Source organism: Rutidosis leptorrhynchoides, chromosome 10, assembly GCF_046630445.1.
Source record: "Rutidosis leptorrhynchoides isolate AG116_Rl617_1_P2 chromosome 10, CSIRO_AGI_Rlap_v1, whole genome shotgun sequence".
In the NCBI taxonomy this organism is placed as follows: domain Eukaryota; kingdom Viridiplantae; phylum Streptophyta; class Magnoliopsida; order Asterales; family Asteraceae; genus Rutidosis; species Rutidosis leptorrhynchoides.
Window position 1 is genome coordinate 239209174 of NC_092342.1, and position 72089 is coordinate 239281262.

General features: G+C 32.9%; 3 protein-coding genes across 3 annotated transcripts; 2 read left to right on the forward strand and 1 right to left on the reverse strand.

Annotated features, from left to right (window-relative positions):
• Nucleotides 1–14763: 14763 nt before the first annotated feature.
• LOC139870895 (uncharacterized protein At2g29880-like) lies at nt 14764–15806 on the forward strand. The gene is made up of 2 exons (XM_071858660.1): nt 14764–15099; nt 15201–15806. Exons 1-2 carry the CDS (start codon nt 14764–14766, stop codon nt 15804–15806), a joined length of 942 nt encoding a protein of 313 aa, XP_071714761.1.
• Nucleotides 15807–18266: 2460 nt separating this feature from the next.
• Nucleotides 18267–37328, forward strand: LOC139871608 (protein argonaute 1-like). Its single transcript, XM_071859327.1, has 22 exons — nt 18267–18406; nt 29934–30679; nt 30774–30982; nt 31071–31220; nt 31328–31461; nt 31549–31658; nt 31906–32012; nt 32118–32256; nt 32342–32458; nt 32656–32763; nt 32834–32905; nt 33555–33677; nt 33768–33933; nt 34285–34544; nt 34650–34792; nt 35175–35237; nt 35329–35392; nt 35480–35615; nt 35920–35993; nt 36360–36454; nt 36549–36580; nt 36898–37328. The coding sequence occupies exons 2-22, from the start codon at nt 29942–29944 to the stop codon at nt 37101–37103; spliced, it is 3246 nt and encodes a 1081-aa protein (XP_071715428.1). The 5' UTR covers nt 18267–18406; nt 29934–29941; the 3' UTR covers nt 37104–37328.
• A 1781-nt stretch (nt 37329–39109) lies between these two features.
• On the reverse strand, nt 39110–43426 carry LOC139870896 (extra-large guanine nucleotide-binding protein 3-like). The gene is made up of 8 exons (XM_071858661.1): nt 42575–43426; nt 42343–42480; nt 42099–42203; nt 41790–41981; nt 41009–41165; nt 40461–40705; nt 39860–40023; nt 39110–39717 (listed from the first exon to the last, which is right to left on the reverse strand). Exons 1-8 carry the CDS (start codon nt 43424–43426, stop codon nt 39120–39122), a joined length of 2451 nt encoding a protein of 816 aa, XP_071714762.1. The 3' UTR covers nt 39110–39119.
• Nucleotides 43427–72089: the final 28663 nt, after the last annotated feature.

Consider the following 72089-nt stretch of genomic DNA (forward strand, 5'->3'; position numbering starts at 1 on the left):
TGGAATAGGGTTTGATATGAATTGAGTGTTGGATGCTATGTTTGTCTCCTTGAATACGTGTATATAGGAAAAAGATTTCCGTAATTTACGGAGGAAATTTAGGAAATATATCAGACAAAATCTAATATAATAAGTATGATAGCGACAGGATTAGCCTATATGTAATTGGTACAATAATTGCAGTAAGATGTCGGTGGATCAAAAATGATAAGCAGTGAGAAGTAGTGATCGGTCACGACTAGTGGTGAGAGGCGGCGTTCAGTAGTAGTAACCAACGATAAATAGCAAGGGGTAGTGGTATAAGATGATGAGTATGTACAGGCAGTGTCTTCGTAGTGCCAAGTAGAAATCAGGGGTGACGGACAGTGTCGGGTAGTGACGAATTGTGACGTGATTACACGCTCCTTATAGGTTATAATAACAATTAAATCGTACGGTGTAAATTTCTACTCATATTTGAAATTAAACAGTTTATGTTCTAAACGGTATTTATCCAAGTAACCTACTTGACTCGCTCCCAATTCCTTATTTTGCGATGTCGGAACTTCTATATGAGTTACCGTAATGTAATCCCAGTCATTACATTACGCTATCTCACATTTCCATTCGACATAACTCCATAAGTTCAAGATGGCGTAATCAACTTAATTTAGTTAAATCTCGCGTAGCGTGTACGTATGTGATTCGTAGTATAACGTTTAGTTCAAGTCCATATCATATGGGTATAGGGTGTATATGTACGGTACATGATGTAATGTGTAGCCCTACATGTCGTATTGTGAAGCAAATAGTGCATGTATGGTGTATAAAAGTCATCCAAGACACACGACTATAGACTAGACTTCACTAATGCGCCCTACGGTTAGACACACTAATGTATCCTAGTTCTCTATAGCCAAAGCTCTGATACCATCTTTAACACCCCGTCAAAAATCCCTTTAACGGAATGTTAACTCTGGTCCCAGTGCTTGGCTTGACTTCTACGTAACAGCAATATTCTACAGCGGAAGCAATTAATACCTGAGAATAAAACACGCAAAACGGATCAACAACAATGTTGAGTGAATCTACAGGTTTTAGGTAAACAATATAGTATGTTTAAGAAATACATTTCGAAAACGGTTATTAGTGGAAGACCACCAAGGTTCAATGTTAAAAGTTAGACAACTCCGTGTCCCATTTCAAAAGTTTGTTGACACTACCATGTCAAGTTTCAATCATTTGTAGACAATACCATGTCAAGTTTCAAATATTCGTAGATAATACCATGTCAAGTTTTATCTCATTTGTTCGTAAACCACAGTTTTAAATAACGTTGTATAGTATCTGAAAATCAGTTATCAGAAATATAGTTTAGTTTCCTTGACCACGAGATTTTACAAGTACAACTCCAAGTTGCGAAACGTTTGCATAATCTATGAGCACCTGAATACTAGCAATGACCCAAGTATAGAATCCACTATACCTGCCTTTACCTCATAAAAATGTTATACACTTGTACGAATGTATTATGTTCAAAGCAAATGCACCACAGTTTTTATAGCTGGTGAGATTGTCAACCTAACGGATCCGTCCATCTAAATTGTGCCTACACCGATGGTATTTAAAGTATTCAAGCTAGAGGATTTGTGTACAAACTCAATATGCAGATATAGTACTCGTGTTAATACAAAAAGCATTTGATGATATAAGTATAACAGTGTGTATTCTCATCCCTGAAAACATGTAAAAAGCGGGACTGTAGACTCACCTTTGAATAAAGCTCGGATTGAAAAGTGGACAATTTACTTGTACGGTTTATAGCCGAGTAATGCAACCTAAGTATATGTATTTAGGCTGGTCAATAAATATGTCTTAAACAAGTGTGGTTTCATAGTATAAGTTGTATTATTGCTCGAATCGACGCGTTTCAAAGTAGAAGTCAACATACAGTCAACTACTTCATGCAAGTCAAACAAAGTCAACCGAAGTCAAACCGAAAGTCAAACTTAGTCAAAGTAGTCAACTAAAGTCAAAATCCGTAGGTTCATGTCAAATGTTGGTCAACATATCAAACCTAAGTCAAACAACACGTTTTAGATCATAATTGGTCAATTTCACAATTTCAGTTCATCGTTGTGCACAAAGTTCATGTACATGTAGCAAACTTAGCATATTATCTCATAGTACAAAATTCAAGTAAACATGGAAAACTCCAGATCATAAGTATACTCAAAATCGATTCCAAAAGGTCTGGCCAGGTTCTCATACGATAAATAAAATCAGGAATCAGAAGGGGTACATTTGGGGTTCACCAAGTCAGTTTCTGACCGCGCACTGATTTGGTTTTAGCTATAACCGGAGTTAGGAACATGCAATCGATACAAGACCAGTGGCCATAGTTCAAAACCAATTTAAACTAACACATATCAAAAATCGAGCAATTTTGGTTTAGCCAATTTGTACAGTTTATTCATGCAAATTGAACATTCACTTTTTCAGCTCAAATCAGAATTTACATAAAGTATGGCCCTATTGTGCCCAATTCATAAGGTTTCAGAGATTGACATAAACTAATAATAAGTCCCATATCATGTTAAAATTCATATTCCAGAAGCTTACATGCTCATTCAATAAACACAATCCACAGAGTATAAAACAGAGAGCAATTTACAGATTCGATTCTAGTTTCGCTAGTCACATTCGCACGCGATTAGCCGAAGATCTAGATACAATTAGCCTATGATATCTACATGAAAGATGAAGTAATTTTTGTGTAGATTTCAAATATGCAAAGCTTTAATCACAGAAGCTAACACATTTTATCATACAAGGTCGTTTTCGTGCAAGTGCTGTATAAAACTACTTTTACACTAATTCAAGCATATCTCGGGTTTTACATAAGCAAATGACATGATATCCTAGTGTAAACTGAGTGTTTTTAAATTACATATCCAATGGTATAAATTTCACAATCCAATTCATGGTTTATCAAACCCAGATTTCTGATCAATCACAAAAACACAACGTTAATTTCAATTGACCATAACTTGATCATCCGGAAATGAAATCAAGCGAATCCAAAGCCTAAAATCAATAGTTTTTCGCAAGGAATCTAATTATAATATAATATCATACAATTGAAAAATTAAAATTACTGTACACATCAAATACAAATTCGGTTTTCGCATAAAACAATCAAGACGAGCAATTTATCGCATCTAGTATTCATCAAACATCAAGACTTGAGCAATAGACAACCTAATCCATGAAACCTTAATAAAAATCTGATTTTAGAGATTAGAGTTTATGTGTTTATACCTTTGATCACAAAATCGTTTATACAAACGCGTAGAGAACGATGCAAGCAACAATATTGATCAAAGAAGCAAAAACAAGAGATCAAAACTTGATGGAGAATTGTAGGGATGAAGGTATGGGATTATTTGGTGTGTATGGGGCTGCAATCATGGAGCAAGAATGATAGGAAAAAGAATGGGACTTGTTCTCTTGTTACTTAGAAATTAAGAGAATATAGTTAGTGTCCTAAACAACCAAAAGTCAACAAACATGGGCCTAAACTAATAGTCAACATGCATTGGCTACTCATGGGACCAAGGATGATGAGGTATGAGGTCATGGCCATGTGGCCTCGGGCTCGAGTCTCGGGCTCGTTTTGTGTAAAAGCTCGTTCGCGCGTGGTTTGTTTCGAGTGCCATTAACCGTACCGAATCTCTGGAACGTTAACTAGTCGTAGAAACAAAATCACCGTGTTTAATTCATTAAGTAAGTAATAAATTAAATTTCTTTCATAATTTCAATAATTATTAAGAATAATTATTCTATCGTTTTTCTGAGTTCCGTTAACTGAAAAGTTTTCTAGGCGATTAACTTTAATCGTATCGTTTCTAGTTTAATTCGTCAACCGAATTAAGTTCGCTAATTAATATAACATATTATATTAATTCAAGTAATCCACTAAGGATCAAGTACGCATTTAATTACTTTAAATACGAAAAAGTTTCACATAGCCACTGTTAACTATTCTGGAAAAAAATTGGCGTATGAAAATTGTATGATTTAACTAACGATCGTCAAGTATTTAACGGAAGTTTTAACGGAAAAACTCGGGTTGTTACAGTTGACAAGGAATATGAAATCCCATGGTTTGCTCATTTTGCAAACTATCTTGCTTCAGGCATTCTTCAAAAAGGACTTTCTTATCAACAAAAGAAGAAATTCTTTGCGGATTTGAAGTCCTATTTTTGGGAACACCCCTGACCTATTTCGTGTTGGTGCGGATCAAGTGATTCTCCGTTGTGTGTACTGAAAAGAAGCTCAACAAATTCTTGAGCATTGCCATCAAGGGCCCACCGGCGGTCATTTCGGACCAAACCACACCGCAAGAAAAATCCTTGACTCGGGCTTTTATTGGCCCACGATCTTTAAAGATGCCCATAATTTCGTTCGGACTTGTAATGCATGCCAACGAACGGGTAACATCATGAAAAAGGATGAGATGCCTCAAACCGGCATCCAAGTTTGTGAAATCTTTGATATTTGGGGAATCGATTTCATGAGACCATTTCCAAGTTCCCATAAGTGCAAGTACATCCTAGTAGCCATTGACTATGTATCTAAGTGGGCTGAAGCGAAAGCTTTACCTTCGAATGATGCTAGGGTGGTGGTGAACTTCTTGAAAAATCTCTTCTCGCGCTTTGAAATCCCAAAGGCGCTCATATCCGATCAAGGAACACATTTTGCCAACAACCTTCTTGAAAAGGTGTTGAAGAAGTATGGCGTAACTCATCGTTTCTCTACTCCGTACCACCCGCAAACGAGTGGTCAAGTGGAGAACATGAATCGTGTCTTAAAACGTATACTTGAGAAGACGGTTAATAACAACCCTAAGATTTGACAACGCAAGTTAGATGATGCGTTGTGGGCCTTTAGGACTGCTTTTAAAACACCAATCGGTACCACACCATTTAGACTTGTATATGGTAAAGCGTGCCATCTTTCGGTTGAAGTGGAACATAGAGCATACTGGGCATTGAAGCATTGTAATTTAGACATGGAAAAGGCTGGTGAAAACCGATTCATGCAAATGCATGAATTGGAAGAGTTGAGGTTAGAAGCGTACGAGAATTCGAGCTCGTATAGGGAGAAAACGAAAAGGTGGCATGATGCCCGATTGAAAGAAGTGAAAGAGTTTAAAACCGGTGATAAGGTTTTGGTTTTTAACTCACGGTTTAAATTTTCTCCCGGAAAGTTGAAGTCCCGATGGACGGGACCTTATTTGGTGAAACAAGCATTTCCATCGGGATATGTTGAGTTGTTTGGAAACGGAAATACTTTTAAAGTGAATGGTCATCGATTAAAACTCTATTTTGATGGAGTTGATACCACGGTTCAAGATGACAACACTTTCTCCCCCAACGCTAATTAGCTTGGGAAGGAGTCGCGTGAACGACTCGCTAATAAATTTCACAAATTGTAAATAGTTCCATTCGTGTGTCTCATTCCTTAGGAATGATTGTTTTGAGTGATTTTTCGAACTTTAGTACGAACCAAGTTGTTTACGGACCTTCCGCAATGTTTAAAACGCGAAAAACATCAAAAACTGGTGAAACAGGGCCAGATGCGCCGCATCTGTAAGGGATGCGCCGCATCTGAAGATAAGAAAAATCCTGACAGTTTTAAATGAGCCGAGATTGGGTCATGTGCCGCTTTTTGGCCAATAGATGCGCCACATCTATGTCTGATTGTTGGAGTCTGCCAATTTTTTTTGCACAAATACGGGAGTTTATCAATTTTACTCATTTGTTCACCTACAACTCCGACTTTAATCTCATTTTCTCTCAAGGATTCCATCTTCAAACACTAAATCAACTGATTAAACCCATCTTTGAGCATCTAATCCGTCTATCAACATGAGAAAAGTAAGATTAATCTTCATTTCTTCATGATTCTTGTGTTCTTCATTCTCAAATTCGGATTTAGCTTGTTCTAAGTGTGGGGATGTTTGAATCTTCATGTTTTGGTCATTATATGCTTGTATTGTTGTTACTAATCCTTATTCATGCTCGAATTTCATGATTAATTGTTTAAAAATTTACTTTACAAATTAGGGTTCTTCATGAATTTGGGGGTTTCGAAATTTTTAACCATTAATTGATTAAATTGAGATCTTTTGAAGTTTAATTACTAGCTTACACTAGCAATTTTCCTTGAACCCTCGTTGAAACACATGATTTTGAATAAATTGAGAATTAGGGTTCTTGAATTGGGGATTTTGACTTTTGTTGACTAGTGAGTGTTCTAAGTGGAATTAAAGCAATTCATTGATTATGCTAAACTCATATATGCCTTAACTTAGTGTTTGTTCGAATTGAAAAGTATTATTTGCGGAAGTTAAGGATTGTATGCTTAGGCTTTTTGATGAAATTGTATACTTGAGTCGATTTAGTGTCTAAATGTATGATAACCATTGATTGCATATTGTTTGACATGCTTATTGATGAATGCTAATGGTTCCATATACTTGTTTTGGTGAAACTAATTATGCTATATATGATTGAACTTATGAAGTGATAAAGATTATGAGTCATACTAGTACATGTTTGTTAAAAATGAGATAAGTACATCCATGATAGAATTATGTTTGACATGAGAGTTTGTGTAATGCGTACGATATAACATATTCTACATGGTTTTGGCTTGTGCAATATGAAAGATGTTTTGAATTTCTTTAACGCTAATCAACTTGGTTTGTTGTTTTGTTTGTTTGGTTTTGTTGTGTTTTTGTAGACTAGAGCATCATCATCAAATTCAAAATCAAAGAAGCAAAAAGGCTCGGCAATTAGAAATTCGGACGCGAGTGACGAAGAAAATATTGTGGAAGAAGAAATGGATATTGACAACCAGCAATTAAATGTCCGTGGATTTACCACTCCGGATCCATGGATCAATGCAGTTTTGAGGCATCCGGAATATCATGAACGGATGAAGGAACTTCTACACAAAGACGTATATCTGGGGAAATATATCGATTGGACACCATTAGAAGAAGTCGGTGAATATCAAAATTTTCGTAACCTTTTCCAAGTATCGTATCAAGGCCATCGAATATATGCATGGGAAAACCTGTTCAGAATGCAAGAAAGAGTGTACCCACTTTTAGTCAAAGAATTCGTTGGTTCACTTAGGGTTGATTACACGTCACCAACATCAGGTACCTTTATGAGATTTCGGCTTGGAGGGCAAGACCGGACATTGACACTGCTACAATTTGTAAAGGCACTGGATATTTATGAAGGTTTGCCACACCAATTGATGCAAAATTACTTTAATCAATGTATAGTCTATGTTTCTTCTTTTAATCATTCAGAAGCATGGGTGGACATGAGCAATAGTGCATATAGTGCAAGCAAGCAGACTTGTAGCAAGCTACGTACTTACGAGCATCGATGCGTCCAAAGATTCATTTCAAGTACCATAAACTGTCGAAAAGTCAGTAGCGAAAAAGTTACCAACTTGGATATCTGGTACATTCACGCGATAATGGATCACATCCATGTTCATATTCCACGAATGATTCTCACTTTCCTTCTCGAAGAAAGGAAAAAGATTACACCAATTATGGGTGGCCATTTTGTAACCAGGATTGCCCAACATTTTCGTATCAATACAAGTAGGTTAGTAGGTAGAAACATATGATTGCCTTTGATAGAGTAAGTTATACAAGGGCAAACATTTTGATGAGGGGGTCAAACGGCCTTCTAACTAGGTATGTGGATCCTGAGTACAGGCAACCGCAACAACCGCAACCGCAGCCAGATCCACAGCCGAATGTTGGAAGTAGTTCGAGTCCGAGAAATGATTGGGAGGCTTACATGGCGTTACAATTTTCAGATTTGCGACACCATAATGATCGAAACACTCAAAAGGTAATTGATCACTACGATACAGGTTCAGCACATACTTGATTGGTGATTGTTTTGTGGTTGCAAGAAGTGGATGATGTTCTTATGTTGGCATTCAGTTCAGCACCATCATCCCGTGAACTTCGGTTTTAGACCTTAAAGGTAATAAACTCTCTTACACTCTTTAACCCTCTCGAATTTAAATTTTTCTTATTTCATGTAACGAGGGCGATACATGAACTCAAGTGTGGGGAGCAAGTTATAAATTCTTTCGGGTTTTTGATTTTGGTTAAAAAGGCTTAAAATGGTAAAAAAAAATTTAACTTTTATCTTCATAAATTCAAATTTTGTTTAAAATTTGTAGATTTTAAAACTAGGTGTATACACCGAAATTATTATCACAAAACAAATTAAGAAACAACCAAATGATTGAGTTTATTTTGTTAAAAATCATAAAACTAGTAGTCATATAAAAGATATAATCATCATGCTATACCACATTCTGAATGAAAAGAATCATCAAGTAATTTGTTGTTCTAACAATCTAATCCAATGCTCATCTATGTAATGATTGTGAAGGAAGTCAAGTCTTCCAATATGACACACTTGCTAACTTATGTTAGAAGATGTAGTCCAGAACAGCTGTAGGTTGACGAAAAATCTTGAAAAGTCATCTCTATCATCGGCTGGAAATTCACCTCACCTCAGCATCAAACAGGGTTTTTGGTGGTCAGACTTATCCTAACCATGAGATTGATCTGTCTCGTACAATGGGGGGGGGGCACATTACAAATTAGCTTTTAAGACTAATGAATCTAATCCCCATATGGATGATCTCCGTAAAGATCAACCGCATCTATGTTGACTGCGGCCAACATACATATGCCATAACAAATTGAGGTGTGCAAACTCATGGTTCACCGATGATATTTGGACATGATATAGTTTCTTCTAAAAAACGTATGCTATTTTATGAACTATATTGTGTAAAACCATTTTTAGGACATCCGATTTCAAGTTCCATGATACTTCAATCATGGGGGCGAGTAGCTTGCTAAGCGCTGACTGAGGCTTCGATTTTTAGTTACCCTCAACCGGACTTTGAGGTTAAAACCGAAAAACTTGTTAGTGTAAAAACTAACATGTCTAATTTTCAAAATATAAAAGGTTTTTCGCAAAGGTCCTAATTTCCCTAAGGATCCAAATTTTTAAGAAATATGGACTTTAAAACCCACCTTTCGACTTTGGTGTGATTTCATTTCGTGTGTGTACTCTAAGTGTGCGTATTACATTGTGAAATAAATAAAAGCGTGTGTACTCTAAAGGTGTGTGTATACTCAAAACGCGTGAGTGTGATATTATGTGTGAAATAAAAAGTGTGAGTGTGTACATTTTGTGATTCGTGTGTGTTTTCATCAATGTGTATTCACTATAGTAAATTTCAAATTCTTGTAAGTCTTGCTTGAGGACAAGCAAGGTTTAAGTGTGGGGATTTGATAACGCCAAAATCATACATGTTTATTGTCGTTATTTCGATCTAATTCTGTATCTATTTGTATATATTTGTTGTACTTAAGCATTGTAATTCATGTACATTTGTAAAATTCCATTGTGATTGAACAAATGAAGACCAACAGCGAAAACAAAGTTAAAACGAAGATTGAACGCTTAAAACAGCTCGAAACCACTGAAACATGTCTAAATACGGCGCATCTCTCTTAGATGCGGCGCATCTCTGCACCAAATAACTCCCGACAGTTTCAGATGCGAAGCATTAGGATTTATGGACCAAAACAGCACCAGATGCGGCGCATCTGAGAGGGATGCGGCGCATCTGAGAGGGATGCGGCGCATCTGTCTCAGATGCGGCGCATCTGATCCCCTGCCGACAGTTCTGAGTGCAGAATCGAGCTGGAATCTACTGAACGTAAAGAGATGCGGCGCATCCCAAAGAGATGCGGCACATCTGGTCACTTTCTGGCCAAATACCTACCTTTTGAGCCTATTTAATGGAGCCTTTGGTTACATACTTGATACACCTTCATTATTACGTTCTCCCTCAGTTCTAGTACGATTTTCAAGGCTCAAGGAAGGCTACAAGGCAACTTCCACTCTTTTAACATCAAGATTAAGCTAGGATCATTCATCGCAATTGGTATTATTGTTCTATATCTTTTTAACATGAATTCAACTTGTATTAACTGTTTTACTAGTTCCATTATGATTATATTTGGCTAAAAGCCTTGTGTGTTTGCTTCAATGTAAGATTTATGGCTTGGGATTGTTCTATATTTTGATGTTATGATAGTTACATATATGTTTGATTGATTAAATTACCTAGTCCAACTACAAGAACCATAGTTATGATTGTTTAGTTCTTCACTTCAATTACATAAATTGTAAACCAATTAATGTGAGTTAACTAGGTAAACAGTTTATGCTTCAATACATCTAGTAATCTAGACGGTTGGGTACATAAGCTTAAGAGATTTCGTTATGTGTTTAATCCGGCAATTGAATAAGTTTCAAAGCAACATAGTAATGAAATTACCTCAAGTGATTGTTGTAGTTTAGGTTTTACGTGAGTTTAACTGGGTTGGGTCTAGTTAGTTAATCAATCTAAATCACCATGTTCTTTCAAGAAATCCATTGTTGTAACCATCTTTATACCCTAGTTCAATTATACGAGTTGTGACTTGATTTATGTGAGTTTATCAATGGCTATAACTTGTACTTCAACACCTAGTGATTTAGACATCTACATGTGAGTGTAGGATGGTAATTGAATGATATTTTGGTTTTACAATCGTGTAGTTTACTTAAAGTGATCTTAGTAAACTAGGTTTTATGTGAATTTAACCAAGAAAGAATCATGTTGATTAAACATAGTTCTTAAGTTTATAGAAATTGTGAAATTGATATAAACTGCTCTATTGTAACTATCACATAACGGTTTTAATTATAAAAGAACAATCCCTGTCATTTATCAAGCATAGAAGTAAACACCGCATTCTCATTCTTGTTAATTACTATATTTATTTACTGTTTCGTTAAACGAAAATACAACTTCAAACACAAATCCCCCTTTTAGAATAATTAATCGTGGTAAAATCTTTAAAACAAACTTCTCCCTGTGGATCGAACTGGTCAATTTACTTGCTAGTTACTGCATGATCGGGTTTTAGTTGCCTGTATTATGTGTTAATTATTAAGCATATTGTCTACATTTTAAAGGTTACGTCTTGACACATCAATAATGATGATACTTAAGACTTAACTTACGTACTTTTAAACCTTTTGGGACAATTTACTGACTTAGCAACCATTGACTTAGGTTAAGGACCTTTTGGATCGACCAACTTACTTGTTTGGACCGACTTACTACTTGCTTACATTTTCGTATCGACTTTACCGTGCATCCACTGTGAGTTATAGCTCCCTTTTTTACTTTAACTATTTTTGGGACTGAGAATACATGCGCTTTTTATGATTTACATACTAGACACGAGTACTTTAACTTTATATATGTGTGGGTGACACAACGGCACAAAATTTTCCTCTTAGCTCGTTAACGTTTAGTCATTGGTTTATGAACCGGTGAATGCGAATCTTAGATATGGATCCATAGGGTTTGACATTCCCACTCGGGCTAATCGCGCTAGCATTTAACGGGTGTTTAATACTTCGTCTTGTTTTAACGCACTCGCCAAGTGTACTTTTAGGGGGTGATATATTATTTTTACTTTAAGTTAGTTACCAAGTGCTCACAGTTAAGCATATACTTTTCATACTGTTTTGAATACTAAATCTCGTGATCTACATTACATTATTGTTTACAATAAAACTATAGCTCACCAACATTCGTGTTGACGTTTTAAAGCATGTTATTTCTTAGGTGCTTAGATGAATTTGCTTCCGCTGTATTAGACTTGCTGTGTTAGACTTCCGCTGCATTGTTAGAGATGTCTCAATCATGAAACTTTTTATTTTGCATTCACTACTTATGTTTTATTCGAACTATGGTTTGTAATGACCTAAGTATCACGTACTTTTGTTAATGCTTTCTATTCGTAGAAGCGCGTTACTTTTGTAAAACATTTGACGTTGGTAAAAACGTTATCTTTTAGGAATGCAAAACTTGTTTTAAAACATCATATAGTGTTATACCGTGTAATGGACCTGTTGTTGATGATCCGTACTATAGATTTTTGGACGGGGCATCACATATTCCTTCATACTTTAGATTTTTTCATCAAAGACGGGATGCAACCGATTTACTCGGTTTACTATTTATCAAAAAGTCACATCCGCTATACAACAATTAGCATACGGTGTTGCTCCCGATAATTTTTTTATGAGTATTTGCATATTGGTGAAACCACATCATGGGAATGAAGTTTGTCATGGTTGTTAGCAGTTAGTCTTGGGTTAATGATGAGAAGAAAGTGCTGATGTGACGTTGATGTGACAGTTAGTCTTGGGAAAAAGGTACGTCATGGTTGAGAGTGGTCTTAGTTATTTGTTTGTTTTGAGGTTTATGCTGTTATTTTTTCTCGTTTTAGTTGTGTTTAGTTTTGTTAAGTTTTGAAGAGGTCTTGTTTTAATTTTCCTTTGTTTGTCTGCAATTGTGATCTTCGTCGTTTCGTTGAATGATTATTTTTGTTATAATTGTTCTTGTTTTTCGGCAAATTAATAAGATTAAACCCTTAGTCGCATCAATGCGGAAGATGAAAACATCTACTTATTTAATTTAGTTTTGGTCGTGCACTTTTAATTAGTAGTGATAAAGTGTTTCCTGACTATTTGATCAAAAGACGACAATACAAATACAAATACAAATACAAATACATATAATTAAACGAAAATTGCTTTCGTTTGACTTTCTGAGAAACGGAATGAAAACAAAGTCTTTTGCATTCATTATGTTTGCGAACAACAACTTGTGTGATTCGTTGTATTAAACAATGAAAGGTTGATTATTTATTAAATCAATACTTGAAAGTAGGGATGACAAAATGACCCGAACCCGATGGGAAACCCGAAACCCGTTATAATTGGGCCGGGTTTAACCCGAGTCTGTCGGGTCATGGGGCGGGTATGGGGATGGTTAAAAAAAAAATTCCGGATTCGGGTTCGCATATGGTTTTGAATACAAACATGTATACCCGACCCGTATACCGACCCGCATACCCGTATACCCTGCCCGGAGAATTTTAATAATAGTTTTTATGTAAAATTTTAGTATTAGTATTATATTGTTAATGTATGAAAGATGTCTCTTATTTTTTTTTGAAAACGAGTATAACTTTATTCAATATAATCATATACAACAAGTATCGAGATGTGATATTTTTATATACTTTGTGTATTTGAGTATTTTAGAAACTTTTCAATCAACTCTTTGTATGTGATATTTTATAATACTTTAAACATGAAGTAGTTAAGTTATTTTTCGATATTTTGATTTGGTAATTTATTGAAAAGTAAATAAAGAATGACCAATAGGGTATACCCGTTTACCCGTGGGGAAACCCGAAACCCGATAATATGTAAGTAAATGGGTACCCGACGGGTTTCGGGCCGGGTTTGGGGCGGGGTTGCTTAATCGGGTTCGGGTCCGGGATTACCTAAACCCGACCCAAACCCGACCTGATGCCATCACTACTTGAAAGAGTAACGTTCATTTGACGTTAATTTAAGTGTAGTGTGGATTGTTCAAAGAAATGATCGTACTTTCGATCGTATGTTTATCTCCATCAAAACCTTGTTGACTTCAAAGATACTCGTAATATAACTCTTGTCTATATTGATAGTTATTTATTTTGTGTAGTACATACTACATATAGATAATAGATCCATTTTGGTGGTTGAATTTTTATATCTAACCTCCACTTTAGTTGGATTAGATATATTATTATACTTGTGAATATGATAATAATTGATAAAAAATCGTGTTCTAAAACCTATAATCACCAACATATCAATCAATTTACTCTAAATTAAATCAAAGTTACAAGTCACTTTTTGTTCTGAGTTATTCGAGAGATCGATTATTTTTAACTTTGATGTACGGGAGATCTATTGAATATAGTCTCTGCGCGACCTCTAGCAATTAAATCAAGGGCCCTAACTTGGGAGGATTTACCCAAATTAAATTACCATTTAGGGGCTGTTTGGTTCGTTGGTTTTCATTGGATTTCATGGGATTTGGAAATGAAATACATTGAAATCCCATGTTTGGTTGACAAAAAAATAGAGGGATTTAAATTACCGGGAGATATTAAAATCCTTTTGCTTTGGGATTCTAAATGCTTTGTAAAGTCAAGGGATTTCAAGGGATTTTTAATAATATGAAACACGGAGTTTTCAACTGGCTCATTTAGACAAAAATACCCTTCACTTTTATAAAGGCACAATAGCTCATCTTTCTCATTTGCACAAAACCTAACCCAGCCGCTGTTATATCTCTATGTAATTGCTGATTTTTTCTTCGATTGCAGGTAAGTATTCGACATATATTTTGTTATACATCATTTGTTTACTTCAATTTGTTGTCAATTTTATAAATAATATACTATATAACCTACTTCAATTGTAGATTAAAAGTCATAGTTAATTTCATGTACAATTAATGATGTCTTTTTCATTGATTATGGGTATGTATTACTCCCTGTTTACATATTTCTGATTTCATCTTGATTATTTAATTTTGATTATACTACTTTTAGCTACTGTTTGGATTAGGTATGCCAAACATGTGCATTTTGTTCTATGAAATTTATTGATAAATTATGCATAACGTAAATGTCTAACTTAGTTTTTTTTACGCTGTCATCTTACTCGCAAACTAAAATAAGTTATGACAACCAAAAATAGAGGTTATCGCGGGTGGTCACCAATTGAAGAAACAAAGCTTGTTGAGATTCTAGTAAATATGGTTAATAGTGGTCGATTTAAAGCCGATAATGGCTTTAAATCGGGATACTTACAACATCTTGAAGAAAAGTTAAAAGAAACATTTCCGGACTCGGGTTTGTTGGGTAAACCCCACATTGAATCAAAGGTAAGGACTATGAAGCGTGATTGGCAAGTTGTTCATGACATGTTTAGTGGTTCTAACACAAGCGGGTTTGGTTGGTTTGATGATACAAAACTTTTGAGTGCTACTTCTGAAGTTTGGGATGCGTACATCAAGGTAAATGCTATATACTTATGGAGTATATGATTAGGTATTGCATGGTTTAATGTTAGATAATTTATTCTTGCATTTAACAAAATTATTTTGGCATTGAATAGCATCATAAAGAAGCGGCTAAATGGAGAAACAAACCATTTCCTCACTATAATGAATTGTGTACTGTTTTTGGAAAAGATCGGGCTCGCGGGAGTGGAAGTAGATCATTTGGTGACATCGATGAGGAGACGAATATAGGAGTGCAAGATTCCGATGAAGATGTTCAAGTCGAAGAAAATACAAATACTCCAACTAATGAAAATGTTCAAGTCGAAGGAAATACAAATTCTCCAACTAATGAAAATGTTCAAGTCGAAGGAAATACTAATATTCAAGCTAAAAATGTTTCAAGTGTTCGTAGCAAGAAAAGAAAAAGAAAAGATCAAACTGATCCTTTTGTTGATGGATTGCATGAAGTAGTTAATGTACTTGGTAACACTATAAGCGAAGCGGCTAGCACAATGAGTCGAGACATTGACTTTCAAGTGGATTTAAAAATGAAAAGGGCCAAAATCACTACTGATATTTTCAAAATGTCATCACTTACTCAAGAAGAAAAGTACCAGGTAATGGGAAAGATTAGAAGTGATTCCGATAATGTTGAAGCCTACTGGGATTTGGATGAAGAAAATAGAGAGGGTTGGGTGAAGTATATGTTGAAAGAGTAGTTGGGTTACATGTGGTACGTTTTAACTATATTATGAAACTTTCATGGATTAGTTTTTTGATGCTGTGAATGTTTAGCTAGCCTTTTGGTTTGTGATTATTAGCAAACAAATATTATGAAAGTTGTTTTGTGTAAGGAATGTAAATTACATCAACACTGATGTAAATCTGGTTTGACTATTTAGTAATTAGAAAGCTCCAGTTCTATTTTGATGTCATGGCAGCTCATTTGTGTTTATTGTTTTAGCATCAAAATATATGGTCATAATTCTATCGTTATGTATTGATAAGTAATTGTGGCATATATATATTTTATCAACAAAGGGTAGTTTTGTCAATTAATCAGAAATCCTTTCTAAACTTTTAACAAAAAAATGTCAACCAAACATGTTATGGGATTTAAAATTCCAGGATTTTAAATCCTTCAGGATTTCAAATCCCTTGAGTTTCAAATACTGGGATTTCAAAACCTCGAACCAAACGGCCCCTTAGTTATTTCATCTTTTAATATAGTTTCTATCATAAAGACTTCTCTATAAAACCTCCTATTTATTTTTTTTCTTTCTAATTTCCTATCTTTATCTTTAAAGCATTTCAACTTTATTCTTTGCTTCCCCCTTTTAATCACAAGTTCACAACATTTTTTCTTTTTTTATTTATCTATATTTCTATATTCTAGATGTTATAATCCATCACTTGTAATCTAGTTTCAACCACACCCATAACCCATTACCTAGATTCCTAAAATATTTATGTCCATATCATCATACGAATTTGATCACTAAATGAAATCTTTTATTTGTACTCGGCAAACAGGGAGGTGATACTCACACACTCAATTTTGATTCATACACACTTTTGATCATAAAACTTACAATTATATCTCTAAGTTTATCTAGATAGTTGAACTTTCATTATTGTAAATAAAGATATAATAGTAATTTAAGTGTGTATGAATCAAAACTTGGTGTGTGAGTATCTCCTACTCGGCAAAAATAATAGCCCTCTAACAGTAAACAATTCACAAAAGTAATACGAATTTAAATTTATACTTTTCAATAAATAGAATACCATAGACCAATTATAAAAAGTTGAAAACCTTAATTTTGTACTTCGTACTTGTAATGTATTATTTTTATACAACAAGTGGAAAAACATTTTTGGTTATCCCAAGGTACTTGGTGTTTTTAGTATTTCATACGGAGTATTATGTTATAAAGTAGTACAATATTTCAAAGAGAGGAATAGAAGTAGATACTCTCGATCAAATGTGAAAAATATGCAATCGAATAGGGCTCGGAATTTTGAAGGTGCTCAAAATTTCAAAAGTTCTATATAATAATACATTTATTTATATATATATTTTTTTCATAAATCCATGAAAATTCAATTATCATACAATAATTTTATTATTATTCTAATTTTTGTTTCAGTTTTACTTTTAAATCGAAAAGATAACACTTACTAAATTTCGTTCGTCTTATTTTTTTTTCTTAATTAAAAACTCAGAAACAAAGTTTTATCTAGGAATGACAATGGAAAACCCGCGATCCGCGGAGTATCCGCACTCGTAATGGGCGGGTGAATTACAAAAGTTTACCCGTGAGTACGGGTCGGTAAAATTTTATACCCGTTGGCGGATCTCATGCGGGTATCCGTTGTCTGTTTATCATTACAATATATCATATTTGTGCATGTCGTATACTCCGTAGTATTTATATGTTATTTCTTTAGATAAAACTAAAAATTATATATATACAACACAGAGTCGCGGACCGAATGATCCACATTTATATTCACGGATATCACATAGCAATTTGTATTACTTGCGATTGTTGGAGTAGTAGGTGCTATTAAATGGTGTCACTCGAAAAAATTTACATTATCCAGTGGTATTACAAGTTAAAAGTCCAAAATTCTTTCATTGCATAGCGTATTTCACTTGTAGTTCGTGCTAACAGTGAATGTATTGTAGATCCGCCGTTCCATATGAATATGTGTTCATGGATGATTTCAAGAATTTAATGTTGTAGGAAGTCATGAATGAAAGATGATTAAGTGAGTCAATTTTAACGTATATATGCTTGAAAACCCGTTTGTCTGCTGGTCATGGACACGAAGAAATACTCGTTGACGGGTAAACATGTATTGACGGATAATTTTTTTTTGATGAACGAGTCCCGAATATTAAGGATCTGTACAAGTGCTATCACTCGTTTTATCTTGTTAACATAACAAAAGGACAATAAAACGGAAAAAGAAAACAAAGAAGAGACTGAAATACGGGTCAAACCCAGGGCCCGGTTCATATCTAAACTCCAAAGTGAGTTGTCATTTTCTTAGACCTGCCACTGTGTTCGATGATAGTAGACCCGTTTGTAATTTTGTTGGGCTTTTCATTCTAACAACTCCTTTTTTTATAAAAGAAAATAAAAAATTAAATAAAAATAAAAAAGCAAACTGCTCATACTCTTACTCTTATTATATAAACGCTTCACCATACACAAATCATTGGTTGAAACTGCCATTATTGCTGCAAGTTGATATCGATCATAATATTGTTTTTCTGTCGCTAAGCAGATATTTGAAGTTCTTTCTTCAGGTACAATTATGTTTACAGTGATCAATTTTAGGGTTAATACACTGTTTACGGTGATTATCTTTGTTAGATCTGTGATATTTTGTATTTAACTGAGGATTCTAACCTCGATCGTGTTGATCTTCTTCTTTACGTGTTTAATTGTTTTTTTTTTTTGTTACTTTATATCGACGGAATTTGTGATTTTGTTAATTTTTAGGGTATCCATTTGGTGGTTAGGGTTTTTTGTTAGATTTTTTTTGCTTTTTCTTCCTTTGATTTTACGTTTCTGGACTTAATTTCTTATTTGTTCATGTGTTGATCTTCCTTTCATTTTTGTTAAAAATCGTGACATCATGTATTCATTTTTGTTTTAGATTCTCTGAAAAAATTTCATGAATTTTGGGTTCGGATTCCTTTCTTGTAATGCATGTTTCTATTATATTTGTTTTTATCATTCTCTTTTATTTTTGATATACATATACACGCACAATAGTATATGTTAATATAATTGATTTTGACTTGGGGTTTGTAGAAAGTCAAAATGGTTAATACGTCGTTAATGTGTTAATTTTGTAAAACTTAATATTTTTCAGAAACATAGATAATTTTCTGATGCATATTCCATTCTGATTATGGTGTTTTTAAGTTTTTAAGTTGTAACGTCCTCCCAATAGGGTCTGGAAGAAACGTTACTAATGTTAAATAAACCAACATATTATAATACGAGAACAATACTAAATGAGAAAATTTAACTTTATTGAGTATGCAGCGGAAAATGAACTGTCGTTACAATAATGGAAATAACGATAAAGTAATTGTTCATATGCAGAAGTAATAAATGCGATATCTCTTGATCCTAAGTCCAAGTAGCATCACATAAGTAGTAGATAAGAAAGCTTGAATCAAACAGCACCTGAGACAAAACATGCTAAAGTGTCAACCAAAAAGGTTGAGTGAAGTTCATAGGTTTAACAAAAGTAGTTATCGTTGTTTTTAGACCACAAGATTTAGTTGTAAAGTTGATCTCCCGCAGGATCAAAAAGTAGATCTCGCAGATCCAAAAGTTATGCCAGTGCGTGATATTTAGACTAAACGTTCAAGTTTGCCCCATGACAAGTTGTGTCTGTCCTTGTCGGTTTAAATTTCATTATCAAGTAATACAAAGACTGAGTCAAATGTATCGGGGACGTTACTCCCGATAGGCCTACCCCCAATAAATAAGCATGCCGCAGCACTTAAAAATATCACTGTAGGGACTTAGTCGGACATAGCCGGGTATAGCATAGTTTTAACAGTTGGTACTGATATTTAGACTAGACTTTCAAGTTTACCCCGTGTCAAGTTATCGTTTATACTTGTCGGTTGGGGGCTTGCTGGTCATAGCCCAACATATCACAGTTTAATAGTAGATACGTGTAAGTACTGATATTTAGACTAGACTTTCAAGTTTACCCCGTAACAAGTTATCGTTTATACTTATCGGTTGGGGGCTTGCTGGTCATAGCCCAACATATCACAGTTTAATAGTTAATACGTGTAAAACAGTTATAAAAGTTATGCATGTATTCTCACCCCAAAAGTTATAAAACAGTTATGAAACAGTAAAAAGTGGGGCTATGAATTCATGTATATAAATATTGTAAAACAGTTATTAAAATATTGCATGTTAAAAATTTAAAAGCAAGCATGTGTCTCACCCCATAGTTTCAAAACAGTAATGAAATAGTAAAAAGTGGGGCTATGAAATTCACGTATATAAATATTGTAAAACTGTTATTAAAATAATGCATGTTAAAAATTTAAAAGCAAGCATGTGTCTCACCCCATAGTTTCAAAACAGTAATGAAATAGTAAAAAGTGGGGCTATGAAATTCACGTATATAAATATTGTAAAACAGTTATTAAAATATTGCATGTTAAAAATTTAAAAGCAAGCATGTGTCTCACCCCATAGTTTCAAAACAGTAATGAAATAGTAAAAAGTGGGGCTATGAAATTCACGTATATAAATATTGTAAAACAGTTATTAAAATATTGCATGTTAAAAATTTAAAAGCAAGCATGTGTCTCACCCCATAGTTTCAAAACAGTAATGAAATAGTAAAAAGTGGGGCTATGAAATTCACGTATATAAATATTGTAAAACAGTTATTAAAATATTGCATGTTAAAAATTTAAAAGCAAGCATGTGTCTCACCCCATAGTTTCAAAACAGTAATGAAATAGTAAAAAGTGGGGCTATGAAATTCACCTTAGTAAGTAAAGAGAGTTATTCCTCGGAATAGAGAGTTAAACGAGTGAGCAGGAAAGTCAACCTATTGACATTTAAGAGTAGTTAAGTGTTTTGCCCATGTTTAAGTTTAAGTATGTGTTTAAGTATAGTTTGTTTTACTAAGTTTCTATTCCTAGTAAGTTACTATTTTTATAAAGTTTCTATTTTTAGAAAGTTTCTTATTTTACTAAGTTTCTATGACTAGAGAGTTTCTACTTTTATGAGTGTTTCCATTTTAGGATACTTGCCGTATTAGATAAGCTTCCAATCACCCCTTTCCCTTCGAATGGCTAATTTAGATCTAGGGGCTTGAGCCATAGGACCCTTTAAATCGGAAATCTAAACCCTCTGCCTAGAATCTCGTAGAAACCATTCGTCAAGAAAGTTCGAAGATCTATACATCTCTAATACATATCCCAAAATGTTTTTGTGCTACAATATAATTAGTAGGTTATAGGTGCTAGTAATAGTAATAGTGTATACATGTTAAGTACTAGTATAAGTAGTATTAGGGTTTCATTAATTAGGGTTAGTTAATTAAAGTAGTAATTAATAACTAGGGTTTAGTAATTAATGTCCTAGGGTTTCATAAATGTTTAGAGTTTAATTAATTAGGGTTTAAGAATTATAGTTTAGGTGTAATTAGGGTTTAAGGTTTTAATATGTATATGTATATATAATTCGTATATATATGTATATATATATATATATATATATATATATATATATATATATATATATATATATATATATATATATATATAAATATTTTTTCTACATGTATATATGTATATATAAATCTAGGTGTGTTTATGTATATACTTATGAATAACAAGTTTATAATATGAATATGAATTATCAAAGATCAAAGTTTATGTAAATAGTTTAGGGTTTATGTTATACCTTTGAAGATTCAAGATAATTAACAAAGAAAAGATGAACACGATGAACACGATGAAGATGGAAGATCAAAGCCTTGAAAATCTTGAAGAACTCCTTGAAGATTCTTGAAGAACACGAAGAACAAGCTTGAAGATCCGAATACCACAAGAGAAGGAGAGGGAGAGATTGTTTTTGAGAGAGGATTTTGGTGTGATTTGTGAATGAGAAACTAGGTGTTTATATAGTGCAAGTATTAGAGTGTTAGTCAACATAAGGATGTTCTAATTAATGATTTTATTTTGTTTTATAATTTTTAGTCAACAATAGGTGGTACTAGTTTATAATTAGTCAACATAAGGATGTACTAGTTTACACTTTATTTTTAGTCAACATAAGGATGTAAGATTTTTTTAGTCTCATTATTATTACTATTATTATTATTATTATTATTATTTTTACATTTACTACATGATAAGTATTATTTTCTTTTTACTAATTCATGACTTGTATATATTTAGTTCCTAATTGTTTTATTATTTATATAAATGTCACTTTTTATTTATTACTTATAGGTTATTAGTTATAATATTACATAAATGCATAAATTTTAATTAGCAGTGAGTGTCGACTAACAGTTTATTATTTTCATCTTTTATTAACTTGTCAATTTTTGTACAAAGTTAATTAATATGTTTTCTAACTCTTAACACTTAACAATTGTTGATTAAAGTTTAATCATTAAGTTTTAATTATATTGTTTGGGCTTTTAATATTGGAAAAATATAGAATGGAAAAATGAGGGTCGTTATAGTACCTCCCCGTTATTGAAAACTTCGTCCCGAAGTTTTTAGGTAGTTTCCTCGTTTGCATCAGCAGTTGAGAAGAGATGGGGATATTTCCGTTTCATATGGTCTTTGTGTTCCCAGGTATATTCGGGGCCTCTACGCGAATTCCAACGGACTTTAACGATAGGTATATTGCTTTTACGCGTTTGTTTGACCTCTCCTTCCATGATTTCTATAGGTTATTCAACGAAGTGCATTTTATCATTAATGCGAATATCATTCAAAATGATGATGTTATACAAGTCATTTCAGTAAATTGGATACATGAAATGTGTTATGAATAGTATTGAGCTCATTTAAAACCTTGAGCATTTTATGCCACAATATTAGGGCAGACAAACAAAGAGGAGTTCGTGAAAATCACAGTCATGAAATTTGATAGAGATCTTCATTGTTTACAACAAGAATATTTTAATGATGAATATAAGTTGAAAAATAAAGTTTTATCACTATTGAATAATATGGATAAAACGATTCGTTTATAGGAAGAGTATAAATGAAGCTATCATAAAAGAGTGAAATGAGAAAATTAAATGTTCGCCTTAACTTTTGACGTAGTCACGATTGATTTCCGGAATTCAAGGAATTAAAGGAAATCTTCGTACTCTATAAGATTTGATTCTCCGGTATTTACGAAATTTTGAGATTTGTTTGATTAAATGCGGTGATTTGCCTCGATTGATGTGTTTGGAATTTTGCTATAAATTAGCTTCTTTCGTTTCATTATCTTCACCACTTCAATACTTTCTTTCTCAATTCAAACTTCCAAAAGATTAAGAAAATGCTTAATCCAGTTCTGATCCTGGTTATTATATTGACCATCTATGCAGTCATTCTTCTTTTTCTTTTACTGCCAGAGGAATCTGTTTACTTCTACTATGCCCTTGGGGTTATAGTGTTTTTAATTATCCCGTGTCTTTATATTGCTATACGCATTGATATACACGGTTTGTAATTTCGGAGTCGTTATCGGGCTTTATATTTTCCCTTATATGTCGGAGCTTTATGCTTTTGTTTCTTCTTCCCGACTTCAAGTCAAGCGAGTAATGGTCCAGAATTCATAGGTATGAAGTTTCGAATGATCATAATATATAAAGTAGAAAGGAAAGGTAATAGCACGATTTGATTTGTCATATTACCAGAATATCCGGAAAAGACCGAATCGTCAAGAAAAATATTTTCTTGATATGTTTAGAGGTTAAATAGAATGTAAGAGTCGTGTAACATGGAAAATGATGATTATAAAATCTATGAATCATCATCTTCCATTAAAAACTTAGCATGACTTACTGTAATATAATCACGTTGGCCTGACGTCATTATATTATACTAACTCATGCTTCAATTCCCAACACTTCTTCAAAGCATTTATAATTTAAACTCGAATTTTACAGAATATAGAAACTAAAACAGTTTCCTTTATAAAGATATCGCAAAGAGATACTTAATTGCGGACATGAATCGTTATGAAGACATCTTCCGAAATATAGAGGATATTTATGATGATATTTTGGAATTTCTAAGTTCGAAAGTTGATGAAGAAAAATTTTCCGCAAGCTTTTAACATGACTTCGGAGCAAGATATTCTCTAAAGATTTTACCGGATCCAGAATTACCTAGATTCTATAGGGTTTGGCCCTTGTGTTTGTCCTTGGTCTCCTCCATGGTTAGCTCAATCCGTTTTTCAGTTCCAAATTTTCTTTTGAGCTTTTCCAACGTACCATTCTTTATTATCAAACTGTTAGCCCTTAAGACCATCTACAATTTTTCTATTTTCTCTGCATTTAATGCAGCCATATTTGAATCATCGGTTGTCAATCCGAGATGGTTTCAAGAAATTTCGTTTTTAGATGATTAAACGCTGATTGCGATCGTCAAGATTCAAAGGATGTTTTCAAGAATTTTGAATTTGAAGTGTTTAAGCGTAAGATGCATCCATCAATAGATCTAACGGTTGACGAAGAAATGTTGTGATTTTCAAAAGTAAGGAATGGTAAGTTCGGTGGTTTGATGTGATAATTCATCATAGAATACGAATGAATATAATTCATGAATGTAGTGATCTTTAGGAAGATAACACTTGCTAAAGCTTTACTTAAGTTCCGATATGTCAAAATCAGAATATGTAACTGAATTAGTATGAAAATGGTTGTTCTTTGGTGAACATATACATATATCATGTGAATGTAAGTAGTATAGTTAACCACTGTTGAATCAGAATGGAAGAATGTACAATGTAATATATTTATATGAGATATGAATATCTCTCGGGTTTTACCTACCCGTTAAAATATTTTTCACAATTAACAGTTTGTACAAAAAAGAAGATATACGTTCATATATGTATTCTTCAGATGTAATCATGGTTTTAATGAGTTAATATGATATTAAACTCATTTGATTTGCTATTGAAACGAGAATAAATAATCTCCAAAACCTTAGAGATTTCATAATTGTCGTGAAATATTTCACTAATGAAGTTATGAATCAATACTTCATCGTTCATTGTTATTGATATACTTCGGTATATGATGTTGGTGCTCGTGGAATTCTTGTGAAATTCATAAGGCACTAATGATGTTTTCTAGAAAGTTTCGAGTACATCGAAAATTAAAGTATACAATCAATCATGTATTTGAGTAATACACTTGGTTTATTACGAAATGGAGTTTATTGTGTTGAAGCAATGATTAACGATTGTTAAGTTATTAACAAAAGATGTACATCATAGCATATTGTGATATAAATTAACCATGTAGTACATACTAGTTAAGATTCACACGTAATAGCTTAGTACGAAAAGATTTATTATTGTTCCAATCCATATATATAAAGTATACATATGTAATTCTTCAGGAAGAATGAGTCAATACATCTTAACTCATTATTAATAATATTCCTTGGTATCTATGGGGCGTATGATGTTGATGTTTGAGGTACTGAGTGTGATGTTGAGGCATGGAATGCGGATGTTGTTGTTGGTGAAGCTGGTGATGTTGGTGGTGATGTTGGTGGTGATGCGAATGGTACTGGTGGTACTGGTTATGCTGCTGGTGCTGCTGCTGGTGTTCGTAGGTTTCGCACCATATTCTCCAGAGCCACTACTCGAGCGCGAAGCTCGTTGACTTCTTCTATTATTCCAGGATGATTGGCGGTTCGGACAAGTGGATGAATAAGATCTAAAATTTTAGATATTATATATTCGTGACTGGATATCCTGGAAATGAGGGTGAAAATAGTGTTTCGAACGGGTTCGCCAGTAAGTGCTTCAGGTTCTTCACCAAGAGGTGAATTCGGTTGGTGGAAGGGATCACCTTCTTCTTGTCTCCATTGATTAAGTTTACTACGAACCCATCCCCAATTCATCCAAAATAGATGATGGCTGATTGGTTGGTTCATTCCGGTTACGCTGCCATTGGAGCTCGAAGAGTTCGAGGAATCCATATTATGTGTTTGGAATTAGAGTTTTTGATATGAGATTAGTGTTGAATACTGGATGATATATTCGTCTCCTCGAATACGTGTATATAGCAAAAAGATTTCCGTAATTTACGGAGGGAATTTAGGAAAAGTGTTAGACAAAATCTATTGGGATAGATACGATAAGATATAATAAGATATGATGTGTCTATACTTTAATAATGGCAGTATGACGTGTCGAGATCATAAAGTGATAAGTATGTAATCTAATAATCTTTTGATTAAAGACTTTCAATTCGTATACTGTGATAACCCAATGACATTTTTCGATTCACAAACCGATGCATAAAGGCATAAGGCATATAGGTACGTGATATAACAGGGAGTTATATACGTTTGTGTGTGAGTAGTAACAATTATAAGAGTTTCAAAATCATGGATAATATTTCATGTAATACAAATGTAATACACATAACCATGATAGATGACTTATGAATGTCAAGAATTTCTGAAATCATTGTGTCGCATTTAGATGCGGTGGTGTAATTGGATAGTACTCAGGAAAGTGAGCAGAGTTCTTAGATTAGCTCGGCATTCTAAGATAAGTAAAGTTTCTAAAGTATAGTGTAGCATTTAACAGTTAAAGGCAACAATTAAAGGCACTATGGTCAAGAAAAGTTGTAGTCCTACATTAGGAAAGAGACTTTGATTAGAATCTTTAAGTCAAGTTTGGTAAAGCATGATTGTTAAGATTATAAGGCAATCCTAAGTGCTTTAAGTGTAAGGCAGGAAAGGTTATAGTTTCCTAGATTGCTAAGGCACCCTAGCTAGCAAGTAAGGCACACATAAAAATGCAATCCTGGTTCTCTATAACAGTCTGGTTATGCTCTGATACCAATCTGTAACGTCCTCCCAATAGGGTCTGGAAGAAACGTTACTAATGTTAAATAAACCAACATATTATAATACGAGAACAATACTAAATGAGAAAATTTAACTTTATTGAGTATGCAGCGGAAAATGAACTGTCGTTACAATAATGGAAATAACGATAAAGTAATTGTTCATATGCAGAAGTAATAAATGCGATATCTCTTGATCCTAAGTCCAAGTAGCATCACATAAGTAGTAGATAAGAAAGCTTGAATCAAACAGCACCTGAGACAAAACATGCTAAAGTGTCAACCAAAAAGGTTGAGTGAAGTTCATAGGTTTAACAAAAGTAGTTATCGTTGTTTTTAGACCACAAGATTTAGTTGTAAAGTTGATCTCCCGCAGGATCAAAAAGTAGATCTCGCAGATCCAAAAGTTATGCCAGTGCGTGATATTTAGACTAAACGTTCAAGTTTGCCCCATGACAAGTTGTGTCTGTCCTTGTCGGTTTAAATTTCATTATCAAGTAATACAAAGACTGAGTCAAATGTATCGGGGACGTTACTCCCGATAGGCCTACCCCCAATAAATAAGCATGCCGCAGCACTTAAAAATATCACTGTAGGGACTTAGTCGGACATAGCCGGGTATAGCATAGTTTTAACAGTTGGTACTGATATTTAGACTAGACTTTCAAGTTTACCCCGTGTCAAGTTATCGTTTATACTTGTCGGTTGGGGGCTTGCTGGTCATAGCCCAACATATCACAGTTTAATAGTAGATACGTGTAAGTACTGATATTTAGACTAGACTTTCAAGTTTACCCCGTAACAAGTTATCGTTTATACTTATCGGTTGGGGGCTTGCTGGTCATAGCCCAACATATCACAGTTTAATAGTTAATACGTGTAAAACAGTTATAAAAGTTATGCATGTATTCTCACCCCAAAAGTTATAAAACAGTTATGAAACAGTAAAAAGTGGGGCTATGAATTCATGTATATAAATATTGTAAAACTGTTATTAAAATAATGCATGTTAAAAATTTAAAAGCAAGCATGTGTCTCACCCCATAGTTTCAAAACAGTAATGAAATAGTAAAAAGTGGGGCTATGAAATTCACGTATATAAATATTGTAAAACTGTTATTAAAATAATGCATGTTAAAAATTTAAAAGCAAGCATGTGTCTCACCCCATAGTTTCAAAACAGTAATGAAATAGTAAAAAGTGGGGCTATGAAATTCACGTATATAAATATTGTAAAACAGTTATTAAAATATTGCATGTTAAAAATTTAAAAGCAAGCATGTGTCTCACCCCATAGTTTCAAAACAGTAATGAAATAGTAAAAAGTGGGGCTATGAAATTCACGTATATAAATATTGTAAAACAGTTATTAAAATATTGCATGTTAAAAATTTAAAAGCAAGCATGTGTCTCACCCCATAGTTTCAAAACAGTAATGAAATAGTAAAAAGTGGGGCTATGAAATTCACCTTAGTAAGTAAAGAGAGTTATTCCTCGGAATAGAGAGTTAAACGAGTGAGCAGGAAAGTCAACCTATTGACATTTAAGAGTAGTTAAGTGTTTTGCCCATGTTTAAGTTTAAGTATGTGTTTAAGTATAGTTTGTTTTACTAAGTTTCTATTCCTAGTAAGTTACTATTTTTATAAAGTTCCTATTTTTAGAAAGTTTCTTATTTTACTAAGTTTCTATGACTAGAGAGTTTCTACTTTTATGAGTGTTTCCATTTTAGGATACTTGCCGTATTAGATAAGCTTCCAATCACCCCTTTCCCTTCGAATGGCTAATTTAGATCTAGGGGCTTGAGCCATAGGACCCTTTAAATCGGAAATCTAAACCCTCTGCCTAGAATCTCGTAGAAACCATTCGTCAAGAAAGTTCGAAGATCTATACATCTCTAATACATATCCCAAAATGTTTTTGTGCTACAATATAATTAGTAGGTTATAGGTGCTAGTAATAGTAATAGTGTATACATGTTAAGTACTAGTATAAGTAGTATTAGGGTTTCATTAATTAGGGTTAGTTAATTAAAGTAGTAATTAATAACTAGGGTTTAGTAATTAATGTCCTAGGGTTTCATAAATGTTTAGAGTTTAATTAATTAGGGTTTAAGAATTATAGTTTAGGTGTAATTAGGGTTTAAGGTTTTAATATGTATATGTATATATAATTCGTATATATATGTATATATATATATATATATATATATATATATATATATATATATATATATATATATATAAATATTTTTTCTACATGTATATATGTATATATAAATCTAGGTGTGTTTATGTATATACTTATGAATAACAAGTTTATAATATGAATATGAATTATCAAAGATCAAAGTTTATGTAAATAGTTTAGGGTTTATGTTATACCTTTGAAGATTCAAGATAATTAACAAAGAAAAGATGAACACGATGAACACGATGAAGATGGAAGATCAAAGCCTTGAAAATCTTGAAGAACTCCTTGAAGATTCTTGAAGAACACGAAGAACAAGCTTGAAGATCCGAATACCACAAGAGAAGGAGAGGGAGAGATTGTTTTTGAGAGAGGATTTTGGTGTGATTTGTGAATGAGAAACTAGGTGTTTATATAGTGCAAGTATTAGAGTGTTAGTCAACATAAGGATGTTCTAATTAATGATTTTATTTTGTTTTATAATTTTTAGTCAACAATAGGTGGTACTAGTTTATAATTAGTCAACATAAGGATGTACTAGTTTACACTTTATTTTTAGTCAACATAAGGATGTAAGATTTTTTTAGTCTCATTATTATTACTATTATTATTATTATTATTATTATTTTTACATTTACTACATGATAAGTATTATTTTCTTTTTACTAATTCATGACTTGTATATATTTAGTTCCTAATTGTTTTATTATTTATATAAATGTCACTTTTTATTTATTACTTATAGGTTATTAGTTATAATATTACATAAATGCATAAATTTTAATTAGCAGTGAGTGTCGACTAACAGTTTATTATTTTCATCTTTTATTAACTTGTCAATTTTTGTACAAAGTTAATTAATATGTTTTCTAACTCTTAACACTTAACAATTGTTGATTAAAGTTTAATCATTAAGTTTTAATTATATTGTTTGGGCTTTTAATATTGGAAAAATATAGAATGGAAAAATGAGGGTCGTTATATAAGTGATCTTAATTATGTTATTCATGAAACTGTAATTAATGTTTTACTTGTTTTAGCTGTGATCATGGTGAGGAAGAGGAGAACTGAACGTCCTGTTCAAGGTGAGAGTTCCGAGTCACAACAAGTTACTGCTGCACAAGCCACTCGAGCTCAACCACCGCCAGCACAACCACAACCGCCACAACCACAGCCGCCACATCAACCGCGACCACAACAACCGCCACCACAACAACAGCGACCACAACAACCGCCACCACAACAACAGCGACCACAACAGCATCGGCCACAACAACCACAGCACCAGGGCGGCTATCAAGGTCAAGGACGAGGTGGCCAGGGACCACGGGGTCCATACCAAGGACAGGGAGGACCGGCACCTCAAGGAGGTAGAGGCTGGGGTCCACGTGGGCCGTCCACTTCTGGTGGACCCCCACGTGGCGGCATGGCCCCACAACAGTATCCTGCTGGACCAATCCAACAACAACAGACTGCACCATTTCAGCGTGGTGTTGGGTCTGCACCCTCGATTACACCAACTCCCGAGCTGCACCAAGCAACACAGGTTCCCCAGCAACCCGGGGTCGCTTCATCATCTGGAAAATCGCCTGTTACTGAAGTGGTCCAGGAGGAATTAGCTCAGCTCTCTATCCAGAAAGAAGAGTCACTTCAAGGCCCACCATCCTCTAGCAAGGCATTGAAGTTTCCTCTAAGGCCAGGAAAAGGTAATGCAGGAACAAGGTGCATTGTTAAGGCCAACCATTTCTTTGCTGAATTGCCTGACAAGGATTTGCACCAGTATGATGTGAGTTTTTAAACTGGTTTGGTTTTTAATTGTTCTGTAGTGTTTGACTTATAGTTTGACTTTTGATTTCCTAATCATTTTGTGATGTGAGTAGGTTACTATCACCCCTGAAGTGACCTCTCGTGGTGTGAACCGGGCCGTGATTGCACAGTTGGTGAAACTTTACAAGGTTTCTCATCTTGGAAAACGTCTTCCTGCATACGATGGAAGAAAGAGTCTGTATACAGCTGGAGCTCTTCCTTTTGTGTCTAAAGATTTTAAAATTACTCTGCTTGATGATGATGATGGATCAGGCGGTGCCAGGTCACACATTTTGATTGGTTAAATTGCTTCTGCTTATATGTATTAATGAACTGCTTTATATTAACAATCGTTTATGTTCTTGATTCAGGAGAGAAAGGGAATTTAAAGTTGCAATCAAATTTGCTTCACGCGCTGACTTGCATCACTTAAGAATGTTTTTAGAGGGAAGACAGGCTGACGCACCACAAGAAGCACTTCAGGTGCTAGATATTGTTCTTCGAGAGTTGCCTACTAAAGAGTAAGGATGTTAATTTTATATATGCTTTTATTTTTTATTTTTTTATTTATTCGTAATTTTTAACCAAATTAATCCTGTAATATTATAATCTATTGTTTATATTTTAGGTACACACCAGTGGGCAGATCCTTCTATCACCCTAACTTGGGTGAGCCGCAACGATTGGGCGATGGGCTTGAAAGCTGGCGTGGGTTCTATCAAAGCATACGTCCTACTCAGATGGGACTGTCTCTTAATATTGGTTCGTATGTTATAAAAATATAACTTTTATTTATGTGTCATGAAATTTGTTTCACTAAGCTTTTCATTTGATTTTGTTGTGGTACAGACATGTCTTCAACTTCTTTCATCGAGCCACTGCCCGTGATTGAATTTGTTACTCAGCTCCTAAACAGGGATGTTACAGCTAGACCATTATCTGATTCTGATCGGGTCAAGGTTAGATCTTGTATCAAATTGACATTATTGTGTTGGGATGGTTTAATTGGTTCTAAGGGTAATGGTTTGGAGTAAATGTACAGGCATTTGCCAAACAAAGAATAAAGTTCACTTCTTTAAAGCTCATTTAATCTATATATGAAATCTGAAGTTGAACAGGCATTTGCTTAACCTTTTATTGTTGTATGTCGTTCATTAATGTTGAGAAGCTATTTAGGTAACCTTTAGCTCATGTTGTTTGTACCAGATAAAAAAAGCATTAAGAGGAGTCAGGGTTGAAGTAACACACCGTGGAAATATGCGTCGGAAGTATCGCATATCTGGTTTAACACCTCAAGCTACAAGAGAGCTTAAGTAAGAACCAGTCACTCGTTTATAATGTTCTCACATGTATTTAAATCGATTACATCATCAATTATAAATTATAACACTAATATCTATTATTTTTTTAAATATCAGTTTTCCAGTGGATGAAAGCGGAACAATGAAGTCTGTGGTTGGGTACTTTCGTGAGACCTATAATTATGAAATCCGACACCTACAATGGCCATGCCTGCAAGTCGGAAACACTCAGAGACCTAATTATTTACCTATGGAGGTTCGTAAATAACTTAATTTTTTTTCTTCTATAATGATGATTTAACAAGACTAAATAAATATTCCAATTTTAAAAAAATTGTCAGGTGTGTAAGATTGTAGAGGGTCAGAGGTACTCAAAGAGGTTAAATGAGAAACAGATTACAACACTACTTAAAGTCACTTGTCAGCGTCCTCAGGACAGAGAGAGGGATATTTTAAAGGTTCTGTTTCAGTTAACCTTTTTTTTTTTTAATGTTATTTGTTAATTGTTATTGTTATTGTTATTTGTTAATTTGACCGTCATGCACCCTTGTTTTTTGTTTTTTCTTTCTTCTTGCTGTTGCAAAGATTTTTCTTATTAATACTGCACTCTTGTGTAAATTTGTTGGTTACTGAGATGTCATGTATGCATCTGCAGACTGTGGCTCAAAATAACTATGCTAATGATGAGTATGCAAAGGAGTTTGGCATAAAAATTAGTCCAAAGCTAGCCTCTGTTGAAGCTCGGATCTTGCCTCCTCCTTGGGTTAGTGTACATCTTTTGTGTATTTGCTTTTATGTAAATGCTCATTGATTGTTCATTTTTGCTTTTGTAGCTCAAGTACCATGACACGGGCCGTGAAAAGGATTGTCTGCCTCAAGTAGGTCAATGGAATATGATGAATAAGGTATAATCTTTATTCCATATTCATGTCTTTACTACCCATTAGCATGTCTATTTTATGTCATCAGCACATGTTTGCGATTGTATAGGTGTTCTTTTCTTTTTTTTACACAGCCAATGAGTTTGCTGGTGTCTGTGTTTGAGAACTAGTCTTAAAAATTCAATCTTTTTTTTACTGTCAATGGAGCGTATGCTGTTTTAAAATTTCAATCTATTTTTAATGTCAGCGGAGCGTATGCTGTTTAAATGTGTACAATGATTTTATACTTAAAAAAATTGGTAAATATATGATCATTCTATTCTTTATTTTTTGTGCTAGTATATTAGAATGATTAGAGGTTATGTGTTTTACACTCTTGATTAAAAGAGTTGCTCCTCTCTTTTTGCGTTATTCCTTTTCATCTTTATTCAATAGGTCAGGGGTAATTGATTTACATGTTTCAGTCTTCCGTCTTAGTTTTTTTTTTCCAACTTAGTTTGTTAAATAATGTCACTACCTATCAGTAGTTATTTGGTTTTGTGTTGTTTAGATGATACAGTACTACAGTATGTAGTTCTGGTATTGCTGTGTAAATATGTACAAGCTTATCTGATTACTTATAGAAACAGTTATAGATTCATAACGATGTGTTTTACTAAAAAACTTGTTGCAGAGATTGGTGAATGGGGGTAGAGTTGCAAGCTGGATCTGCATAAATTTTGCCCGCAATGTGCCAGATAATATGGCTTATTCTTTTTGCCAAGAACTTGCCAAAATGTGCAGTATATCTGGCATGGTAAGTCAAGAATCTACAACTTTTAAGATTTTTAATTTGGATGAGCATTGAGTTAATTAGTTACATTTAAAAATTATATTGCTACTCCAGGCATTTAATCCCGAACCTGTGCTTCCACCACTTACTGGTCGTCCTGATCGGGTTGAACAAATGTTGAAAGCTCGTTTCCATGATGCCATGACGAAACTCCAACCTCAGAGAAAAGATCTTGATCTGCTGATTGTCATTCTGCCTGATAACAATGGGTCCCTTTATGGTATCTGACTTTGACCATTCATATCATGTAGAGGTGGCAGTTTTGACCCGTTTAGCTATTAATTGGTTGATTTGGGTTGGGTTCTGTTTTAAAAAGGTCAAAATTATTATTACCTTGGGCCGAAAGGGATAGGGTTAAAAGCCATTGTCTACTTTTAGCCTCTAGAAAAGAAAATTATTATTGTTTTTTTTTACAGTATTTTGATCTTAGGAATTTATAACATATGGAATGAAGAGTGTTTGTACCCCTGAATTGCTTGTTGTCCCCTCTAGATTAGTGTAAAATGGTATGTGTTTGTCCAGGCTCATAATAGTGTGATGTTTATTGTTTTTCTTTCCTATTTTTGTGTAGGTGACTTGAAACGGATATGTGAGACTGAACTTGGGATTATTTCTCAGTGCTGTCTCACGAAACATGTGTTTAAGATGAACAAGCAGTACCTTGCAAATGTTGCTTTGAAGATTAATGTGAAAGTTGGAGGAAGAAACACCGTCCTTCGTGATGCAATTTCACGTCGAATTCCTATTGTTAGCGATGTTCCTACTATCATATTTGGTGCTGATGTCACTCATCCCCATCCTGGGGAAGATTCAAGCCCTTCTATTGCAGCTGTATGATATGCTAACTTGCAGCTCACACAACCCCACACACACACATGTTTTTATTTTATATCATATAGATTCAAATTAAGTAACTCGAATTTGCATGGTGTATAGGTTGTTGCTTCACAAGATTGGCCTGAGATAACAAAGTACGCTGGTTTGGTTTGTGCACAAGCCCATCGTCAAGAACTTATCCAGGACCTATACAAAGAGTGGCAGGACCCACATAAAGGAAAATGTACCGGTGGAATGATCAAGTATGTATGCTCTTTATTAGTAATTTTTTATATGGTTGGTTTTATTGGTTAGTTTGGGTAACATGTCAAAATGGTTAGTATGCTCTTTGTCTATGTTGCATATCTTCTTATAATTGTTAGTTTGTTAAGTATGATTAAAAAAAGTTGATCCATAGCCACCTTTTGTCCATGTTTATTGAGTCAACAAATTGGTTTGCTAAATATGATCTAGAAAATAACTTCTATATTGCATGTCTTCTTATAATTGTTAGTTTGTTAAGTATGATTAAAAAAAGTTGATCCATAGCCACCTTTTGTCCATGTTTATTGAGTCAACAAATTGGTTTGCTAAATATGATCTAGAAAATAACTTCTAATTTTGTTTTGGCATGAAAACAATTAGGGAACTGCTCGTATCTTTCCACAGAGCTACTGGGAGAAAACCACAAAAAATTATTTTTTACAGGTATTTGATCTCCTTGTTCAATATTTATATGCTTCAGTAGTACTCAGTTATGTAAACTAACTTTTTAGATGATGTCTACCTGTTAATCTAGGGATGGTGTTAGCGAGGGTCAATTTTATCAAGTCTTACTGCACGAACTTGATGCAATTCGTAAGGTGATAATATTAGACATGTGTAATTCAATTCATGCTGTAATTAGTTATAGTCTTAGCGCATTCATTATAATAAAACATGTGTATCAGGCATGTGCATCCCTGGAGCCAGGTTATCAGCCTCCCGTAACGTTTGTGGTAGTTCAAAAACGTCATCACACAAGATTGTTTCCAGATAACCATCGTGATCGCAATGCTACTGATAGGAGTGGAAATATACTGCCAGGTACAATTCAATTATTAATTAATATTAATATAAATGGATTCCGGGTTAAGGTTGTGAAGGTTAAAAGGGTAAATTCAGAAGCTGTATTTCCTTGTTTGTGTAGTTTTATCAATCATGTTAAAATAACTTCTAAGATTTTTTGATAAAAACTATTCTAATTTTGAAAGCTCATTAATTATTTTTTATTCAAGAATTGTTATTTTTTTAATCATTTAGTTTTGTCAATCATGTTTTGTTACAATACTTCCTTTTTATTGTATGCCTGTCCAATCCGAATTAATTTCGCGTGTTGGGAATTTTGCAGGCACCGTTGTTGACTCCAAGATATGTCATCCAACAGAGTTTGATTTTTATTTGTGCAGCCATGCCGGAATTCAAGTACATATTTTATGCACTTTGTTATAATTTGTTTTTAATTTTAATGAATGATCAAAATATGCCATTGGTATTTTTATAAATGAGTTTCTTTATACTGAAATCTATGGTTACCATCTGGTATTTTCAAAAATGAGTTTTATTTCCCTATAATCATTTTCAGCAACATGTTACATCTGTATTCTTACAATCTCACATGCTATTATTATTTTTCATGTTCAAATTATTTTCAAAAATGAGTTTTATTTCCCTATAATCATTTTCAGCAACATGTTACATCTGTATTCTTACAAATCTCACATGCTATTATTATTTTTCATGTTCAAATTAGACTGAGACTAGGGTTTGACTGCATCTGTTTTTGAACAGGGTACAAGTCGTCCGGCTCATTACCATGTGTTATGGGATGAGAACAAGTTTAGCGCTGATGCTCTACAATCACTCACGAATAACCTGTGTTACACGTGCGTCTTTTCATTCTATGATTTGACTTATTATTCTTGTCATTATTTTATTATTTAATATAAATTAAGTTTTGGTTTATTCTCACTTTGACAGGTATGCTAGGTGCACTCGATCTGTATCTATTGGTAAGTTCGTCTTGGAACGTTTCTCTAAAAAGTTTTTGAGTGTTTTTTTTTTGGTGAGATGCAAAACCAACACATATTTGTACAATTGTTGAATTATCAAGCCCAAATTGTTGCCGAAGGTAACATAGTGAAAACGGACCAGGTTGTACGAATGTTTAGTTTTTTTACTACACAATTATTTAATATGATTAACAAAAACTATATATTTCGAACTGCACTATAGGAGTCTTTCACCCGTTTTAAATGCAGTTGGTTTGTCCCTATTCATTCTCAAATATTAGGGTTTAATATTTGTTTGTGTTTGATGGTGTGAACAGTACCACCGGCCTATTACGCTCATCTGGCTGCCTTCCGTGCACGTTTCTATATGGAGCCTGATACATCAGATAGTGGATCGATGACAAGTGGGGCTGCTGGTCGTGGGATGGGTGCAAGGAGCACGCGTGGGCCAGGGTCGAATGCTGCGGTTAGACCTCTCCCTGCGCTTAAGGATAATGTGAAGCAGGTCATGTTTTACTGCTAAACTTCAATCTCACATGGAATCACTTGATGATCATACTTTGCTACTGTTGGCTTGATGTGTTTTGCTTGCTACTTTTGTACTTGAAATTGCATCATCTCTCTAGTCCTTTATTTTACTTTTAACTTCCTGGTGTGTTATCCAACCTAAATTGTTGATGTTGATTGCTATCCTGTTTGCTATGACATTTGCGCTCGACTTTATTGGTTGCATTTTGGAAAATACTGTTTATGCATGCATCAAATGCCAGTTATAGTGTCATGGTTGCATTATTATTATTATTATGATGAACATATAGAGGTATGTTCACAAAAGTATTGATGGGTTTTTAAAACTGTAAGCCAAATAACATGCTGTAGTTTGTGAGATGATAACAATGTCGTAGGTAGTTGCATAAGGATAAAAAAGTTATCATCATTTGGTTCTCAGCGAAAATGTTAGGTTGAATTTTTCCATTTTCCACTTAAGTTGACAGTTGACACAGTGGCTTTTTATATTTATATCATTATCTTGTTGATACTTCAATGATGGGATGTACCTTTTATGTTTATAATAATTGCGAGTCCACTCGACGGACTCATTAAAGTTTTAATTGTTTTTTTTTTTTTTTTTTTTTGGTGAAAAAAATAATATTTATACTGTTGGTTTATTCAAAACTAACGGGAAGTCCTTTCCTTTTAAAATTATACCGGTAAAGTCTGTATGATTTCCAAAACCCAAGGCATTGGTCCTATATCTAACGTTAAGGTCAGTTGACTCATATCGTTAAATAAGTACATGTGGATTGAACAATCCACATTATGAGCAATTATGTAAATTTACTTTTTATCTTTTATCTAATAATAAAAGCAATACTTAGATAAATATCCCGATCCCCATCAAAACTCGGTAAACGAAAAAACATTCGAATCCCATCCTAATTGAAATCAAAACATGATTGTCATTATCGTCATCATAATCAAAACACATGCCTTTTTTTTTTTTTTTTTTGGAAGGCTCGATTTGTATTAATATTCAACAGGTACAAATATAGCAGTTGTTCTTCCTTTATACACTAAAGTCCACTAGTAGCAGACTTGAATACCAAAAATTAGCAAACCCAAAAAACACCAAATAAAGTTCAAAAGAACAACTACAATTATAACTCCCTTGTGACCTGCTGTAACTCCTTTTTCCTTCAACTTGGTTTCTCGATTGCCTTGGGTTGTTGATCCATTCATCAAGGCTGGCATCTGTAACTCCACAGGGACTACCGGTATAATTTTAAAAAGGAAAAAAATACCGGTATAATTTTAAGTAAATCACAGGATCAATGATATAACTGACTCAAATAATAATTTGTATTAGAACAAGAATTTATCATCAATAGGCTAAGGAATTGAAGCAAACTACACCGAAACACATAATAGACAGCTAAAACAAAACCTGAGAGCGATGAGTCCAAAGCAAACCCAACCAACCGCACAGACTAAAATGAATAGAACAAACAAACCAAGACGCCTAAGGAACACAAAAACAACCGAACGTAACAAAACCTACTTTTCATGAATGAACAAAACCTTTGCAGTTCCGAACCCTAAACGATCTTCTTTATTTTTTTAATTGGGGTTAATCATTTGTCCTTCGACCTTAACAAAACGAACTAGAGTTGCAACCGCAACCGGTATTGAAGGAACCGAACTGAAAGTAGAATTCGCATGGGAGTGACCCACCTCATTTGTACTATCATCTAGTTCATCACATTGATCAACCAAAGAAACTAGATGAAGAGGTGTGATGATGGGCTCATTAAAGCCTAAACGAAGTGGTGTGACTTTTATCGATGGAATTTGGACAGATGATTATTTTGGCAAATTCATAAAAGGAAGACTACACTGCCAAAAAAAACCTCTAAAATAAGATTGTAATGATTCATGATATAAAACATCACTAAATCTAAGCAATCCAAAACTAATTCATTGTCAATCTTAATTTCCAACAAGAAAAAAAAAAAAAAAAAAGATCTGTACAAAAAAATTTCTAGTTGATAGAATTAAAATGAGTTTGTGCAAATAAATAGTCATCATCATTATCATTATCATCATCCTCATTGATGTTGATTCTGTAAACATCATCCTCCCATTCTTCTTCATCCCATCTGATCACTTCTATAACATACTTCAACGTTTCTTCAACAGAACAACGTTTCCTCCCAATACTCTTGCATACAAATAGCTTCCTACCTGTTATCGACCTACACAACTCTTTAAATTTCATCGCAACATAATAATAAGCTACGTTCGCTACCATTTGGTGTTGAGATCTTAAGGGTCTAAAATCACGAAACCATTCACAAACCGTTAATGGTGTACGCACTATTTTTTCTTCAAACAGGTCGTGTTTGTTTAAGATAAGTACGCAAGGGATGTCTCTAAAACAAGGGTGTCTTAATAGTCTCTCAAATGAGTCTCTATTTGCTAACATCTTGTTTTTCGTAACGCCTTCATTGAGTGTCGATAGCTGGTCGTAGTCGCTTAACGCGACGCAATATACAAACACACGTGCGCCTTCTAGCATGTCTAACCATTTGCACCTGTTGTCAAATTCTCCATTTGTGCTCACGCGAATAAGCTGATACCTAGTACATGATTCAAAAATAGTTTAAGGCAATTTGACCCGTTCAGCAGTACAAAAAGTCACCTATTTTGAACTGAACCCAAAAAAGAAAAAGGGTTCCAATGATTATTTTATGCAGGTTACCTAAAGAAATCTGAACTTACTTGATTGGAGAAGTTTGACCGTTTTCATCATGTTCGTCATGCATGGGGCTATGATCGATGAACGAGAAGTCAAAATGAGAAAGACCTTTGCTTGGAGTTATTCCTTCAGCATATAAAATGTCGTTTTCTGATGGTTCATAATCGTTTCTCGACAACTCAATGACCTGCAAATTATAATGATCTCATCAGCGATTACACGTCAAGAATTGGGTTGGATTTAGTATATCTTTCTAAGCTAACCCGTGTGTCGGATACAATCACAAAAATTATATAAATACAATAATATTATTTTTCTTGAGAAAAGCAATTTAATACATTTTACTCATTGAAAACACACTTTGGGAAACTTTCAAACTGCTAGACCCATTTCCTTTATAAATAAACTATTCAGATTGGACCCATGCATGCGAGATAAAGTATAACCTGATACCATTATAAAGAAAATGGGTCGAAATCACCACCTTAGTCTGACGGAGAATAGAGGTGACAAAATTAGCAGGTTGAGTCCCAATGGGTCATTTCAACTGCGCACAAAACTGACTCGGACAGATATCTTTGATCTTCATATAGAAATTCAAGTGAGACTAACTACATAAATTACCTGGTCGAGAAAATATTTGGCAACATCGGGAACCAAACACAGCCCATTCATTCGTTTATACGTCTCTTGAATGGCTGCATCCTTCCAAATCTCGTCTACTAGAGAAGCATACTCTCGTGATGCAGCAGGAAAGTAATTATCAAAATCACCCGTTGCCGTTATATCAAGTAACCAGTCAGAAAAATGCTTGAATTTCGGGTTAATGGAATACACACATTCTGTACTTTTCTCAAGTCTTGAATTACCTGCCAAATTACATATTTGTATAAAATAAAAAAATAAAAACTAGCTTAATAAGGAAACACATCTTTTACTTCTCGGACAAGTTGTAAGTCATCCAAAGTACATTTTTTTCATATAAACACCCTCCTAATTTAATTTATTGAGAAGAGACTAGATTATTATTTGGAAAATTCAGTAAGTTTGGACAAAAACTATTCAGACCAAATCCAATATATGTGTAGAAGCTAATAGCATTTTATAAAAAATGAAAGATAAAAAACAATTTTTTGGTGGGTGGGTTAGTACACGGATGCACTTTTTGTTACCTATCGTACATGGTTTTACTTCCGTCAAGGCCTCCTCTTCAAATTGCTCTCGACCTTCGAGCAAGAAACTAAGATATCTGTATGTGTTACTTTGTATCTTAAGCTTTAGATACTGCAACTCCTCAGTAGTGAACTTGTTTCCGTATGAAATTCTAACCTGCAAGTGACCAAGACTAACATGATCCGAAGGGTTCATTTTTAAGAATTGGGGAACAAGGAAAGTTATTTCAAGCAATATCAATGAAGAAAAAAGAACAACTAGCTTAAAAATTTACATTAAAAACATAAAATAATATACAAAAAGATTTCATAATTAATCATGGGAAAATAGCAAATATATGTTCACAAAGAAAACCTGAAGATGTTATGATTGCATCAATTTGGGTTAGGAATCACACCTTATAGTGTCAGTTAAGAATATGTGGCTAAAAGCGTTAAAGCATTAGCTGGGTCGAATGAGTAGACAGCTGCTCAAAGTGTATATAATACAATGCATACTGGTTATAACTTCCTAAAGCAATTTGTATTTTGGGATTAGATTATTATTTTAGTTATATAGTTTTTGTGGTTATAATTTACACATCAATTAACAATCTATTAAAAAGTAAAGAAATAAAGTTGGTGGGGAAACCAGGGCCTATTCACTTTAATGTACCAGAAAGGTGTGTTAACCCAAAATATTTTGACCCATTACCCAACCCACTCATTTTTCCATATTAAGAAACCTACATTTGTAAAATACTAAAACCAATAACATAGAAATCGAAAGGCATGTTAATACCTGTTTAAGAATTGTGCTTGTCCCGGATCCTTCCAACCCAAACAACATAAGCTTTTGAACTCTTGAATTCTCACGATTGAAAGGCACGAACCTATTTAATGTGCTCATTTCATGGTTCAACCCATGAGAAGAATGTTCATGTTCATACGGTACAGGCAAACAGAACAATGATGAAATTAATCGAGTAGATGCCTACCTACCAATAAAACAAAGTTAAATAAGTGAAGTCTAAGTGAACTATCACAAATAAAAAAATGATAAATTTATTACTATAAGATGTGGACTAACTACTATAGACTAAGTGAGAACCTTTCCCCAAATGTTTCCTTTAATATTGTTTTGACCCTCTTCCTCGTATGATCCATCGTCATAGAGCCACAGACGCGTTCCTTGTGGGCACTGAACCTTGGCTAGCTGAAATGCGTTGCAAATTAATGACCAAATAGTGCTCCAAGAGTGAGGTGAACTTTAACTTGTTAACGACCCGAAAAACAATGACCTTAATAGTTTGCAAAATAACAATCAAAACAAAATGCCAATCCAAATTGCCCACCTTTAGTAATTTAAGCTCAACTTTCGTAATTTCGCGACCATTGATATAAACTTGTGTGTTTCCATTACTTGCATCCACTTGAAGCTTACCTCCCACATTCAATTTCGAACTCACAATCCTATCAGGCTTCTCCCCTTCCTAACAAAAAGTATCAATCACAATTTTATCAACAACACAACAACCATCAAAAGAAAAACAAAAAAAGCATAACTTCAACAAAATGTGATTAAACCTGGCCCCACAATCCAGAATCCTTATCATACCAATACCTCCTCCCTGGTTTCAACTCCAAATGACATCCTAAAAGCTGGTACAAATCATCCTCCCCTTTTAATTGACTACCATTCACTACAAGCTGTTCAGGGCGAAGCTGGTTCGCTAAACACTCCTTTTCAGCAGTCATAATCTGTCTAACCTCTAAAGAATTAGAAAATTTAGACAACATTCTTGAACATTTACCTAATTTGCATCTTCTTGACTCATCAATTGGTAACCCAATACAAGATACACATTTTCTACCTTGAGGCATTGATCCCATTGCTTTCAACACACAATTACTACAATACCTTGCATCACAAACAATGCACTTTTCTTTATTTCTTAACCTAATACCCTTTCCACACCTACTACACACATTCTTCTTCTTTTTATCATTACCCAAATGATTCTGCTTTTGGGTTTTGTTTGTTACATTAATTGACATTGAAATTGAATCACTTTTTGATGAAGCATCAAATTCTTGTTGATTGAAACCGAGGTCAATTGAAATATGCTGATGAAGATCATCATCATTAGCTGCAGCAATAGCAGTAGAATGTGGTGGATTGGTGTTGGGAATTAGATTTAAAGATGAAAACTTTGGGGGAATTTTAGATGGTGGTTTTGTAAAAGATGAGTTTTTGATGATGGGTTTTGTGAAAGGTGAAGAATTTGTTGATTTAATGGTGATGGGTGGTGGTTGGTAATCGACGGAAATTGAGTAATCGAGTTGATGTTGGTCGGGTAACGGAGCTCCGGCCGGCAACATTGTACGGATGAATTCATTAAAGTGGTTTTTGTCTTCATTATCATCATGAATAGTCATTTGAATGTTTGGATTGATTTAGGTTGTGTCAGATTAACAAAGATATGGTGGGGGCGGATTTGGGGAGGTGTTCCCAGTTCCACACACATGGAGAATTTTTTTTTTTTTTTTTTTTTTTTCTTTTTTGTATATATAGTGTATGTTTGCCCACACCAGCTTATTGGACTTTACGAGAGTTTATAGGAGCTTGAGCTTATGATTTTAATAAGCACCAAGTCATAAGTTTTGTTTGGTAGACATAAAAAGTAAAGCTTATGAAAATCATAAACTCTTAAAAAATAAGCTACGGGTGTGTTTGGATGAAACTAGCTACAGCTGAAGCTTATAGCTGAAGCTGGAACTTATGGCCTAGAGCTGAAGCTTGAGCTTATTTTTAAAGCTGGTAGCTGGAGCTTATTAGTTTTTATAAGTTTTTGGTAAACTATCTGAAGTTTATTTTTCAGTTCATAAACTCTACTTTTTTTCATAAGCTTCTAGAAGTAGCTTATTTTTCTAGAGCTTATGATTTTCATAAGCTCTACTTTTATGTCCACCAAACAAAGCTTATTATTTAGAGCTTATTAAAATCATAAGCTCAAGCTCCCATAAGCTCTCATAAGCTCCCATAAGCTCTTGCGCCAAACACACCCTACTTGTAGTAGCTTATAAAAAAAAGTAGAGCTTATGAACTGAAAAATAAGCTTCAGCTAGTTTACCAAACACTTATAAACAATAATAAGCTCTAGGTACCAGCTTTAAAAATAAGCTTCAGCTCTAGCTAGTCCATAAGCTCTAACTCCAGCTACAAGCTCTAGCTCCAGCTAGTTTCATCCAAACACAACCATAGAATATAATTGAATTTAGAACATGTATTTATAATTTGTTACGTTTTTATTTAATTCTTTCCCTGATTATTCGAGCAACACAATTAATAATTATAGATCACCAAATATATACAAATTAAGATTTTAAGAAGTACAATCCAATGGGTTGTAAATGAGTGGAGTTACTCGCGAGCTATTCGAACTCGACTCGTTGAAAGCTCGATTCGAGCCCGATCTATAAGAGCTCGAGCCCGAGCTTGAACTGAAAGCTCATTAGTAAACGAGCTCGAGCCCGAGCTTGAACTAAATTCAAAGCTCGTTTAGTAAACGAGCTTGAACTCGAGTTTCAGATCTCGAACTCGAACAAACTCGCGAGTCTAAACAAACTTTTCATTATACGTGAATAATAATTACAAAAATAATAAATATGAAATTTGTTAATTTAAATAATACGAAAAAAAAGATCATATAATTAACGAGTCGAGCTCGAGCCGATCATTACATTCACTTCTCATGCCCACTCATATGTTTGACACGACACAAGTTATAGTTTGAGAACATGATATCAAATGTACATGTTGTCAAACCATGATCTGATACCAACTTGTAATACCGTATTTTTTTTTTAAAAAAATCACATCGGAAATATCTAATCATATTTTATTCAACCATAATAATATATTATATTAATAACAACCATCACCAACAGTGTTACATTTACAAAACTATGTCTAAGGATGTGAGACATTAGAGTTTAAAACTGTGTCAAACATGTCACTACAAAAACACATCTTCTTCTTAGGATTTTAGGACACAAAAAACGCAAATGATTAAAGAAAAATCACCCACTCACATACAATAAACGAAAGAACAATGTGAAAACCAAATCTGCAAGACATCAGTCACGGGCAAAGAACATGATTTTTGGACCTGCAAATTCAACAACTTCGGAAGATACAAATCAAGCTCGCTGTCATGTATGCTAGATGAAATAGCTGCTTCGAACATCTCAAATATCACTCCTACACTTACAAACAATAAACTACCTCGAAAAATTGGTATTTTCACTTGGAGAGCTTCTCAAAAGAAGCTCCCGGTTAAATTGGAACTCAACAACCGAGGTATCGATTTAAATTCGGTAAGATGCCCGATTTGTGATGACGACCTAGAATCCATTTACCACGTGTTAATCTCGTGCAAAACCGCCTCTGAAGTATGGAATAAAGTACGACGACTTTCTCAAAAGCTCAAATATGGATTTAAATGATTTTAGATCCGGATTTGAGCCTTTGGCATCTAAATCAGTTAAATATTTTGAGTTTATAAGACTTTCTCAAAGGCTCAAATCCGGATCTAAAAACTTCTACCGGCTTATCTTTATGGCGAGCCGTGGTATGGACTAGCGGGTATACAATTTGGAAAGATCGAAATGAACATGTCTTCAACAACAAAAGCACGACAAGTATGAACATGTTCATCGAAATCCAATTGAAAAGTTATGAATGGATATTGTGTAGATGGAAGAAAGAAAACCTCGATAGGCTAAACTGGCTTTCAAATCCGAACTTCTTTTACAAAAATCCCCCTAATAAAAAAGGAATAGGTTGATCTCATAGATGAATCTCTAAGACAAAGTTTAAACCGAGCGTGTCAAATACATAGAAACTTCTTTGTGTTAATATTAATTTTTTTTTGAGTGTTTTGTAAATATATAGTCCTTGCTGTACATTATTGTTTTTAATGAAATTTTGCTGCATTTCAAAAAAAAAAAAAAAAGAAAAAAAAGAAAAGATAAGGAAGACCAATGGACTTTTTATGCGATGTTGGCTACTTGATTTGTAAAGGCTCGTATATGTTTTAATAATTTTTTAAGTTTTTATTAATAAAAAAGAATATTAACTGATAAATATTTTTGATAGTATCACATTCTTTTAAATAAGTTTGTGAAGTATCAATGTCGGTTAAAAATCATATTTATACCTACAGAAATGATGGATTTACATATTTATTCAAAATCATATTTAACACAAGGTTTATCCATTAAAAGCCTTAAGACCTAGCTTTAAAAATGTAAATTTGTGCATAAAAAGTTGTACATTCATTTAGTTGATGAGTAGTTATTTGCAAAGAATGAGTTGTTATTGTAACTTTACAAATAAACTACGTGTGTCTAAATTTTTTAATGCATAGTCTTTATGGCTATGAATACTAGTGGTGGTTTAATAAGAGGTTTCCTCCTATCGTGGCCATGGAATATGATCGGATGGTTGGAACTTCTTTGGTAGTTCTCTATCAGTAACTCCTAACTCTTTGGTAAAAAAAAAAGGAAACTAAGGAAAGAGATATAACATAGCTAGGGAGTATCATTTTAAGATTTTTTACAATTCTTTGTGTAACATTCTTTTTATATTGATTTATTGATTAGGCTCGGTATCGAGGCGCTTTTTCGACACTCGGTTTTGAGGCGCTTTTTCGTCGCCCGTTTCCGACGCGCGTTTTCTTCTCCCGGTTTCGAGGCGCGTTTTCGTCTCCCAGTTTCGAAGCGCGTTTTCGACGCCTGGTTTCGGCGCGCGTTTTCGTTCCCTGTTTTCGGCCCCCTTTTTTCAGCGCCCGGTTTCGAGGCGCGTTTTCGAAGCGCTTTTTCGAAGCCCGTTTACGGCGCGCGTTTTCGCCGCGCTTTTTTACGCGCGTTTTCGACCCGCATTTTTTACGTGCCTTTTTGGAGGCGCGTTTTCGACGCGTCTTTTTTGGGGCGCGTGTTCGAAAGAGGTGCATCAAAAAAGACAAATAAGAACTAGGGATGACAATGGGCGAGAAAAAACCCGTGACCCGCGGGTACCCGATCCGTGATGGGCGAGTAAAATCATAAAATCTTATCTGCGGGCACGGGTACGGGTAAAAAGTTATACCCGCCAACGGGTCGCGGGCGGGTCGCGGGTACATACTACCCGTCGCGGGTAAAACCCGATCCGCTAATTCATGCGACTTTTCTAATGTATCTGCGAGTTTATACATGCGATTATCAAATTGATGTGACGACCTGGAAATTTTCGACCAAATTTAAACTTGATCTTTATATAATTCCAACACGATAAGCAAAGACTGTAATGTTGAGTATCGAAAATTTTGGAACTATGTTCATATATATTCAATTACCCTTCGACTATTCCCGACGATTCACGAACCATTATTTGTTAATAAATATGTATATATAATAAAAGTAAGTATATACAATAATTGGAAATAATAAAATTTAATCATTGGAATTAAGAATGTAAAGTAATATACAAGATAATAAAGTGGTTATTAAATTAAAGCTTTATGTAAATATATATGATCTCTATAAAGAAGTATTATGATACTGGTATATATAATAAGAGATATAAATATTATATGTATTTTATATATATTATTAGATATTACATAATGAGATGTAATATTAATATATTAAATTACAAATCTAAAATATAGTTGTTATATTAGTACTTTCATTATTACTATTAATATTAATATCATTATTATTATTATTATTATATATGTAATGTATAAATGAAGTTGGATACATTTAATTACTAATACTAATGTTATTATTAGTAATATTATATTAATATTATAATTGGTAGTACAAATTTTAGTTATTATTATGATTTCTAAAAATTATTAAATTATTATTATCATTATCATTATCCTTATTGTTATTATTCTATTATTATCCTTATCAATAAAATTATTAATATTAATATTATTAATATTATTAATATTATTATTCTTATTATTATCATTTATTAGTATTAATATTAATAGAATTATTATTACTAAAATATTTATACTTAATATTTATTATTAATATTTTTTTTATAAAATCAAAAGGGAAAATCATACATACAGATACAAACACGGTTGAATATCAACAACAGTCTTTTATCAATTTTGTTTTTTGTTTGAATTGTTAGAAATCTATATCAACTACATGTACGAATTCGTTCCTATCACTGTCTATATTTTTATATTTATTTCTTTTTCTGAGTAAATCCTCCTGAGTGGATTTCATGTCCTTGTTGTCTGATTTTCTGTTATAGGTCGACCTCAAATAATCAACTCAGGTTTTTACTTCAATTATCCAGCACATTATATACATTATACACTGCCATTTGAATTAAAAACCAAAAATTGAACGAAACCCATTTTTCCCCCTCTGTTCTTCAACTCAAACCATCATAATTCGATTTCGAACCAAATTCAATAATCTAAAAATACAGAGTTGTTAGGAATCATCTGAACGAACTTCCTTTAAAGTTTCAAAATCCAATTCCCTCTATCGAGTTTTAATTTTGAGGTCAAAGTTAAGAATTCAAAAGTCAACAGCTTGTTCTTCATTAAATTTCGATCTTGTTTTGATTTTTTCAGTTAAATTGATGATGGAGAAAGTTTTTAGGAGTAATTTGAAAAACAATTCGCGTTATAATCTTTGTCTATATCGTCCTCAAAATCAAAAATCAATAATTTTTTTTCTTGTTCATAGCCGCGACAGCAGGCCTTCTGTCAGTTTATTTTAATTTTCATTTTCTAAAATAATACAAATATTTGATGTTAAATGTTATAATTAATTGATGTATAAAAATCCTTGATGTGGAGTTTGGAAACTAAGTTTGGTCGATTTGTGTTTGATAATGAAGAAGATGATGAATAAACATAAAACGGGTTATCAAGTTATGGGTTGGGATAGCCCAATGGTTAAGAGTGCTAGCGGGGAACGGGAGGTCGCGGGTTCGAGCCCGGTCCACAGGCATTTATTTTTAGGAAAAGATTTCAAAGGGGTATACACTCTTATATTTTTATTTATTGTTATTATTATAATTATTAATAATTATTATTATTGTTGTTATTGTTATTATTTATTATTATTATTATTATTATTATTATTATTATTAACATAAATTATGATATTATCATTATTATTACAAGTATTAACGTTTAAAAACTATTAGTAATATCATTACTAATAATATTATTATTAGTGTTATTATTATCGTATTATTATTGCTAGTATTGTTAATACGATTCCAAGAAGATTAAACATGTTAATAATGCAAATGTATAATAAAAGATGCTATGATATAAGTTATGAAATTGGATATGATTACATGAGTACATGTAAAAACTATAATTATAACTACAAACTAATGTTATAAGAAACTATAATCATTAGTTTATAAATTAAACACGAAGATTATGATTATTATGACTATGAATATAAAGGTTTTAATAATACAGTTAAGATTACAAATATAGGAATTTTGGATATAAATATTATTATAAAAATGATTAAGATTTTAACTTAAAAAGATTTATTAAAATTATTATAATTATTGTTATCATAGTTATTATAATACAACTTAGTATCATAATCATTATTAATATCATTGTTTTTATTAATATTATTATTATCACTTTTATCATTATTATTATATAACATCATTATTAATACTAGCATTATAATTAATATTAGTATTATAATTATCATTAAAAGTATCATAATCATCATTATTATTATTATCATTATAAGTATTATTATTTATATTATAATGAGTATTATTATTAGGTAATTACTAAAATCACTATCATAACTATAATTAACAGTAAAATTAACATTTTTACGATATCATTATTATTATCATTAATATCATTATTATTATCACTAATAGAATTATTAACATTATTATCCTTATTAAAATATTAGGTATTATCATTATTATCCTTTTTACCACTACTAATAGTAATTAGTATTATTATAATTTTATAAACAAATGATATATATATAAAAATATGTATATATTTAATACATATAACATAATAAAAATTAATATATCTATATATAAAATGAATAAATGAAACATATAAATTATTAATATAAAAAGGAAATAACTAATAAATTTATATATATGAATTTGTTCGATTCCAATTATATGTGTTAATATATATATAAATGATATAGGTTCGTGAATCCAAGGCCAACCTTGCATTGTTCAGTTCAGTCGTATGCATATTGTTACTACAAAATATCGTATTGTGAGTTTCATTACTCCCTTTTTATATATATTTTTGGGACTGAGAATACATGCGCTGATTTTATTAATGTTTTATGAAATAGACACAAGTGATCAAAAACTACATTCTATGGCTCGATTATGAATATTGAATATCACCCTTTTTTAGCTTGGTAACCTAATAATTAGGTAACGGGTATGGCCCCTAATTGACGCAAATCCTAAAGATAGATCTATGGACCTCGACAAGTCCCATCCGGGGTACGGATGCTTTAGTACTTCGAGATTATTATTATTATACAGACGAGAGGTTCTGTTTGGGGATATTCTATGCATTAAAGTTAACTCGATTATCAAGCATTCACCATATGAATGAATTTTAATTCGCGGGTTACGCGTGTTATTATGTACTCGGGTTACGTGTACAATTAAATATCTGAAATCTTGTGGTCTATTAAAATGATGAAAATGAATGATTATGATAAACTAATGAACTCACCAACCTTTTGGTTGACACTTGAAAGCATGTTTATTCTCAGGTATGAAAGAAATCTTCCGTTGTGCATTTGCTCATTTAGAGATATTACCTGGAGTCATTCATGACATATTTCAAAAGACGTTGCATTCGAGTCATTGAGTTCATCAAGATTATTATTAAGTCAATTATAGTTGGATATATTATGAAATGGTATGCATGCCGACAACTTTCGATGTAATGAAAGTATGTCTTTTAAAAACGAATGCAATGTTTGTAAAATGTATCATATAGAGGTCAAGTACCTTGCGATGTAACCAAATGTAATGTATTCGTCCAGATGGATTAGGACGGGTCATTAAAATTGAAAGGGATTTTACTTAGAATCCAATAATCATTAACAATATATAATATTACATATAAGTAAAAAGATTGACATAACGTCATTTTACACATGTTAATTGTACATATTGTTTATAATTAATAAAATTTCGTAACTTTTTTAGAAAATAATTATAGAAGTTGTATATTATAATTACCCGCGGGTTACCCGTGGGTCACGGGTATCCGCGGGTCACGGGCATGTTCGAGATATTTTTACCCGCGGGCGAGTAACGGCTCTCTACGAGCAAAAAAACCAACCCGGCGGGCGGGTCGTGGGTATATAGAACCCGTGCCCATTTCCCGCGGGCGCCATCCCATTAAGAACAATTTTACTAGCCCGACCCAACCGACCCGGGTCTTGACCCAACCAGACCCGGGTCTCGATCCAACCCGTTCGATCCATTTTAATTTCGACCCATGACCCGTTTCGACCCAAACCCATTTGATCTTTGACCCAACCCGACCCATCTCGACCCATTTGTCAGGTATAGCTATATATAATATATAAATTTCATTAAATTTAATGATTAATTAAAAAGTTCACTCATTGTTTACCTCCGTAAATAAATAAAATGAAGGAGGGTAAAAAGGTGTACGACGTTGAGTTTAGGAGATTTACATCGAGAGTATTTGAGCCATTTTATTTCTTTTATTTTTGTGTGTATATTGATTGATATATTGATTGTTATTTTGTTTATGTTTTGTGTCTTTTGTGGCGTTCTCTGTTTGTAGCTCGTTTGGTTTGTTTCTTGTGGTTGATTTTGCGACCCTTATCTTTTTTTTTTCTTGTTTAGGTTGGGTGTGGTCTTTCTCCTTGTATGCTGTGTTGTGACCTTCATCGATTTGATAAAGTGTCCACTCTAACTTTGAAGAAAAAAGAACTCCTAATAGACACAAAATTATCAGTTTTGATTTTAATATACTTCATTTGTCCTATATTGATAGTGTGCTATTTCTTTTTGAGATGTTTTAAATTAATATTTCATGTGTCCCTAATTTATTCTTTAGTATTTCTTTCTTGAATGTTCCGCATTAATTGTCCACTTTCATAAATAGATAAGAATAAGAACACTCGTAACAGTTACGTCTTGTAGCTCGTCCATGGCCGTCATTCGAACCCGTCTATACAGGCACCGATATTAGTAATGTGTCTTCCCTGCGCCATTGCAATTCCGTGTTGCATCTCGTCGTTGCAATTCCGTGCTGCATCTCGCCGTTGTTCAGCAATATTGAAGACGGAGTAAATATTTGAAAAGTAGCCGTTAAATTGCAACAGTCATTTTCTAAACATACAATATACTTGTATATAGCATACCAATCCACTATTTTTTTTCTACAACTCTCACACCAAATCTTTGTATCTTGCATATTTATATTTATTGTTTTAACGTAAAATGAATAATATCAATTACGGGTATGTTTGACAAAACTAGCTGGTAGTTGGTAGCTTTTAGCTGTTACCTGGTAACTGGTAGCTTTTAGCTAGTAGCTGTTAGTTTTTATATGTATGTAGTTATTTGGCAGAGTAGATGAAACTGTTAAAATAAAGAGTAAAATGACAAAAAACTATAAGCTAAAAGCCAAACTCTAGTTCTAGTAGCTTTTGGCTTTTAGCTTTTAGCTTTCTCTCTACCTCAAAAAACTTTAAGCTCTTGCAACAAAACGGGATTTTTTTTTATTTGATATTAGTTTTTTCATAAAAGATAAAAGCTAAAAGCCCATAAAAGCTCTAAAAAGCTCGTTGCCAAACATGACCTATGACTTGGAGGACATCGTAAAAATAACCAATGCTTACGATCCAGAAAAACAACTCAAAAATCTTGATTTTTTAGATGCCGATGATGAAGATAATCGAAAACCTATTCCGAGAGGTCCAAGAAGATTTTTTCAGGCCTAAACTTTCCCGAAGATAAATTTCGAAGACGATTTCGATTGAGCAAGCCATTGTATAAGCGTATAACGCAGGTATACTCAATTATTCTCAACAACCTACTCCTTCATACTTTAGACTTTTTATCAAAGACGGGATGCAACCGGTTTACTAGGGTTTACTATTTATCAAAAAGTCACATCCGCTATGCGACAATTAGCATACGATGTTGCTCCCAATATTCTTGATAGTAGTTGCATATTGGTCAAACCACATCATATCAATGTTTAGAAATTTTTTTCAAAAGTGTTATACATTAATTCGCGAGCGAGTATTTAAGAAAACCGAATGCCAATGATGTTCAACGTTTAATTTCAAAACATGAACAAATACATGATTTCCCGGGCATGCTCGGTAGTCTGGATTGTATGCATTGGGCTTGAAAAAATTGTCCGGTTGCTTGAAAAGGTCAATACACACGAGGCGATCATTTTCACCCAAATAATGTTGGAAGCGGTCGCCTCATATGATTTGTGAATTTGGCACGCTTACTTTGGACCAGCTAGTTCATACAATGATATCAACGTGTTAAACCAATCCGATTTATATAAAGAATTACTTAAAGATATAGCTCCACCTGTAACTTTACGGTCAATGAGAAATATTTTAGAAAAAGGTATTATTTAGCAGATGGAATTTATCCTGATTGGGCGACACATGTGAAATCGTTCCAAAGTACGGTTGAACCAAAAACATCAAAATTTAAAAGGTACCAAGAGTCAGCAAGAAAGGATATCGAACGAGCTTTCGATGTACTTCAAGGTCGTTTTGCAATCATTAAAAGTCCCGCAAGGCAATTCTATATTGAGAAATTCCAAAGCACCATATATACTTGTGTGATTTTACACACCATGATAACTGAAGATAACGGTCAGAGGAGGATTACCGCCCAGTTCATCGTGCATTAAACTTACGAGAAAGGGTAGAAACATACATTCGAATGGACAAAGAACTACGCGATTTTACCATTCATATTTTTCTCCGGGACATGCTTATTGAACACATTTGGAGTCTACCACCTCGTATAAGATATAACCCACAAACAGGACCTTCGGAAATTGTAAGACCTGAATATTTATTGTACAGAGGTGTAAATAGGGTACATAAAGTGTGGATAACAGTGGGTAAGTAAACATGGGTCAAAACCTGTTCAGACCACAGGTGCGCGCCGCGCACGGTTAAGTGTGCGCGTGGCGCACTCCTCCTGCTGACAGATTCCTGTTTTTAATTTAAATTGAACGGGGGCATTTTGGTCTTTTCACTTGAGGCCAGATTTAAAGCCACTAATGATGCGACCCGTCCTAATCCATCTGGACGAATACATTACATTTGGTTACATCGCGAGGTACTTGACCTCTATATGATATATTTTACAAACATTGCATTCGTTTTTAAAAAGACAAACTTTTATTTCATCGAAAGTTGACGGCATACATACCATTTCATAATATATCCAACTATTATTGACTTAATAATAATCTTGATGAACTCAACGACTCGAATGCAACGTCTTTTGAAATATGTCATGAATGACTCCAAGTAATGTCTCTAAAATGAGCAAATGCACAACGGAAGATTTCTTTCATACCTGAGAATATACATGCTTTCAAGTGTCAACCAAATGGTTGGTGAGTTCATTAGTTTATCATAAACAATCATTTCCATTAATTTAATAGACCACAAGATTTTCATTTCATTTCTCATAAATATCATGCATCTGCATAAAAATCATTCATATGGATTGAAAACCTGGTAACCGACATTAACAAGATGCGTATAAGAATATCCCCTATCATTCCGGGACATCCATTGGACATGATAAAACAACATCGAAGTACTAAAGCATCCGCAACCATGGATGGGGTTTGTTAGGCCCAATAGATCTATCTTTAGGATTCGCGTCAATTAGTAGATCGGTTTACTAATTCTTAGGCTACCAAGCAAAAAGGGGCATATTCGGCTTCGGTCATTCAACCATAGAATGTAGTTTCAATTACTTGTGTCTATTTCGTCAAACATTTATAAAAGCGCATGTATTCTCAGTCCCAAAAATATATATTGCAAAAGCATTTTAAAAGGGAGCAAATGAAACTCACTCTACAATATTTTGTAGTAAAAATATTCATACGACGATACTGAACAATGCAAGGTTGGCCTCAGATTCACGAACCTATATCATTTATATATATATTAACACATATAATAACAATTAAACAAGTTTTATATATTAATATTAATATACTTTATAATTTTTATGCTATATTAATAAATAGTTTAATTATACCTATTTTATATATTATAGATAATTATATATATGATTATATTAAAAGGTATTTATTTATTATATATAACTTAGTTAATATTTTATAGTAATAACACTTTATTTAAATCAATATGTAATATTAATATAGTTAGGATATATGTAAAAATATCTTTTTATATAAATACCATTTGTTTATTAGAATATTACTAAAACAATGATAATAATAATAATAATGATAAAATAATGACAATTCTAATAAAAATGATAAACTTAATAAAAATGATAATTTTAATAATAATACTAACTTTAATAATAATAATAATAAAATGATAATTTTAAATATTAATGTTACTTTTAATAAAAAGAATAATTTTTCTAATAATGATACACCTAATAATAATAATAATGATTATATCCCTAATAATGATAATATTAGTAATAATAACAATTTTTAACAATACTAATTAACACTAGCAATAACAATAACAATATTAGTAATAATCATAATAATAATGATGATAATAATAATAACAATAATAATAATAATTATTATAATTTTTAAAAAAGAAATCTACCTCAAATAAGCCCTTTTTTGAAAAAAATGCCCCAAGCCAGGATGGAACCCGAGACCTCTCACTCACTCGCTAACCCATTTACCATCCGACCATTTTAGTTTTTCTGGAATTGAACCCACCCAATTTATTATAACCCGTATTATTTTCTATACTTTCTTCTTCATCTTCTTCAATAAATTAGTCGACCTGAGGTCAAACCCAATATCAAATTAAAGTTTAATTTATCTTTGAAACATAAATGGAAACAACTTTTATTTGAAATTAATCAGACACAAATAAAAAGATTTAAAACAGACAGCAGAAACTATAAACTGTCGCGAAAAAAAATATTAAACTCAATTCGTGATTTAAATTTCTAGACACTTTTGGATTCTGAGTTCCACATAAGATATGTTCTAAATCATTCATAGAAACTCTATGAATCAACAATTTAACTTTAATTGTAACAGGTATCTCGAATTCGATTGAAGAACAATGTTTGACTTTTTAGTTCAAAATCTTTGACTCAAAAATTCGTATTCGATATTAAAAATTGAGAGCTGAAACTTTGCAGAAAGATTCACTAGAGGATTCCTAGCATATCTGCATTTTTATATTTTAAAAACTAAATTGAATTCAAGTAATTGATGAAAAAGTAAGGGTACAGGGGACCGTATGTGTTCTTCCTCTATTTCTGTTAAATTTTCGATATATAGAAAGCTGTGAAGAGTGTTTATGGTTGATAATAGTTGTAGTAAGTTGAATAATTTACACATTATCTGAATTGATCAGTTATATGGGAAATGTGGTACTCAATTTATTAATCAGACAAATTAGATCATAAAGTTAAATAAAATATAAAAAAAACGAATCAATTATTATCTGATTTGTACCAACGATTATGATATGTAACTGTTTGGAGGTAGGAATCTTCAATCTAACAGGGTGATAATAACGTGTAACAAAATTTCTGATCTTTCCAATCCTTTATATACGGTTTTTGATATAAATAATATTAATATATAATGAATTAATAATTATAATCATATTAATAATAATTAAAACACTAATAATAATCATAAAAATAATAATAATGATAATAGTATCAATAATACTAATAATAATTATTATTATATTAATAATATCTATCCAAATATTAAAAATAAATAATGATAATTATAATAATAAAAATGATAATAATAATATTATTAATGATAATAATAATTACTTTTAATGATAAAGGTAATAATAATATCTGATAATTATACAAATAATAATTAAGATATAACAAGTTATATGTATCATATTTCATACCTGTATTTTCATATTACAAATAATAATATTAATAATAAAGTATTTTTTTTCTAATATTGCTGAAAGTAATAATAATATTAATATAACAATCATATTTTTAATGTGAAATTATATTTAACATATTAATAGTATATATTTTAATTGCACCACATATAACGTATGTTGAATATTATTTATTCATTTTAATATAAATATATTATAGAATATGTTTTTGTATATTAAATATAATTGTCTTATATATATAAGTATTATATATATATTTACTTGATATGTTATATAAATTTCAACATATAATATCTATAACTTTTATATATTTTCCAATATACGTATGATAATAATTATTATAGAATCATTTATATCTATACATAGATTTATTTTAGTAACAACTTACTTTGTATAATATTTTTCATATTTAATTTTTAATGAGTTAATAACGTTTTATAATTTCCAATACTTACATTTATAATTATATATATATATATATATATATATATATATATATATATATATATATATATATATATATATATATATATATATATATATTTAGTTGTTTACAACAATTGTTCATGAATCGTCGGGAGTAATCAAAGGTCAAATTGAATTCATGTAAACTGTTCCACAAATTTTGAGACTCAATTAAATGGACTTTGCTTATCATGTCTAAATCATATAAGGATTAGAGTTTAAATTTGGTTGGAAATTTCCGGGTCGTCACAGTACCTACCCGTTAAAGAAATTTCATCCCGAAATTTGAGTGAGGTCGTCATGGCTAGCAATAAAAATGTTTTCATGATGATTATGAGTTGATAAATAGAGTTCTATCATTATTAATTAATATAAATAAAACGATTTGATTATGTGAAGCGTACGAGTGAAGCTGTTACAAAATATTGAGATGAAGAAATGGAGATTTGTCATAACTTTTGAATTAGTCACGATTGAATTCCGAAATTCAAGGGATTTAGATAAAATCTTTGTAATAAGATTTGGTTCTTCGATAATTAAGGAAATGAGAATCCTCTTTGGTTAAATGCGATAATCTGTCTCGATTACTTTGTCGGATCTTTTACTATAAGTCCACCCTCTCCATTTTCTTTATATTTTAGAGTTTCCTACTTTTTGTTTTCTTCTTCCAGACTTTAAGTCAAGCGAATAATGATCCAGAATTCATAGATATGAATTTTGTAATGAACATAGTTAATGTTCTAAGAAAGAAATGGTAATAGCACTATCTTGATTTGTCAAATTACCATAATATCCGAAAAAATAGAAATATCAAGAAAATATGTTCTTAATGTGTTTTGAGATGAGGTAGAATGTAAGAGTTGTGTAACATGACACATGATGGCGTTATGATCCGTGAATCATCACGTTCCATTTAGAAACTCAACATGACTTACTGTAATATAATCACGTTGATCAAGTGTCATTATATTATATTAACTCATGCTTCAGTTCCCAACACTACTTCAAAAATATTCATAATTTAAACTCGAAGGTTTATAGAATATAGAAACTAAACAGTTTCCTTTATGATGTAATACAGATAGCGCGGAGAGGTAAATGATTTCAGATAAGAATACTTATGAAATATCTTCAGAAATATCGAGGATATTTATAATGAAAGATACGATGATATCTTATAATTCTAATATCGATGGATGATGATGAAGATTTGTCTGTAAAAGTATAGATTCAGAAGCAAGGTATTCGTTAATGACTTCAGCAGATACTGAATCATTTGGATTCTTTGAAGGCAGGTTTAGTCTTTGTGATTTATCCACAGACTTCTTCATAGTTTGCTCAATCCGTTTTTCAGTACAAATTTTCCATTGAATGTTTCTAACACCTCATTCTTTATCATCAAACTTTTGGTTGTTAACGTCGTTTACAGTTTTTGCTATTTTATCAGCATTTTTCAAAATTTGGAGAACTGATTCGCAGACTGAGTGCTTTTTAGAATTTCAGAATAAAAGATCATAATTCTAAGAGATAAATGTTATATGTATACATATAATTGTTGATGTAGACATGCTGCGAGATTTCAAAATACTGATTGCCGATTCTCAGTATTTGGTACGGCAATTCTCGTTATCAGATGCAGATGAGTAGATGATAGGGTTTCAATGAATATAATAACTTTTTAGAAAGTCAAAGATCAATGAAGTTGCTAGTAAGTTTACTGCTAATGTGGTGGAATATAAACGGTTCCTAGGTAATAATAAAAGAGCACGCATATATATCAAGATTATAATAAGGTTGTTTCGAACGAAAAGTAAAAGTTGAATTGCTGGATTTGTGACAAAATTGGCTATCTCGCACAGGAGTTGTAAAGTTATTTTTGGTAATAATAACGCTAAAGAAATTAACACAGTTACGTGTTAAACGTTTACTCAGTTTCTGAGAGTTTTCAGGTGCATAACTATATGCATCACTCTTTTCTTCCGTAGATGAAGTGCGGTTGGTTCATCCTCTCAATTGAGGTGTTTTCAAGAATCATGAAAGGTTTGAACGCAGATTGTAATCGTCAAGATTCAAACGAGGTTTAAGTTGAAATCAAGTGGCAAACTTGAAGAGATGTTTAGTTTCATATGTTATAATCAATATTTTAATTCATTTTAATTGTCCAATATTGGTAGTCCACAGTTAGCAGTCCACAGTTACTAATTCATTAATTCATATACAGTTTATAATATTCGAATTAATTAGTACGTATTGTGACCCGTGTACCTGTCTCAGACTCGATCACAACTCAAAGTATATATATTATTTAAGAATCAACCTCAACCCTGTATAGTGAACTCGAGCATTACAGCATATAGAGTGTCTATGGTTATTCCAAATAATATATATAGATGCGTCGATATGATATGTCAAAACCTTGTATACGTGTCCCGATATTAAAAGTGCGTAAAATAAATAACAGAAATTAAATGACGATAAATAAAATTGCGAGAATTAAAATTGGGATAAATAAATTGCGATAAATAAATTACGATAAATAAAATGTAATACGGAATTAACAGTTACCTAGGATCAGTCAGCTAGGATTTTGTTAGCGTGGATACTTAACAGAATTTCTCATAGTTAATTTGTTTGTTTCTAACAAATTTTATTTTGTCAAATGTTTTCTTCATTATGCCACTTGTTAGATTCTGATAGGTCAAAATTCAAATATAAAATTGAATGAAAATGGTTATTCTGCGGTGAACGGATACGTATATCGGTGGATGTAAGTAGGATAGTAAATGACTGTTGAATCAGACTGGAAGAATGTACATTGTAACTTATTAATGTGAAATCTAAATATTTCTTGGGTATTACCTACCCGTTAAAATATTTTCACCATTAACAGTTTGTACAAAAGAATTTGTAATTACAATCTTTATGAAAACATATATACATATATATTTTCTTCAGATGTAATCATGGATTTAATGAGTCAATATGATATTAAACTCATTTGATTTACCGTTAGAACAAGAATATATAATCTCTAAAACATTAGAGATTACATAATCGCCATGTAGAACGAAGATAAATGATGTAGAACGTCATGTAGAACGATGATTACACTCGAGGTACAGAATGAGATGTTGAGGCATGTGATGTTGAAACTTGGGTTGTTGGTGGTACTGGTGTTGATGTTGGTGGTACTGTTGGTGTTGGTGATGTTGTTGAAGCTGGTAAGTTTTGCACCATATTTTCTAAATTGATTACTCGAGCGCGAAGTTCGTTGACTTCTTCCATTATTCCGGATGATTGTCGGTCAGAACGAGCGGCTGAATAAGGTTTAGATTTGTGGATAGAATATAATCGTGACGAGCTACCCTGGAAGTGAGGCTGAAAATGGTGTTTCGGATAGGTTCGCCAGTAAGTGCTTCAGGTTCTTCGCCAAGAGGGAAATTCGGTGGGTGGAAAGGATCACCTTCTTCTTGTCTCCAATGATTAAGTAGATCACAAATCCATCCCCAATTCATCCAGAATTGAAGATGACTAATCGGTTGATCCATTCCGGTTACACTGCTTTAGGAGCTTAGGTGGATATCCATATCGGAATAGCTGTCGGAATCCGAGGAATTCGAACTAGTTGAGGGATCCATCTCGTATGATCAGATGGAGGATTTTCTATATGGATTAGATTATAGGATGTAGATTAGTATCATGCAATACATAATTTACATATGCATATATAATACTAAAATCCCATAAGTTACGGAGGAATCTACGGAAGCTGTCAGGCAAAGTCTACAGTAACAGATAGGCTAAGATATGAATTTTGTCTATACACTATTCATGCAGTCAATGCAGCAAAACGTGTCTAATCAAAGAATGATAAGCAGGTAATTTCAGACAAGAAATGATAAGCAAAACTTTTGACATGCAGACACGGTCGAAGTCCAGACTCACTAATGCATCCAAACAACTATCAGTTAGATACACTAATGCAAGACCTGATTCGCTAAGACCACCGCTCTGATACCACATGAAGCGACCCGTCCTAATGAAAGGACCCGTTCATATACATTATAAACGATTCACAATAGTTGATTACATTGCGAGGTATTTGACCTCTATATGATACATTTTACAAACATTGCATTCGTTTTTAAAAGACAATCTTTCTTTACATCAAAAATTGACAGGTGATAATGCCAAAAATGAACACATATTTTATAGTATTACTCTCCAAGAAAGACAAGATTTTAGTTGCAATTGTTCAAATTACAAGCGATATTCGTTTAAATATTAAAAAGTGAAGACAAAAGGCAGATTCGACGAATTGAAGACAAAAAGGTCCAAAAAGCTCAAAAGTACAAGATACAATCAAAAAGGTTCAAATTATTGATGAGGAACGTCTAAAAATGACAAGAGTACAAGTTACAAAACGCAAAGTACACGATATAAAATTGTACAAAAGGACGTTCGAAAATCCGGAACCGGGGCATGAACCAACTTTCAGCGCTCGACGCAACGGTGTAAAAATTACGAGTCAACTATGCACAAGAATAAAATATAATATTTAAATAATTCATAATAAGAATAATATTAAATAATAAAAAGTTGTTAATTGAGCATAGTTCAGGGGTCGTAAATGAAAATTCAATTTCTAATTTCGCCTATAAAAGGCTATGTAACGATCAATTGAAATATACATTTTTCTATCCTAAATCTATATATCGATCCATCTATCTATTATCAATATCTATATTCTATATCTCTATCATAATGTTAACTTAATAAGATATAACAATAATCTTAATTTTAATTTTAAATTATGATAATAATAAGATTTATGATAGAGATCGTTTGAGTGTGTAAGTTGAAATTCTGTCCGTGTAACGCTACGCTATTTTTAATCATTGTAAGTTATGTTCAACCTTTTTACATTAATGTCTCGTAGCTAAGTTATTATTATGCTTATTTGAGCCGAAGTAATCGTGATGTTGGGCTAAAATATTAAGAAGGGGTTATTGGATTTTGTACCATAATTAAGGTTTGGGCAAAAGACCGACACTTGTGGAAATTGGACTATTGACTATTAATAGATGGGGGGTATTGTCTAATTGAGTGACAACTCATTGGAGTCTGTCGAGCCTATCTTCAAATTAATTATCCTAATAATTAATAATGATTATGGTTGTCCTATTTAGTGACGTTCATATGGAATCTATTATAATCATTTAATTAATTATTCGGGTTGGGTAATTGATTATTCAAACTGATCAAGTGGGTAAATTAATATTCATATCTAATCAAAACAGGGGTAGATTACATACAGTGATAACTGGTGTAATTGTTGACAGAAGTGATAACTGCGTCACAGTTTAAATCCTTAATTAGTTGGAATATTTGACTTCGGGTATAAGGGTAATTTGACGAGGACACTCGCACTTTATATTTATGACCGATGGACTATTATGGATAAAAACCAGATAGGTATCAAATAAACCATGACAAAGGACAATTAACCCGAGTAACAATTAATTAAAATCAAAACGTTAAACATCATGATTACGGAAGTTTAAATAAGCATAATTGTTTTATTGTATTTTTCATCGCACTTTTATTTTCTGTCATTTTATTTTCTGTCATTTTATTTATCGCAATTTATTTTACGCACTTTAATTTTTGTCATTTATTTTTACGCTTAAAATCGACAAACCGGTCATTAAACGGTAAAACCCCCATTTTATAATAATACTACTACTTATTTATATATATATTTTTATAAATAAACTTAATAATATAGCGTTAACTTCACCAGCTCCCTGTGGAACGAACCGGACTTACTAAAAACTACACTACTCTACGATTAGGTACACTGCCTATAAGTGTTGTAGCAAGGTTTAGGTATATCCACTCGATAAATAAATAAATAAAACTTGTGTAATATTTCGTCGCATTTTGTAGTAAAAATTAAAACTATTTCGTATACACCTCGCATAACATCAAGTTTTTGGCGCCGCTGCCGGGGACCGCTAAAACGCTATATTTTTAATTTATATTTGTGAAAATATAAGTTTGTAAAAAAAAAAAAAAAAAAAAGCATTTAAAAAAAAACGTTTAAAAAAAAAAAACGAAAAAAAAAAATCCTTAAGATTTTGTATTTAAAGTCAGGCTACACACGTTTTTGGATTCATTTGAGAGTACTATTGGTTTCTTGTGCTAAATTAGTCGACAAGGATAGATGGAGAATCAGATAAAGAAAAAAATTAAATCTTTAAATTGACATCTAACAGATTTCATAATTGCCTGTATATGATTTGTACGATTTGGGACCACCATCTACAGATGGAAAATGATAATTAATAAGAAAAAAATATATAAAAAGGGGACCTTGCTATTTGATAGTATTTGTCGAAACCAGAGACCATAATAGTTGTGGACTTTGGGGCAAAGCGTAGAACATTCCTGGCTTCATAAAGTGACTAAAGTCCTTTAAGTTTTTTTTTTTTTTTTTTTTTTTTTTTTTGACCTTTAGATTTTTAGACTCAGTCACAACTTTTAGTATTAAGTTTAGTTTTGCCATAGTTATTTTTATACTTTTAGATTTTTAGGCTTTGCCGTAAAATCCCTTAAGTGCTTTTTCTTTAGACTAAGATTTAGGTGCCTTAAAATTTTGCGACGCCGTGTTAAAATTTTAGTATCCTTTTAAGTAATTCCCGTTTTTCGTTTAGAATCCCTTTTTAATTTTAGACGCGCTACAATTTTCTTATTTTTCGACCTTTTATTTTTTTTCAACCATTTTTATTTTTCAATTTTTTTTTTCCGACGAACTCTTTTTCTTTCTTATTTCTCGCTATTCTAGTTTTAGGACATAGATTTTTATTCTACTTCTTATCTAAATTTCTTAAAATTACGAAAATTTATTTTAAGTGGTTAAATTAATAGACATCAAAATTTTCTGGTTCGTAGTAATAGTTGGATTTGTACGTGGACCGGGTTATTGGAGCCAAACAGTCCTCAATTATATTGAGACCAAACGAATCCTGCCCCTCTGCTGCATCTTTTGGCTATTCGAAACGTGGGCAAAATCAGAAAAGTCTATTGATTGGATAACTTATTATAATTTTTCTTTCCTTTTAAAAACTAATAGGATATTCAGTGAATGCACCGAGCAAGACGTTCACCACCTTTTGTACGTTCACCACCTGTAACTAGATCAAGACATTTAGAAAATATAACCGCCGTTGATTTTTCTTTAGAATCGTCATCCAGTCGACCAAGTACTTCAGTTCAAATTTCCGATAATCCATTTTTTGAACCCAACCTCACAATTGAGAATCCAGAGAATATTCAGGAACGGTTCGTAGATCCTGAACCACTAAACTTTCCTCCGGAGCCACCAATCATTCAAACAGAGATTGTTGAGGAACGAACCATTAAATCAGAATCATCTAGTGATACCGATTCAACGAATTCAATTATGGAAGTAACGGAACCTCTAAGTATGGAAGATCGAATGAGAGCTAAACGCACGGGCCAAGGTCACGCCATTATTAAGCCAGAAGTTAATGCTCCAGATTATGAAATCAAAGGACAAATTCTACATATGGTAACTAATCAGTGCCAATATAGTGGTACGCCAAAAGAAGATCCCAACGAACATCTTCGTACGTTTAAAAGAATTTGTACACTATTCAAAATCCGAGAAGTGGAAGATGAGCAGATCTATCTCATGTTATTTCCCTGGACTTTAAAGGGAGAAGCCAAAGATTGGTTAGAATCGTTACCTGAAGGGGCGATTGACACATGGGATGTCTTAGTTGAAAAATTTCTTCAAAGATTCTTTCCGGCATCTAAAGCCGTGAGACTTCAAGGAGAAATTGTTACGTTCACACAAAAGTCAAATGAAACTCTATATGAGGCGTGGACAAGATTTGGAAAGTTGTTGAGAGGATGTCCTCAACACGGTTTAGACACTTACCAAATAGTACAAATATTCTACCAAGGTGTCAACGTTGCTACACGAAAAGACATCGACATAACAGCCGGTGGTTCCATTATGAAGAAAACCGCAACTGAAGCTTACAAAATTATTGATAACACAGCATCCCACTCACATGAGTGGCACCAAGAAAAAGATATCTTTCGATCATCTAAAGCGGCTAGAGCTGATTCTAGCCATGACTTTGATTCCGTTTCCGCAAAAATAGATGCTTTCGAAAGACGAATGGAAAAGATGAATAAAGATATTCACGCAATACGAATCAGTTGTGAGCTATGCGGTGGACCACACTTATTGAAAGATTGTCACATTGAACCAACCATGGAACAACGAGAGAATGTTTTCTATATGAACCAAAGGCCGGGAAATAATTATCAAAATAATTATCAACCGCCAAAGCTAAACTTCAATCGAAATCAAAACATTCTTTACAATCCAAAAGGACCCGAAAATAACTGGTATAACCAACAAGGTCCGAATAACCAACAAACTCAAAACAACACTTTCAATCAACAAAGACCTGGCTTATATAAACCACAACAACAAACCGAAGAGAAAAAGTCAAATATGGAAGACGTGGTATTCAAGCTAGTTGAATCTCAAACACAATTTATTGAAACTCAAACCCAAACAAATGAGAGGTTTGATCAGTCATTAAGAACTCAACAAGCTTCCATTTTGAATCTAGAAAAACACGTAGGTACTCTTGCTAGCATGATGAGTGAGAGGGAACAAGGAAAGCTACCGAGTAATACTGAAGTAAATCCTCGGAATGAGAATGTTAATATGGTGTCAACAAATTCTGAAAAACCAGCACCAGAAGATGGGAAGATTTTAGATGTGAGTAACAATGAAGAAGTTACACCACCACCACCACCACCACCCGAGTATGTAAAGCCAGTGGTGGCACCATACAAACCACCCATCCCGTTTTCAAGAAAAGGAGTTGAGTATGAGCAAGTGATAGGTAATAAAGATTGTGATACCTCTGGAAAGAAGAAGAAGAAAAAGAATAAGAAAGTACAAGAAACAAAAGCCGTAAATATAAACCCGGTGAAGACAGTTCCACCAAAACCTCCACCTAGGGTAGGTGATCCGGGTGAATTTATTGTTCCTTGTCTACTTAGTGATTGTGTCATGTATGATGCACTAGCAGATTTAGGTGCAAGTGTAAGTGTTATGCCTCTTTCCTTATATAAGAGATTAGGTGTAGGTAAGTTAAGTCCAACGGATATGAGTGTTCGACTCTTTGATCAAACCATTAAGCACCCAGTTGGAATTGCTGACAACCTACCCGTTCAAGTAGGTAATTTAACCTTTCTAGTCGAATTTATTGTCATTGACATAGAAGAGGACCTAAACATTCCTCTAATTTTAGGTCGACCATTCTTTGCGTCCACCGGGGCGTTATTTGATGTAGGAAATGGAAGAATGACACTTAAAAGTGGTGACAAATCTATCACCTTTATGATTCGAAAGTCTAAATCTCCACCAACCAAAACCGTTGAACCAGAAAAAATGATTGGTAAGAACCATGTTGTTTTACCAACTCCAACGGTAGTGCTTAATAATAATAAAACGCCTAAGTGTGGGGAAAATGAAGTAACACCTAATGATGACATGATAACAAAGAACCCCGTTATTGATACGAAATTAAATGACCCCGTTATTAACAGTTCAATGAAGAAACTTTTTAAACGGGCTATCGATGCTAGAACCAAGGGGAACTTTAAGTTATGTAACCGGTTAGTATCCAATCTGTCGCCTAAAGAAAAGGCGAAACTAGTTGAATTATGGGATTTCACAGAAGAAGCTAGGCAATGGCTTAAAGAAAAAGTCACGGATATGCAAGTTGATTATGGACCAAGAGAAATTAACGATGAAGTTAATCACAATTTTGACACCACGGCTACCTAAGTGTGGGGAGATTCAAATGTTCTAAAAAGAAAATGCTATCTAGAGTTAGTTGTTCTGTTCTCGCGTAGTTCCGAGAATGGAACCCGATTGGTCTTTTCCGCTAGCAGACACTAAAGAACTAGTTTTCTCCCTCCATTCTGAATTTTTGTTTTGTAGGTTTTTTATGAAATTAATATGCATTTTAATTTAAGTTTTTAAAAACAAAATTTACTTTAATTCATTAAGTTGAAAAAATGATTTCTAAAATTCGTCGTGAGTTGAAGACTAGGTCATTAAGCCGAAATTACTTTACCCGAGGGCGGGACGACAAATTTTGTTATCATTATTTTTAATTTTATTGATTTAAAGTATGCCAAAAAAAATATTAAATATTATAAATTTTTGAAAGTAGGGTAATATACCAAACTTCAAAAATATGTATATGTATGTTTGTATTTTATTATGTACAAAACAGGGTAAAACAATGTACTTTCAAAGACTGTCATTAAGTTCAGCAAAAACTACTAATTTTGACAACAAGACGCGAAATAATAAATGTGATATAATAGATGAAGGAATGAACGATGAGGCGAGCCATCTATCATTCGACGAGCTTTGTAATTACAAACTGGGTATTTTTAATCACTTTCCTACACTAATCACCCTCATGAATTTATAATTATAGTCTGATTTCATGCAAATGAGGGCATTGCATGATCTCAAGTGTGGGGAAGGGTTATAAATTCTCTCGGGTTTATACTTGGCTTATTTTCTAAATATTATGAAAATTTTAAAATTTTTTAACTAAATGAATTCAAAATCATGTTTATACATATTTATGAACGATAAAACTAGGTGTTAATGCCGAAATTATCGTTACCTCGGAAAGGACATAAATTGAGAAACACCCTAAAACGATTGAATTCATTTAAAATGGAATAAAGGAGAATAAAAAAAGCAAAGAAAGAAACTAAGTGTGGGGAGAATGTACCAAGTTATTCAATTAAAAACTATCTATCACATGTTTCTGTAAAGTTATTGCAGGTACTTTTGTTTTGGACGATTTTAATCAGTTTTACCCGATTTACTGTAAGAAAGATGGATCTACACGATGAATCAATTCCATCATTAAAAGGAAGTAAAGTCTTCCGAAAAAGAAACGCGCTTCTTGATTTAGGTCATGAAGTTGTCGTCTAGACCAGCTGTAGGTTGACGAAAAATCTAGAAAAGTCATCTCTAAAATCAGCAGGAAATTCACGGACCTCAGCATCAAACAGGGTCGCCATGTGGTCAGATTTATCCTAACCATGAGAAGGATTTATCTCGTACAATGGGGGGGGCACCGTGCAAATTAGCTGGATAAGACTTATGAATCAGATCCCCAGAAAGGATAATCTCCTTAAAAGATCAAAAATCAGCTTTTAAGACTGATATTACTCAATCCTTGAGATTGACCTTAAAGATTGAGAATTCAAACTCATGGAATTCAATGATATCTAAACTCGAGCTTGAACGAGAAAATATTTTGATCAAAAATACAAACCGATTTGTTTTCTGAAAATCCATTTTCAATGCGTTCATTACCATTGAACGTAAAATCCTAAGAATTCACCTGGAATTCATTAGGTCACCTGAACAAAATCGGGTGTCAACCGTAAGAACGGTGGTTGCATAGCATGGTCGGAGACAGGACCTTGTGCCAGACCGAAAAATTATAGGATGATCTTTACTATTGCTCCTACCAAGGATAGTTCTAGCATCCGACACGTTAAAAAGACCATAATCAAATGCATGTCATTAGACATTGCCTTAACAGTTTCTTGTTCATCGCTTTCCTTTACAACCGGACGGTAGTTTACCGAAAGGTAATATACGGAACAAGTAAACTGGATGTGTGCTTTCCGATACCGGGATAGCAGTGGATTACACGAGCCTAAAAGTTTTAGCCAAAATATTGATCCACAAATATATTTTGCAACACCAATGATGGATCAAATCAGAAAACTTGTCTAGGGTAAAATCTAGCTTGAATTTTCAAAAGATCAAATGTTTTCATAAAGATCCAATTTCCTTAAAGGATCTAAATTTTTATAGTCATGTGGGACTGTAAACCGCCTTTCAAATGTGAACTTTGCTTTGGAAACCGAAAGTAAATCGGCTATTTGATTGAAAGTGTCGTTGACCTAAACCCAAGGCAACTGTGAATGACACACCCACCTTTAACCACATCGTTACTATCATTGTTCATACCGCCGTATTGAAATCACTGATGTACAAAGTGTGAAGAATAAAGAAGTGATTCAAGTGTTTTTCAAGACTATATTGCTTGAGGACAAGCAACGCTTAAGTGTGGGAATATTGATAATGCCAAAAATGAACACATATTTTATAGCATTACTCTCCAAGAAAGACAAGATTTTAGTTGCAATTGTTCAAATTACAAGCGATATTCGTTTAAATATTAAAAAGTGAAGACAAAAGGCAGATTCGACGAATTGAAGACAAAAAGGTCCAAAAAGCTCAAAAGTACAAGATACAATCAAAAAGGTTCAAATTATTGATGAGGAACGTCTAAAAATGACAAGAGTACAAGTTACAAAACGCAAAGTACACGATATAAAATTGTACGAAAGGACGTTCGAAAATCCGGAACCGGGGCATGAACCAACTTTCAGCGCTCGACGCAACGGTGTAAAAATTACGAGTCAACTATGCACAAGAATAAAATATAATATTTAAATAATTCATAATAAGAATAATATTAAATAATAAAAAGTTGTTAATTGAGCATAGTTCAGGGGTCGTAAATGAAAATTCAATTTCTAATTTCGCCTATAAAAGGCTATGTAACGATCAATTGAAATATACATTTTTCTATCCTAAATCTATATATCGATCCATCTATCTATTATCAATATCTATATTCTATATCTCTATCATAATGTTAACTTAATAAGATATAACAATAATCTTAATTTTAATTTTAAATTATGATAATAATAAGATTTATGATAGAGATCGTTTGAGTGTGTAAGTCGAAATTCTGTCCGTGTAACGCTACGCTATTTTTAATCATTGTAAGTTATGTTCAACCTTTTTACATTAATGTCTCGTAGCTAAGTTATTATTATGCTTATTTGAGCCGAAGTAATCGTGATGTTGGGCTAAAATATTAAGAAGGGGTTATTGGATTTTGTACCATAATTAAGGTTTGGGCAAAAGACCGACACTTGTGGAAATTGGACTATTGACTATTAATAGATGGGGGGTATTGTCTAATTGAGTGACAACTCATTGGAGTCTGTCGAGCCTATCTTCAAATTAATTATTCTAATAATTAATAATGATTATGGTTGTCCTATTTAGTGACGTTCATATGAAATCTATTATAATCATTTAATTAATTATTCGGGTTGGGTAATTGATTATTCAAACTGATCAAGTGGGTAAATTAATATTCATATCTAATCAAAACAGGGGTAGATTACATACAGTGATAACTGGTGTAATTGTTGACAGAAGTGATAACTGCGTCACAGTTTAAATCCTTAATTAGTTGGAATATTTGACTTCGGGTATAAGGGTAATTTGACGAGGACACTCGCACTTTATATTTATGACCGATGGACTATTATGGATAAAAACCAGATAGGTATCAAATAAACCATGACAAAGGACAATTAACCCGAGTAACAATTAATTAAAATCAAAACGTTAAACATCATGATTACGGAAGTTTAAATAAGCATAATTGTTTTATTGTATTTTTCATCGCACTTTTATTTTCTGTCATTTTATTTTCTGTCATTTTATTTATCGCAATTTATTTTACGCACTTTAATTTTTGTCATTTATTTTTACGCTTAAAATCGACAAACCGGTTATTAAACGGTAAAACCCCCATTTTATAATAATACTACTACTTATTTATATATATATTTTTACAAATAAACTTAATAATATAGCGTTAACTTCACCAGCTCCCTGTGGAACGAACCGGACTTACTAAAAACTACACTACTCTACGATTAGGTACACTGCCTATAAGTGTTGTAGCAAGGTTTAGGTATATCCACTCGATAAATAAATAAATAAAACTTGTGTAATATTTCGTCGCATTTTGTAGTAAAATTTAATACTATTTCGTACACCCCGCTGCACACATCAACAGGCATGCATACCATTTCATAATATCCACTATCCACTATAAATTGATTTAATAATAATCTTTGATGAACTCAATGACTCGAATGCAACGTTCTTCGAAATATGCTATGAAAGACTCCAAGTAATATCTTTAAAATGAGCCAATGCACAGCGGAAGATTTCTTTAACACCTGAGAATAAACATGCTTTAAAGTGTCAACCAAAAGGTTGGTGAGTTCATTAGTTTATCATAATTATTTATTTCCATCATTTTAATAGACCACAAGAATTTCATTTCCAGTTCTCATAAATATACGTCCCATGCATAGAGACAAAAATAATCATTCATATGGTGAACACCTGGTAACCGACATTAACTAGATACATATAAGAATA

What these genes read in the sequence shown, in the direction of transcription:
- LOC139870895 (XM_071858660.1), top strand. Translation starts at nt 14,764, where the DNA reads ATGACAACCAAAAATAGAGGTTATCGCGGGTGGTCACCAATTGAAGAA. An exon ending in TTTGGGATGCGTACATCAAG is followed by an intron (nt 15,100 to 15,200) that starts GTAAATGCTATA and finishes GGCATTGAATAG; the next exon opens with CATCATAAAGAAGCGGCTAA.
- LOC139871608 (XM_071859327.1), top strand. Translation starts at nt 29,942, where the DNA reads ATGGTGAGGAAGAGGAGAACTGAACGTCCTGTTCAAGGTGAGAGTTCC. An exon ending in CGAGAGTTGCCTACTAAAGA is followed by an intron (nt 31,221 to 31,327) that starts GTAAGGATGTTA and finishes TTTATATTTTAG; the next exon opens with GTACACACCAGTGGGCAGAT. An exon ending in GGGACTGTCTCTTAATATTG is followed by an intron (nt 31,462 to 31,548) that starts GTTCGTATGTTA and finishes GTTGTGGTACAG; the next exon opens with ACATGTCTTCAACTTCTTTC.
- LOC139870896 (XM_071858661.1), bottom strand. Translation starts at nt 43,426, where the DNA reads ATGACTATTCATGATGATAATGAAGACAAAAACCACTTTAATGAATTC. An exon ending in AAGGAAACATTTGGGGAAAG is followed by an intron (nt 41,982 to 42,098) that starts GTTCTCACTTAG and finishes ATTGGTAGGTAG; the next exon opens with GCATCTACTCGATTAATTTC. An exon ending in GGTCAAACTTCTCCAATCAA is followed by an intron (nt 39,718 to 39,859) that starts GTAAGTTCAGAT and finishes ATCATGTACTAG; the next exon opens with GTATCAGCTTATTCGCGTGA.